Below are 53882 nucleotides of genomic sequence, written 5' to 3'. Positions count from 1 at the left end.
TTATAACTATTTGACAACCAAGATGACATTTTCTGTAGGCTACAGCAATGACCCGTTGGAACCAAAACTTGGCAAGGAAAWGTTTTAGCCTACAACACGTTTAAACTTTCGGTCTTGTAGAAGATTCCTCATGTGTAGGTGTGTGTCTAGGATGAGGTGTGTGGCAATACACGGTGGTTTGATGTGCAGCCCGTTGGCAGTGCTTGCTGTGACTTGTAGTGCAGTGCATGGCAGGCGGTATGGAAGCGGGCCTAAATTAATTGACAACTCAAATCATTGCCCTGACCAGATTAAAACGTGTCATAGGCCGGATTCAGCCCGTGGGGCTTGTGTTTGATACGTGTTCTAGAGTGACTCTAACTTGTTTTGTTATTGCTTTAATGGTATGAATTGTAAATGGGTTTGTCCTTGTCTCCCTAGGCAGAAGGGAGACTAGGGTATAGAAACTAATTACCATTGAGGGTTTTATACCCATCATCTGGGTGCCAATTCACCATATTTTGTTGTCACTATTGAAAGTCCATTGTCTATCAACTCTATCTGTAATTTATACGTGAGGAAAAACTATAGGCTTTAATTACATTAAATTATGTTATTGACGATACATTAAAAACCTGCCAAACAAAAACAAAGTGCACATCATTCTGAGAAGACCGCGCACGTTGGACGTGAGTCTAGCTACGCAAGTACGTCGTGGAGACACGCGCAATGATAGCCGGAAGCATCGATAGGGTGAGAATATAATTCGATGAAATTCAGTGTAGTTCGTAAGTGCAAAGCTTTCACTGTCTGTCTTTTTCACGAAAGTTAGCTCGATAAAATACAGACCTCTCGACGTGGCGGTGGAGGAAATGCTGTGGAGAAGGCAGTTCCTTTTTTCGACGAAGTTACTCGGTGGTGTTTGAGCTGACGTGGGGAGAAGTTCGAGATGCCAGAAAAGAGCAGATAAACAAACAGCCAGCGGATTAATCAACTGAGCGACTGTCCGAACGGGGGCTAACCAGGGGACACGGGGGAAATGTCAACGAGACCAATTCGTCGCTAGAGTTTTGGACCCAAGAATGGCTCAAATAATTTTCTAACGTTGTTGTTTACCCTCATGCCAAGTGCCAGCAGTGGCACAAAGAAGAAAAATACCACGCGAGGAGAGATTTTTTTTCCAATGTGTTCCTGTCCAGCTTGTCAAGATAACAGTTCTGTCAATATGAAACTTGATATGATTTGACTGTATGCTTCACCAGTTACAAACTAAATAGTTTGCTATATCCCATTGAAAACAGTACAAGATAGTACAAACACTGCGTGGATATAGGTAATTAATGTTTAATTAGCTTGAATCCATTCGAGTTGTCAAAGGCCTAATCGTTGCAGTCAGCCTCAGGCTTTGCTACACGATACAGAACTTGTCCTACTTTGAATTTGACATGAATTTGCTATTTGCCAGCCTTGTCATTGCTCTCTCTGTACTCAAACTGCATGAAAATCTTCCTTAATAGCCTTATTAAACTATTGMATAATATTGCTCCTGAGGTTGAATAGGAGCCAACCTTATAAATGTATGGCCTGTGTATTTATTGTAGCCAGTAAGCCAACAATGTCCAGTTATTAGTTGATTTGTTTGTCATTATATGTCAAATAGTAAACCCACAAGGAGAAAATACATGAATTCTGAAATGTCCCCTGGTGTCAGAAGTGGGATAGCCATGGCCCACCATTCGACGCCCAGTTCCCAGAAGGCCCTGATGATGGAGCTGAAGTCCCTACAGGAGCAGCCAGTGGAGGGCTTCCGCATCGGCCTGGTGGAGGAGTCGGACCTTTACAACTGGGAGGTGGCCATCTTTGGACCCCCCAACACACTGTACGAGGGAGGCTACTTTAAGGTGAGGCTACTGTGTAGGGGTGTAGCAGGTTTGTGTGTGGTGAGCCAACCGTGGGGGGTGGGATGTACAACACGCTGCTTTGTTGCCTAGGGGTGTAGCAGGTTTGTGTGTATGTCTTCAGGTGTTTCTCCCTCCAATCTCGCTCTGTCTCTCTCTTTCCCACTCACCCCCTCCCTAGCCAGTCTCCTTCCCACTTGCAGTTTGATCGTTATGCTCCAGACTCCTATTTTTAGCTGTGGAAGGATATAAATGGCACCTAAGCATAGAGCGAGCGAGGAAGAGAAGGGCATGATGAGACTCTTCTCCTTTCCCCTGAGTGACTTATTCAGTGTGTCTAGTCCACCACATTAGCATAGAAGTCTGGTGAGAGGGAGCCCACATCCAGGCCATGGCATGTACTCTTCCAAGTGGGCAAAACTGGTTGCAATGACATCAGTGCAATGATCATTATAACTTATTTTGTGAGTGATGTCATTGTCAGGTTGTATACTGGTTTTAAAGGGAAGTTTTGTAAATGTTTTTCTAGCAACCACAAAATATGTATTTATCTGGTTATCGGACCACTAGGGCTAGTTATCGGACTACTAGGGCTGTGATACCAGTGTCGCAATATTTTTTCCAAAAATGAAAACCCGACGCTTGAAAAATAAATGTGATTCTGGATGACAACATAATGTTTGTTTCCAACATTAGGGCTGTTTTGCTAAAGAAGTTAAATCTGCTTCGTGATTTGTTTCCTTGCCGCGATACTGGTATCGTCCCGGCCTTAACAACTAAAATGTGATGTCTTTCTGAGGAACAAAGATGTCATGTGACTGTAATCTAGTTACATGACGTCTTCTCAACCAGATAACCGATTTACAATTAGAGAACGACCAATCTTGATTTTATTTTTTAGGGTCGATACCGATTTCTGGGTCTCAAGGAGGCCAATATTTTAGACCGATAGTCAATATAATAAAATGTTAACATTTTGGTGACAAAATGCCATAAACAGCCATGTATGCATTAATGAATCAATTTGAAAATCAAACAATACATTTAACTTTGTTGTTACCAATCTAACTACATACCAGCATGGTAATTTTTTACATTAATTAAATGTAAATGTAATGTAATGTAATTTAATATTATATAATGGTAAATCTCTTGATAAACTGTGTAAATTAAGATTGCATAGTCCTACTTACAATACAGGTGTATTAATATTTAATAGGAGTGTGTGCATGCATTGCGTTACTGAACTTGTTTTGGCTGACCAGTGGTGTCTATGGTGCTACAGATGACAAAATCTGTTTGCTTTCCATTTGGGACTTATTAGCCTACTGATCAACAACATTTGCGTAGAAGCAACACTCCAGCATGTCATGCCTGTATGGAAGGACATCATATAGGCACTGCTGTTAGTTTGAGAATATAAAATAACATATATTCAATGGAAATTGGTCCAACATAACGTCATGATTTGTGATCACAGATAGTGTTTTTATTAATTTCATCAGGGAAAAGTTTTTTTTRTTCTCCAGCTGTCAGGACACATCTCTAAACAACTCAGCTGCCAGGACGAAATTAGAAACAACTCAGTTGGCTAGTTCAAATATCTGTCAAGAAATGGGCAGGTTGTAACTTGATCCTATTGCTACGATTGGCTAGAGCGAGGCTGTAACTCTGCTCTCTTTCACATCTCCTAACCGCTCTCTCCATTGCTCATATCACTTGTTACTGTTTATTGCTACTATGAGAACTAGCTCAATGGCGATGACATTTGCTTCCAAGCCATGAATATGGATAATATCTAACAAGGAGAGCGAGGGTTGTAAAACAGATGAAACGACGATGGACGTTCTGTCTAAATTACTCAAATCTGCCCATAGTTTAAGAAGTGAGGATYCACACATGCTCGCTGATCTAAAGCTTATTGGTCTATAAACATGCAGGAAAATTCTTAGGTAGCTAAACCTATTGACAACCTTTATTGTGGTATTTTAAAACACTACTTTCCCTGTTACGACAATCATCTAATCCAACTATTAACTGTCAATTTACAGATATGATTGCGGCTGGTCAGATCAGCGCACCAGGAAATGGCTCGTTGCCAAAAAGGGTGCATGTTCAAAATGATAACCAGCTAACATTAGCTAACTATGTTGGGTTTAGCTCCTATCCGATCTTAGCACCATGTTTATCTAGTCAGCTAGCTAGTATAGTAGCTAATATAGCTAGCTAACACCACATGAAAGGGGTTAATTAGCAAAATAACAAGAAGTCTATTGTTTGCATGTGTTAAGTGCTCTGTTTAGTAAAKGAATATAGGGGCCATAAAAAAWCAAATTTTATTGGTCACATACATGTGTTTAGCAGATGTTATTGCGGGTGTAGCAAAAGGCTTGCGCTTCCAACAGTGCAGTAATATCTAAGTTTCACAACATATACCCTAAAAAACATGTAAGTCATGTAAGAACACGTAAGAATGGATTAAGAAATGGATTAAGTATATGTATGTATGTGCATATATATTAGTTGAAGTTTGCATACACAWAGGTTGGAGTCATTAACTCGTTTTTCAATCACTCCACATATTTCTTGTTAACAAAATATAGTTTTGGCAAGTCGGTTAGGACATCTACTTTGCATGACAAGTAATTTTTCCAACAATTGTTTACAGACAGATTATTTCACTGTATCACAATTCAAGGTATTGGAGTGGCCATCAAAAAGCCCTGACCTCAATCCTATGCTTGTGCGAGTAAGGAAGCCTACAAACCTGACTCAGTTACACCGACTCTGTCAGGAGGAATGGGCCAAAATTCACCCAACTTATTGTGGGAAGCTTGTAGAAGGCTACCCAAAACGTTTGACCCAAGTTAAACAATTTAAAGGCAATGCTACTAATTGAGTATATGTAAACTTCTGACCCACTGGGAATGTGATGAAAGAAATAAAATATTAAATAAATCACTCTACTATTATTCTGACATTTCACATTCTTAAAATAAAGTGGTGATCCTAACTGACCTAAAWCATGGAATTTCTACTAGGATTAAATGTCAGGAATTGTGAAACTAAGTTTAAATGTATTTGGCTAAAGGGTATGTAAACCTCAGACTTCAACTGTATACACACACATACATATTTATGTATATATGTCAGAGCAGCATTGGACTACGATACAGTGGCATTTATATAGAGTACAGTATATACATATGAGATGGATGATGCAATATTTAAACAGTTAGTGACTAAGATACTGTAGAATAGTATAGAGTACAGTTTACACATGAGATGAGTAATGCAAGATATGGAGACATTAAAGTGGCCAGTGATTCCTAATCTGTCTATAGGCAGCAGCCTCTGATGTGCTGGAGATGAGTGATGTAGTATACAATACAGTATATTCTTATGAAATGGGTGATGCAATATGTAAACACAATTTAAAAGTTACTAAGATAGCGTAGAATAGTGTGGAGTGCAGTTTATACATATGAGATGAGTAATGCTAGATACGGAACATTATTACAGTGGCTGATGATCCATTTCTAAATGTGGCCAGTGATTCCTAATCTGTCTATAGGCAGCCGCCCCTGACGTGCTAGTGATGGCTGTTTAGCAGTCTGATGGCCTTGAGATTGAAAAATAGCTTCTGTCTCTCGGTCCTAGCTTTGATGCACTTGTACTSACCTCGCCTTCTAGATGGTAGCGGGGTGAACAGGCAGTGCCTCGGGTGGTTGATGATCTTTTTGGCCTTCCTGTGACATCGGGTGCTGTAGGTGTCCAGGAGGGGAGGAGTTTGACCTCGGTAATGCATTGGGCAGAACGAACCACCATCTGGAGAGCTTTGAGGTTGTGAGCGGTGCAGTTGCCATACCAMGCGGTGATACAGCCCGACAGGATGCTCTCAATTGTGCATCTATAAAAGTTTGTGAGAATAAACTGACGAGTTTCAGAAGAAAGTTCTTTGTTTCTGGCCATTTTGAGCCTGTAATCGAACCCACAAATGCTGATGCTCCAGATACTCAACTAGTTTAAAGAAGGCCAGTTATATTGCTTCTTTAATCAGAACAACAGTTTTCAGCTGTGCTAACATAATTGCAAAAGGGTTTTCTAATGATCAATTAGCCTTTTAAAATGATAAACTTAGATTAGCTAACACAACGTGCCATTGGAACCCAGGAGTGATAGTTGCTGATAATGGGCCTYTGTAGATATCAATTTAAAAAAGAAGCCGTTTCCAGCTACAATAGTCATTTACAACATTAATCATGTCTACACAGTATTTCTGATCAATTTTATGTAATTTTAATGGACAAAGGCAACAAGCAAAAACAAGGACATTTCTAAGTGACCCCAAACTTTTGAACTGTAGTGTATGTGGCAATATTATTTTCTGAAGCTACTCTGAACATATCCCAGCCCGCATGATCAAAACAATCTTGAAGCGTGGATTCCGATTGSTCAGACCAGCGTTGAATAGTTCTCACCACAGGTGCTTCCTGTTTGAGTTTCTGCCTATAGGAGGGGAGGAGCAAGATGGAATCGTGGTCCGATTTGCCGAATGGCCTTATAAATGCATTCTGGAAGGTAGTATAGCAATGGTCGAGGGTTTTAGCAGCGCGAGTACAACAGTCAACATGTTGGTAGAATTTCGGGAGCCTTTTCCAGGAACCTGATCCAAAAGGGAAGCAGTGAAGTGTATCAAGTAAAACTCACAACGACCTTATGTCTGCACAGGGCATGTTTTGAAACGATGATAATACTATCTGATGTGAAGCAGAGCAGTGCATCTCCCCAAAGGGCTGGGGCTGCTGGACACAATGTTCTCACAGACCTCCATGCCCGCTCATACATACAGACACACTGGGCCCCCAATAGCTCATATACATTAACATGACAGACAACCTAGGGGATTGTTCTCATGCTCTCTGAATTGTATCCAACTAATTGTCAGGGTTATTTGGCTTTAATAAATGGAATTAAATATGTCTGAAGCTGATGGTCATTTCTGTTGTCTCTATCAGTCTCACATCAAGTTCCCCATCGACTACCCCTACTCCCCGCCGACCTTCCGTTTTCTCACCAAGATGTGGCATCCCAACATCTACGAGGTAAATGTATTCCCAAAGTATATGAATCCAAACATATTTGAAGAGTTTTCTCCATCCAGAATTTGACTGTTTTTTTGTGTTCCAACAGAACGGCGACGTGTGCATCTCCATCCTCCACCCTCCCYTTGATGACCCCCAGAGCGGGGAGCTCCCCTCAGAGAGGTGGAACCCCACCCAGAACGTCAGGTACCTCAACCCGCTACAAACATCGTGTTCATTAATTATGGCATGCAATTGAAAACGTTTTTAAAAAATTCGCTACGGAGAACAAAAATAAGCTATTTTTATTTGCTGCCTAATGAGTACACTTTGGCTCAACCACAAAGCTCAAACACTTTCAGATACTCAAGATGCACTTGATATAGCTTGATGAAACGGTGGAATCAAGCGAGTAGTCCCAAAAGGGCAAACATTGCACACCTGTATTTCAAATTATTTCCCATTTGTATTTGACCTTGGTCGGTCTATCGCACTTCACATGTTTACACATTTTGAGCACAAAAAAATGTAAATGAAAAGACAATCAACCTTTAGACTATATGTTGAAACAGAGGACTACACATGCAGAAAAAGCCATTGACATCACAACCTTCCAGATCTTTGGGGGAGACCAAAAGACAATATGGAGTGTCATCATAATGCCTCAATTGCATGTCAGAGGTTTAAAGTGCAGAGCTCAGGAGTAGACACAGTCCCTAACAGTCAAAGTGCCAAAAAGATAACACATGCCAGTCGGCGAGACACTTTCTCAACCCCCGGGGCAGGTTGAGAGTGCTGAGTGTGTGTTTAACCAAACATCCAGAGAGGAAGTAGCATCTAATGGAGCCACATGGGTGAGATGGTGAGGTAACATTGCTGTCACAGAAGAAGTCAGTTCAAGTAACTCAACCATTCAAGGAAATCAAGTAAAGCCACATTACTTAGAAGCTACGGTAAAGGACCCATTGTAAATTAAATATTCAGGTAATAGGTATGTTTTAGAGAACATAAAGTCAAATTTAGTAACGTGTGTACAGGACCATCTTGTTGAGTGTGATCTCTCTGCTGAACGAGCCCAACACATTCTCACCGGCCAACGTGGACGCCTCCGTTATGTTCCGCAAGTGGAGGGACAGCAAGGGCAAGGACAAGGAATACGCTGAAATTATCAGGTAGGAAGAACACATGCACACTAACCCAACCATTGATTTACCTTTTTCACAACAAAGTTGACACACACACACAGTCACAGTGAGTGAACCCTTTGCGATTTCTCTCTCCCCAATTCCCCCCCCCCCCCCCCCCCRKKCAGGAAGCAGGTGGTGTCCACGGTGGCAGAGGCGGAGCGCGACGGTGTCAAGGTTCCCACTACGCTGGCTGAGTACTGTGTCCAGACCCGGGTTCCCTCACAAGACAGCAGCTCAGACCTGCTCTACGACGACCTCTATGATGATGATATGGAGGAGGAAGAGGAGGATGAAGATGAGGAGGAGAGCGACATGGAGGCAGGGGGGACTAGTGGAGGAGAAGAAGGGGTCACTACTGGCTGCTATGACGACGACCAGGAGGATTCTGGGAACGAGGACTCTTGATGATGACGAATGCCCCAAATCGACGCACCACTCCCTGCCACATCCGATCCTAGCTCCCTTCTGATCCTGTTAAGCCTGGATCATCCCCTAAAACAAATACATGTGTCTGGTGCATTGATAGTAAATTAATAACTGGACAAATTAGTGGAATTCCAATTAGAGGCGTGGTCGACCACAAAATAAAACTAAAATATCTTTGCGAATATAATTTGTGTAGTTAACAGCAGTCGGAAATGTCTTAATTTGTCCTTTGATATTTGACTTGACCGCATGGTTTTGGTTTCCTTATTCGATGGTCACATAGTCAAAGCCTGCCTCCCTGGTCTGATGGATTGATAGAAAGCAGACAGTTGATGATGAACACAAACCAACAGCCGAGCCCACAGGAGTTGGTTTTGTTGCGAGATGTGCAGATAATATCTGCTTTTTGGAGAGGATCAAGTGTAGTATCTGTTCATATCAGTTTAATATCCAAATGGAATTTATGAACAGGGAGTCGGAAAAGGGGCTTGCTCCATGTAACGACCCAGTATTGCAGTGCATCTGGGAACGGAGCACACAAAAAAAGATGCAGCTGAATGGAATGTGTGCTACTGCGGTTGCTATTGTTTCTGTTCAACTGTCTGCGTTTTATCATGTCACTAGACGCATTTGCTTTAAGTACGTTCCGGGCTTAAGTGTTTAATTTTCTAACCAAATTCTCAGAACCCAGACACCTCTTGGCCCCTTCACACCCTGGTAGTCTTTCATATTCAAGTGTAAGCTGGTTGGCTTTCTCTCTGTCTGGATGGCTGAATTTTGGTATTTTTGTTAGCCTGGCAGGCTGTCTTGCTCAGTCAACGTGCCCCACTTTCCGTCTCTGGCTTGTCTCACCCTCGTTGCCAGCCAGCCAGCCTCAGTCGTTATGTCCGTTTGACAAACACACAAATCTACAGACAAACTGCCCTGACTGACCCCACTTTCACCCCACACCTCCTTTCACCTCTGACCTCTCCAGAGCTGGTGTGTTCATTAGGAACCAAATGGCAGAAAACTGACAAAACGGGGAAGGACTACCACCTGTTTTTGTTTTCCGTTGCAAAACAGTTTGCTACGGTGTTGCCTAATGAGTACGACCCTGTATAGGGCACTAGGAGGAAGTGCTGTCTCGAACATAGAACCAAAGGAGTTCATTCTCCTGTCCCGCCCGCCCTCTCCATCCATTCTTTCCCTGCCTCCAAACCTCAGGGCCTCCATAGACTCTCACTGGGAGAAAACCGGGGATGTAGTGGAGGACAAACGCACCTTAACACCGTCTACGCACCTATATGTTGTGAAAAGTGTTCCTGCGCCTATTACGCTAAATTAGCGTAGTAAGCGTCCGCATCATTCATTCAGCGTTTAACCACCTTATTTCTTTACTACTACATCCCTGGAGAGAGCTCACACTCAAACTGCTCCTCAGCTTGAGCTTGGTATTGTTTTAATGTGTGTTTTTTGCGGGGGGGGGTTAGAGAGGAAACTTCAAATCTCCAACAACACCATTGGTCCCCATGTCTRCTACCTTTTCCCCTCCAACCTCTGTGAGTTAGTCAGAGGAGGCTGGTGGGAGGAGCTATAGGAGGATGGGCTCATTGTAATTGCTGCAATGGGATAAATGGACCGGAGTCAAACATGTGGTTTCCATATGTTTGATGTGTTTGGAGAAGCTATAGAGCCCGTACTCTATAGCTTCTCCCACAAGCCTCCTCTGGATTCAGTGTGTTCTCTTTTTTTTTCTCATTGCCACCCATTTCTGTGTGTTGCCCTCTTCTATTGGCCATGCTTCACAAAACTACACCAGAAAAGGCTTCTCATCATACATGCTTGATATGCTTTCTTGGAATTGGCGCAAACTCCTGGAATTCCAGTAAGCAAGCCAGGTTAGGTGGTCAAAATGGAAAGTGAAGTTGAATGAGTGGAATTCTGTATTTTAATCAACTATTTACACATGCCAAGAGGCATTAGCCATTGTTTGTTAGTTAGCACATATAGCTAAAAGAGCACATTTAGTTGTCCTCAACATATATCAGCTAAGCTATGACTTGAGCACATGCCACATTGGTGATTCAGAGCTACATGGGCACTATTGCATTTTGTGTGAAAAAGGATGTTTCTTGAAACTCTGTTGCAAATACTTTGGCTAAAGAACAGCATAGGCCCTAAGTAGTAATGCTGAAGTTGTGTAAGTGGGGCAAAGTTACAGTCAGGCCAACCCATCAACTGTGCTCATTAGGCCTGCAGTTTTCACGTGTGTGTTTTACCATTACCTGTTTAATGGAACACAGGACCTGTTACACCTTTCACTCACATGGAGGTGCTGGCCTGGATTGTATGCCAAGGAGATTACGTTTCATCACCACTTCCAGTGACGCTACAATCAATCAGTTATAGATAGGTGTGGAGTATTCATTTTCTGTTTGTAAGAGGGAGAGACTTGACTTCTGCTTGAGGAAGACTAACAGAATCAAAATGAGAACTTTTCTCCTACCTTGCTCTGTTGAACTGGGGCTGGCGTCAAGTCAAAAATGAGTTGACCGATGGATCACAAATGGATTGTTCTTCTCAGCCACTGGATGTTTAGGGATGTGATGTCAACGACCTGGGTGAGCCTTTTCTCAATACTCTAAAACGACTTCCTCTCTTCACCCCCTTTTCTTCATGATCACTGATCGGTGAAAGGAGTGGATACATTTCCACCATATTGCTCCCCCCCCAACCTGCCATGCTATTTCAGATCTGTGGTAATGAAGAGGGAAGGAAGCCATTGAAGAGTCTTGAGATGCAGCCGGGTTTACTGTCTCATGCTTACTGACATTTGCCTCCTGTATTAACTAGTAGGAGACTGTTGGAACAGTGTTTACCTGGTCGAAATGACGCTTGACTAGAAGGACCACATGCTAAGCTGTCAGACTCAGTGTTGCAAAGGTGGAGAGCAGTGGACAATTTTTCTCATGTATTGTGTGGGTGAGTGTGTATTTTAAAAATGCTTTTTTTTTAAGGAGATTTTCCCTCAGGCTGAAAATGGTCTCGTTTGGACAAAAAACGACTGTGCCCACAGCCAGTGATGTGGACAATGTTGTCCTCCTTTTTTCATATAATTTTCTCTACCTTTTGTGTTGTGAGGATGCAAATGTCACCTATAAAATGTATATTATAAAATGTTGAATGGACAGGATTGTCTGAAATGTCTTCAAATGTTCATTTATTATCTGTTGTGAATGATGCCATTTGTTTCCTAGAAAGCATCAGCTGCTGTACTTTGACATGGGAAAACTGGGAATYACAAATTGTTTTTCAAAGCAGGTAGTAACTGTTGTAAAGACACTGGGCCCTGTTTGAGCAGTTTTCAAATGCGTCTTTCCTTGAACCATAACTGAATCATCACAATTGTGTAGGTGAAAACTGGGGTTACCCTACATACTAAAACACTGATCTGACATGAGATTGTATCATCTTGAAAGTATCCAAACACTGCCCCAGTTTCTCATTGAATTTACCACACAACTGTGCAACACAATCCTCCCGCCCTTTTTAATAAAWGTCCTAATTAAAATGGTATGAACCATTGGGCTATGCAATTATGGAAAGGAAGCTCGAAGAGGGAAAGTGTCAGTGTAGCAAGTTTAAACTCCCAACTTTTTGTCCTACTTTCAAAGGCCACACAGTTTAACTGAAAATGAATTTAAGGTGAAATCAACCATGTCCTTTTGCATTCTCGAGAACATGTTGATGAAGCCATTGGAACTGTTAGGTCTGAGGACTTGAATTGGCTCACTGCTCTTGACTATTCTCAAATACGTTTACCACAGGAGTGCACATGTCCCCAATGGATGTAAAGACCTGCTCATTTTAATTTKAATATGAATCAAGATTCATTATCGTCAACGTCAAAAGTACCTTCATCTGATTTCTCAAGCATGAAATGAGCCACCGGCTGAATGATGCCCTGGCTGGCCTGAGACTTAACTGGTGCACCTCCTGTGAAATACAACTTTTTGTCTCCACCTAGTGTTGATATTTGTTGCAGGAGCACATCTTGCTGTCAGTGGAGTTGGTAACTACTGCTGACATTGAGATCATAAACCTAAATCACCATTTTACTGTGTATTTTCCATAAATATCTCAGGAGTAAAGCTGGAAGATTGGAGTCACACAAGTTATGTAATAAAGGTCAATTTTTGAAGGGATGGTTTTTATTCTTGTTTAAAGTGCAAGACAAGTAGGCTATTAGGCATAACAATGTTAAAGTGCAATTCTGCCATTTTTTAACCTCATCTCCAGCACCCTACCAGTGTCTGCATATGTGAAAACGGTGCGTTTCTATGATCTATGGTTAAGATAAGTCTTAAAACATGCTTCTCTGTAGCTAGGTTTCCATCCAATTGAAGACAGATTTTAATGCGAATATTCTAAAATCTGCACAAAAATATACGTGCAGTTTCCCACCAGAGATGTTTCTATCAAAATGACTTATTGCGGATAAAGGGCTGTGCGTGATGACGTAGGGCACATAAAATAACTTGGGTTAAATTCCCATGTACTGAATTAAAAATGCAAGTTAAATGGATTTCCATCGAATTTTTAACTCTACTGATGGTTTTGTCACAACTGTTGCGTTAGCACAATATAGCCTATATAGCAAATTGTAACATTTTACTGTTTCCACTATCCAGTCTTTACTTTTTTCATGCATCAGGTAATTCATCGGCATGACATGCTTAGATGGAAACCTGGGTTGTGACATCTCAGGGTATAGGATTAGAAGTGATTTTCAAACCCTGAAACGAGTTTCTAGCCAGAAGGCATAGTATGGACGCCGTTTGGTTCTTTGCGTGTCAAAAAAGATACACGTCAAATAACACAATTCTATTATAGAATGTTGTGTGTGCTGAATTTTCACGTGCAAGCCAAGCGCCACCACTACTATCAGTAGCACTGTCAAAGCTGTACAAAAAAGTGCAAACAAGCACACACCCGCCACGAACGATGGGTTTACAATACAGCGTTGGTAATAAAGCATTATTTGTTCGACCGCAACTTCAGGGGTAGCTAGCTTTAGCTTGGTACCTAGCTAGCATCAATACAACCAGCCTGAAAACAATGACCAGTAGAAACTGTTTATTCTTAGCGATGATTTTGGAATCCTTGTAAGTATTAGCTAGGTAGCCACTTGTTGTTCGCCTATTGAAATTGAACTTGTTAGGATTTATGTTTATGCACTATAGCCGGGTAGCATATAGGGTGAAAATGAATATTGTTTTGTTACACACACACACACACACAATACAGAGGGGGGTGTGTGTGTAGGTGTGTAAGGACTGACCACCACAGGCCATAAAAGCTGTGGACAGCCTGGAGAGGGCAGGGGTGCATCTCTCTAGGCCAACCAGGAGTTTAGAATACTGGACAATACCATATTAGGAACTGTTTTAGTGTAGAATCGACAGACCCAAGACGGATCTAATCTACCCAGCAACCAGATGTGGACAAAGGAACGCGCCAATGGGCTTGGACAAAGGGCCATCAAAGGGGGGCAAAGTCTAAACCAAGCCCAGCCTCTACTGTGATAGGCCAACAGACACGTTGAAACTACGGTATAAGAACAGCTGTTTACGTACTTCTTGCCAGTTCCCTGTTCATCCTGCGCGGTGATACAGCGAACCCGTATATACGAAAATTGCATTTGCCATTCATTGTTTGCGGTAATTAAACATAATTAAAGAAAGTTAGCAGAGCTTGTTTTTTATTTATCCTGACACTGGCTGGATGTGTTACACGCAGCGTTCACAAACTTCAGTTCATTAAATAAATAGCTAGCCAGCTACTTAACCCTGTTGCCCAAAGCTAACGTTTATAAGCAGCCAGCTAGCTTCATCTGGCTAGTGATGCTTGACCGGACCGGGTTATGTGTTGTGAAAATAGCCACAATAATCGAAAGGTTGCAAGATCGAATCCCCGAGCTGACAAGGTAAAAAATCTGCCGTTCTGAACAAGGCAGTTAACCCACTGTTCCTAGGCTGTCATTGAAAATAAGAATTCAGTTCTTAACTGACTAGTTCAATAAAGGTTAAAAAAATAAATAACTAATTGACACCCACAGAACAACTGTGAAGAATTTATGCAAATATTAGCATCTTAGTTCTTATTGCGGGAAATCACCTCCCCAGTCAGTGCGTATTGACATTCATATTTGTTTTATTTAACTAGGCAAGTCAGTTAAGAACCAATTCTTATTTATAATGACAGCCTAGGAACAGTGGGTTAATTGCCTTGTTCAGGGGCAGAACAGATGTTTACCTTGTCAGCTCGGGGATTCAATCTAGCAACCTTTCGGTTACTGGCCCAACGCTCTAACCACTAGGATGCCTGCCGCCCCATGTCATTGATCCACAATCCATATGTAAAGGAAATAAGTATGCCCCCAATGTAATTCTATAGTCTTAACACATTCACAGTGTGATTTCAACCGATTTTTGTCAAATTAACAAATTATTGTCTATTGTTGAATTTATATAAGAACATTCCAACCTCGTTTAGCATGATCTATTCCATTATGTCATGATTCCACTATTTGTATTCATTTGCATTACTTTCATTGGTAGACTTTTATTTTGAAGGCGAATCACAAATTCCACTTTGTGGCTAATCRTTATTGTGGCTAGCTTCACATAGGTGGGCCCGACCAACATTAATCAAATAAGAACTGTCTTCGAAATTAGGGGTATTTTAAATGATGCCACCTAGCTAGAAAGTTAGCTAACTATAGCTACTAAAATAGGTTGTCGTTTTGCTGTTTTTGGGGAATAACATTGTTTGCATCCATCAGCTAGCTAGCTTTTTTTATGACCAGCCCTGTCCATAGCTTGGGGAAGTGTGTCTACGCTCGTGTGACAACGGCAGGTGCGCGAGACAACTTMACCAGKATCATAGCATACGTATCGGTGAATCGTTGTGACATGAAATACGAGTGATATTGTAATCAACGTATTAAAAATGTATGAACGTGTTAAATTATAAAGACCCAAACTGTGGGTATTTTCTTGCTCCACAAGTTACCGCGAATCTCATATTGTTTGAAAATAACTTTTGATGATGTCATCGGGATGAACTTTTTTTACTTATTTTTTTTCTACAAAACAGAAATGCGCCGTTTTCACATATGTAGACACTGGTATTGTCCTGGAGATACTCAATATGAGTTTGAAAAGTGGCGGAATTACCCTTTAACACAAAAACAGTTCTAGTCAATGATTGGAAAGTACATTAGCCTTTTCTGCCCATTCGTTTGGTGTCTATTCCTTGGGTGTATAGCTCATAGAAGGGAGAGTGGGGTATGTTGAGCCATTTTTACATTCAGCATTACTACGTCAAGGGAAATATAGTATTCTTTCAAACAAATATATCAAGATGTGTATCCCTGGAAATAATCAGAATTCCTGTAAACATAGCTCGTCCAAAAATTTGGTAAATTGAGCATCGGGACAGGGTAAGATGAGCCGCCTTATTTGTCCGCTAAATTCTTGATATGTTTAGCATGCTCAGAATCCATGTTATTAGACAAGATCTTGTATGCCTCTGCGACTCTATCATAGCCTCTCTTTCGCACAGGTACATGGTCATTTTATTTTTGTCAATGCCAATGTACCTCTTCAGTGTCATTCGGTCAATTTTTTTAATCCCTTGCTGCTGATCGTATGGACTTTTTCCTCTTCTTTCACTTCCTTGGTTGCTCTTTTAAGAACCTCAAGAGGGGCCAGACTTCTGCTTGTTTTACGTTTGTATACACGGGACATGATGGTGTCTGCTCTGTTAACAATAAGTTCATATGCATTACAAACTGCAGAAACACTGCATTTTATGCATAAAACGGACAAATGTAATCATTATTTGTATGGGGTATGTTGAGCCATTGGCTAATTTGTTCCCACAATAATCAAAAATGTATTTTTATAGGAAGTTGTATACATTCACAACACTTACTTTAAAATTAGCCACTTTTTTTTTTAGAAATACATTTCTTGATTTCAGACACTGGACGTAGATCTCCTCATTCTCGCGTTCCGATTGGCTGAATGGCTACTGGCTAGGCAAGTGGTACGCTGAAAAAGGGGTCTGGAGTGTTCATAGTGAACATTGATGAAAGGTCCGCTATCCAAAGGTCATCGCATTAAAACAAAAAAATATACGAATTAATTAACAACAACAAGAAAAATGACAGCACACATCTTAAGATAATTAATATGTTGATAGTTAAGATGATTTTTGTATTTGAAATCTTTAGCAGGCTATCACTTTGTAATTCATGTATGATATATCCATTTACTAAATCATACTAATTGATTCATTTTAAAATATGTAATCCTTTATCTTACAGAAAAAATTATAGTCTGTCTGTGTGAATATCCACCTTGTGTTCGACAGAGATAAGAACAACGTCCCCCCTCCAGAAAGTGAGATGGGTAGATAGGGACAACTGAAATGGGCCGGAGGGGCCAGATAACGACATGGTATACCGCCTTATTAGACTAGGCCTCTGGGTACATAAAAAATGAGCTCATTACAACTTCTGCAAGAGAGGAAACAAGCTGCTACCAAGGTAAAAAATTTAAAACACAATTTAACATTGATTTGAAAGTGGGAATGGAAACTTGTTTTCACTTTCTGATGGAGAGAGAGGGAGAGAGTTTGTTTTTATTCAAACAATCTTCATTAAGGATAAAATACATTTATCTTGTTAGCGTCAACTGATTATTGTTGTGTATCTAAATAGGCCTATTAAATAGAATGCATCAGGGCGACATGAAATATGCAGCTTACTAAATTACATGGTTTAGCCAGAGGGTGTTGGACATGTGGCACAGACTCCTGCTACTCATACTATTTATGTGCTATCAGAAATTACTCAACTTGAACTGATATGCTCATTATCTGTAATACATAAAATACTTAAGGATCAGATTCCATCAAGTAGCCATGACAGATTTATACTGTCACTTTAATTATATGGACATGCTCACAGACAAATGTTTTGAAGATGTGAGAAATCAAATACATTATGAATTGCATCTGCCTTTTAATCCAAAGCATTTTGTCACTGTTGATGTATACAACATTAAATATTGAACTGGCACTATATTTTGTACTACAAGCAGTGTTTGGAGTATCATCATATCCATGGAGGACATGGGAGAGGGGGAAGAGCCTGCAGCCAGTCTGCACTTTGTGGGCATGAAGGAGGACCTGATAAAAGCCAAGCGGTCGTTCAGGAACCTGGAGGGCAGGGACATACTGGTGCTCTATCACCAGGAGATCTTCTATGCTTTGGACTTCCACTGTTACCGTGAGTAGAATAAATGGTCCTTCCTGTGCTTTGAAGATAGCCTAAGTCCCAGATCTGTTTGTGCTGTCTTGACAATTGCCATTACCAACTCCTAGCACCCTGTATATGTGGTGCTAACATACTTCTTTTGTCCTGATATTGTCAGCATTATGATTTTGACCACATTTTTTTGACAGGGGTAGACGATTAAAATACATATTGTGATCTAATTGTGATCAGATCTTCCTGCCTACCTACAGAGGTACACTCTTTAAAAAAAGGTTATATCTAGAACCAAAAAGGGGTTCTTCGGCTGTCCCCATAGGAGAACCCTTTTAAGAACCCATTTTGCTTTCAGGTAGAACCCTTTAGGTTCCAGATAGAACATAGAACCCTTTCCATGTAGAACCCTTTCCATAGAGGTGTAAACAGCGCTTTTGTTTGTTGTGCCAATGATAGGAGTTGGGCAAGACTTCACAAACAGATCTTTGACTCAAGCTAATTTGAAGATGCATTCTGCAACATTCTCAGTATTCAGACCTCTTGACTTTTTCGTAATTTTGTTACGTTACAGCCTTATTCTAAAAATGGATGAAAACCTTTTTTCCTCAGCAATCTACACACAATACCCCATAATAACAAAGCGAAAACAGTTTTTTTTTACATTTTTGCAAATGTATTAAAAACAAAAACAGAAATACCTTATTTACATAAGTATTCAGACCCTTTGCTATGAGACTCGAAATTGAGCTCAGGTGCATCCTTTTTCCATTGGTACACAACTGTCTATAAAAGGTCCCACAGTTGACAGTGCATGTCACAGCAAAAACCAAGCCATGAGGTTGAAAGAATCGTCCGTAAACCTCCTAGACAGGATTGTGTCGAGGCACAGATCTGGGGAAGGGTACCAAAAAATGTATGCAACATTGAAGGTCCCGAAAAACACAGTGGCCTCCATCATTCTTAAATGAAAGAAGTTTGGAACCACCAAGACTCCTCCTAGAGCTGGCCGCCCGGCCAAACTGAGCAATCGGGAGAGAAGGGCCTTGGTCAGGGAGGTGACCAAGAACCCGATGGTCACTCTGACAGAGCTCCAGAGTTCCTCTGTGTAGATGGGATAACCTTCCAGAAGAACAACCATCTCTGCAGCACTCCATTAATCAGGCCTTTATGGTAGAGTGGCCAGACGGAAGCCACTCCTCAGTAAAAGGCACATGACAGCCTGCTTGGAGTTTGCCAAAGGCACCTAAAGACTCTCATACCATGAGAAACAAGGTTCTCTGGTCTAATGAAACCAAGATTCAACTCTTTGGCCTGAATGCCAAGCGTCACATCTGGAGGAAACCAACCACCATCCCTACGGTGAAGCATGGTGGTGGCAGCATCATGCTGTGGGGATGTTTTTCAGCGGCAGGGACTGGGAGACTAGCCAGCATCGAGGTAAAGATGAACAGATCAAAGTACAGAGAGAGCTTTGATGAAAATCTGCTCAGGACCTCAGACTGGGGTGAAGGTTCACATTCCAACAGGACAATGACCCTAAGCACACAGCCAAGACAACGCAGGAGTGGCTTCGAGACAAGTCTCTGAATGTCCTTGAGTGGCCCAGCCAGAGCCCGGACTTGAACCCYATTGAACATCTCTGGAGAGACTTGAAAATAGCTGTGCAGCAACGCTCCCCATCCAACCTGACAGAGCTTGAGAGGATCTGCAGAGAAGAATGGGAGAAACTCTCCAAATAAAGGTATGCCAAGCTTGTAGCGTCATACCCAAGAAGACTCAAGGCCGTAATCACTCCCAAAGGTGCTCCAACAAAGTACTCAGCAAAGGGTCTAAGTACTTTTGTAAATGTGATATTTCAGGGTTTTAAAAATGATAAATTAGCAGCATTTTTAAAAACCAGTTTTTGCTTTGTCATTATGGGGTATTGTGTGTAGATTGATGAGGGGGGAAAAACTATTCAATCAATTTTAGAATAAGGCTGTAAGTCAAGGGGTTTGCACAGGGGAGCATCTCTCTACCGTTGTGGTAGATTTACTTTGTTTTCTATGGGATATTTTCCCACATAACATCTGTATGGTGTGTCCAGTCAGCAAATTGTTACAGTGCCATGAACTGTTTTCTTATTCTGCAATACTCTGATCCTTTCCTCTTTGGACAGATGCTGGGGGACCATTGCAAAATGGAGACATAGAGGTGAGTGACTTAGTATCGTAAGCTTGATCCAAATAAATCTATTTCTTTGCCGATGAATAAATATCTCAGGTGCCCCATACAGCCGTGGTGCCTTTGATCAAGGCACTTAACCCCCAAACTGCTCCAGGGTCGCTGCTCTGCAGCTGGCCCTGTGCCTCTCCCGGCCTGAGTGTGTGTTTGTGTGTTCATGTGTCTGTGTGCGCAGGGCTGTAACCAGGGTTTGAGTTTTAGTGAGGTCCCCCACCCCCTCATTTACTGCATTTCTATACAATTAAAACACTTTAAAATGCTATTGGGAGAACAGCAAAAACAAGCAAAGATTACCCCAGCCTCGATCACGCTCACMCCTCGAGCACACCGACACCGTCATTGCATTTTGGTACACCAGAAGTACATTAATTTCCAATGGAACGCTGTGTTTGCCTTGCAGCATTGCATTGCAGAGGCAGTTGCAGTGGGTTCTGTGTGGTGCATTGGTTGTATTTATCGAATTTACGCCTTGATCACACCTACAGGGTTTGCGCGAAATGGTACGGAGCATCATCTGGATATGTGTGCAACCATTTCTGTCAAAACGTCTACGCATACAGTTTGACGCATATGTGTGACAAGTCAAATGTGTGCACCACACAGAACGCACTGCAACTGCCTCTGCAACGCAATGCTACAAAGCAAACGCAGTGATCCATTGGAAATGAATGTACTTCTGTTGTACCGAAATGCAATAACACTGTCGAGACATTATGGATGGTGTGACGCAATGCTGAGCCTCCAGAGGCACACAGAGGCCAAACTGGGCTTTATGTTTTAACAATACAGAGGGCTTCGTATAGCTCTGCATTGACATGATTGGTTGACGTTAGGTGAGGGCGGGAGGTCCTGTATAACACGAACTCACTTCCTTGACAATTTCTTTCACAACAGGCAACAGCTCTGAGCTGCTCCGAGAAGCGCAGGAAGTATGAATTCCCTGACTTCTGCAGAGGCCAGATCACCATAAATGCTGCACGGCCAATGCAGACTTCGGATTGACCATGTAGCGCCTTCCACTACAATATAAATCTCTGCCCGCTGCTTGCCACCTGACTATTTATACGCAACTATTCACCAGTTGTGCACTAATTTTCAGAGAATCGGTAAAAAAATTGCCTTTTATCCGGCATCTCGCAAACACATCTCGCTTACTTGAGCCGACCCTTACCTGGGGTTGTTCGTTTCACGGAGTTAACCGTTTGAGAGAGTGGTGAATGTAGGCTTCTGCTAAAAACGTAAATCCGGGGGACGCAGGCTAATGTAACGAACAATCCACTGTCATGATTCTTCTTGTCTACTTGTTCGCAAAGAGGCAGGCGCGATTAGAATTCAGTCAGATCAAAAATATAAGCGTTCTGAGCTGGGACCAACACAAGCGTTCACCGCTGGGACCAACATATAGATGTTGACCCGTAATTGATTTTCTTTATTGTGTACAAAATATATATTTTTATTTTTATTTTTATTTTTCAAATTAGAAAAAAAGACCTTAGTGTCCTCATAGGTATTTACGGCCCTGTGTCTGTGCCAGGTTGGTAACTCTGTCAGCAAAGAAGTAATTGGTTTCTATAATAAAGCAATATTTTTAAGTCAACATCCATTTCACATCTTTCACATTTACAATTTGCTCCACTATTCATGTACCCTGGTTGGAAACGAGGTACTAGCGACATACCTTTCTGTATGTGCATGCCCAATCTAAATAAAATCAATTTGATAAATACCTTATCTTGATTTCATTCTTCTTGCAGGAATTTGACGGCAAGCTGTGCATAGTGTGTCCAAAGCACAAGTACAAGATCTCTCTCGCCGAGGGGGAGGGCATCTACAGGGCCACCAACCCTTATGCCCCAGTGCCCACAACAAGGTGGTACTCCAAGGGCATCAAGCAAAGAGTCCACACGGTGACCGAGACTGACGGGGTCGTTTATGTCACACTGTCCCACATGTCCCGTTTTATCGAGTCTGACTACTTCCAGGGAGAGAAGGGCAAAGTAGAGAGGGAGAGAATGGAGGCCAAAGATTCTTCTAAGAAATCTAACACAACCTCCTGATGGACTGTATGTCAATAGTCTAAAATGGCTTCCTCTCCTTGCCTCCTCATCTGCACTGATCTGAAGGGAAGGTAAAGGAGGGAAGGAGGCGAGGAGAGGAAGCCAGGTCCAACTATTAACATACATTTGGGGTTTTCCTGCAGTTTACTTGTCTTCAAATGGGGATGTAGTAATTATAGCAACCTTGACATTTGATTTGTGTCCAGAGACATGAGCCGCCAATCAGATCTCTGACATAAATATGCTAAAGGCAGGATGTGAGTGAACTGAGTTTAAAAACGACCAATCACATGTTTCCTTATTGTATGGGGTAGGGGTAACGTTATCGTTTGGMTTTTTTTGTGAACATTTCATACATTCCACAAGAATCTGTTGTTTTTATGTGTTTTAGGCTATCACGTTACGTTATCTTATACAGATTATCTCACTCACTGCTCAGTCGACTTGTGAATTGTAGCTCCTTCTCATGTGGGATGAGTTAAGTCTACCTGGAGAGCACAACACTCCTGTGGTTCAGTAATAAAGCTAATAAAACGAGTGCTGATGGCTTGTTTTCTTTTGGTTTGGATGTGTAGCAGCCTATTATATAATGGCATTATGTCCCAGTGGGGATGAGCAGGATTAAGAAGTAGGCCTAAGTAAGATGTGTATTCAGTGCTTCACAGCAGCACTGAACTCCCCTTTCTCTTGTTCATAGGAATACCTATTGATATTCTTAACATTGAACTCAATTAAATCTGTGGAAAGAGAAAATAACCCATAAGCCCATTGATTAGAATAATGRAGAAAAATACACTGAGTACACAAAACATTAAGAACACCTGCTCTTTCCAAGACATACTGACCAGGTGAAAGCTATGATCCTTTATTGATGTCACTTGTGAAATTCACTTTAACCTGTCTCCTCCCCTTCATCTACACTGATTTAAGAAGGATTTTCAATCATTGAGACAATTGAGACATGCATTGTGTATGTATGCCATTCAGAGGGTGAATGGGCAAAGCAAAATATTTAAGTGCCTTTGAATGGGGTATGGTAGTAGGTGTCAACCTCACCGGTTTGTGTCAAGAGCTGCAACACTGCTGGGTTTTTCACCATCAACAGTTTCCCATGTGTATCAAGAATGGTCCACCACCCAAAGGACATCCATCCAACTTGACATAACTGTGGGAAGCATTGGAGTCAACATGGGCCATCATCCCTGTGGAACACTCGACACCTTGTAGATTCCATGCCCCGATGAATTTGGTAAACTTAGTGCATCTGCATGCATGTATTGCTATTGTAATAGTCTACATGTGTATCTCGAAAGGATAGCCAATAGACCTGTGTCAGTTACCTCTCTCTGAGAACGTTTTCAGCAGGTTGCAGCAGAACCAACCCAGCCGCTGCATCAATGGTCTGCAATAAGCACCAAATTAACATCCCCAGGACATAAATTCATTAATTTAAGAAAAATATATTAATTACAAGAAAAACGTTCTGATGGGATGAAATGTTAACCAAAAACATGGAAAACGTACACTGTTCAAATAGAAAGACTAAAAACACCATCATTGTGTACTGAAACCATGAAAAGTAGTGCACCTAAACTGAGATCTGGTGTTTGGATGGTCTTTGAATGTAAACCCAATGTAAGTATTCTGATACACAGAATATGTTTTAAAACAGAATGGAAGTACTCTTAAACACTCAAAGTGGATCTTCAATCTGAATATCGGTGTTTTTAAAAGTATTGTGGAAAAAAATGCGGGGTTTCGGTACAAAAATATTTTTGTATACTCTCTCACACAATCCTTTCCAGTGACTCATTTTAGAAATGTATTGAGCTTAAGAGCCAGAGCTGATATATTTCTCCATGGTTTACTGAAATATGTTCATATTTTAAAGAGGATACAGGAATTGAATACTTTTCCAATGGCACTAATTATAGACTATTACAGTTTCCAGGCTCATTGTGAGATTATAAATTATGTTACAATCAAAATATTTAACGTTATCTAAGTTATAGTAGAGGACACATGTATAAAGCTGGTGTATGTGTGACAATATGGATTTGAACCTGGGTCTCCTGCTTGTCAAAACACTGCCGTAGTCCATTCAGCCAGTCTTCAGTTTTAACAGCTGTGCTGACCACCCTTGTTACACTGAGCACATTGGGGCCGATTCAGTCTTGAGATAAATAGACCTACATGGATTTGAGTCAATAAAACATGGACATTTGTTTTACTTATTCCATGTTAAATCAACATATCTCCACCTACATTTTTTTCAATACTTTATTTAAACAGATTATAAACAGGAGGATAAAGAGAAGGAATAATAGTGGGACATGCGGAAGCGGGGATTGAACCCACTCAACCATATCTCCACATGACTTGTAAGGAACTTGTAAATCACATTGAGTTAAAGCCTGGGTCCCCTTGTCAGAAGACAAATGTTTAGATTAAAGGTAAAATGTGAATTTCAAACATTGTGCTGCCATACTGTTCAGAATTCCCCCAGTCTGGGGCATGGAGGTGGAGAGAGGGCATTCGTGGCAGGAGTGCCCTCTAGATTATTCTTTGGTCTAGTGTAAAAACAGGCAAGRTTGTGTGTGCCTCCCCTCTCTTTGGGTCCTTCAGAAACTCAGACAGGCGAGAGCACACCAAACGCTCAGGTGAAACTTTCCAAAACAATCCAAGAAAGTGTGCGTCAATGAACACTTGAGTACAAAATGTTTTCACATTGAAGAAGGAAACAGAAAAGGAATTCACTCAACGTGAACATGTGTTTTGTGTAGCATTTCGGACGCAAATGGTCCAAGTCAAGCTGTCAAGTCAGGTTTAAGTCACTAGTGTAATAGTCCAAGCCAAGCAGCCATTTTGATTAATTGATCAGTTTTCTTTACGCTAAATGTAGTTGTTAATTGACACGTTGTTGTTTGCACCTTTTGTGCATGTTTTTTTAATGCAAATTACATCCTTTTTAGTTAATACTGCTGGTTTGTTTGCCTACTAGCTTTATGAGCTTCATCAATTTTTTATGCTTGCCCCACATGCTGCTACAGTGAATAGCCACTGCTAGTCTGCTCTAGCTTTGGCCTTTCATGCCACATTACATCCTTCTTTAAAATGTAATGTTATCTTGTTGCTATATTTGCATAGCTTTATTCATATATTTGGATTTTGTTTATTGATAATGATATTTGTAATAATTGTGTATTCATATATACATTTATTAATATTATAACAGTTAATACGTAGTTATGCATTGTGATACTATTTCTCTGTCTCCATGCAGAAAACCATACATACGGGTCAATTCTAACCAAAGCCATTCAAGACAAGGATCAGACTAATGCTGACTGAAATGTCAATTTTCTCATCTAGCTCAACTGTACTGTGATTCAATCCATTGCAACATGTACCATCTGAATATAAAGACTCAGGTCAGAGATGTAGTTTGTACATGTGTAAAGACTCATAACTACACCTCTGCCTGTCTTCTCTAACCAGAATCCCACGGTAGATGGTCATCATCTTTCACCAGCCCTATACCCCTAATTCTTTGTATATTGTAGTACACTTAAGCCTGTTTCTACTGGCACTGAAGTCACCCCAGGTTGGGCTGGAATTGGTGGGCTAGCTCAAAATGCGTTTTCWTTTTTTTTTGCTCAAATTGCGTTTCCACTCCCTCCAGAAATGAGAAATGATTTAATGTTGCTAGGTAGCCAATATATGACTGCAGTTGGCTTTGCTGATGTTGCTAGCTAGCAAGATGTTGAAGATTTAATTCTCCCTCATCATGCTGCATTTAACTTTACTCTATACTGCTGTCAGTGCCAGTCAGACTCAGAGCCATGTATTTAGCTTGCTGACGTTAGCTAGATAGCTGGTTAGCGTCGTCGCTAGCATTACAGGCTAGCTTAATTCCTACCTTGCTTACCTTGACATTGGCTATTAGCTAGCTAGCTAACCAAACAAAGCAGACGACAGGCTTGATAAAATGTAGCTAGCTAGCTAGCTTTCAATGCGACCTGGCCATCTAAAATTCCTGCTACGTTAGCTAGCTAGTTTTTTTTCAACTCTGATTTGCAAGCTAATGTTAGATAGCTAGCATTTGAGGGCTGACTGTTCTCATACACGTTTATTGTGTAGTGCAAAAATGAATGAAGGATCCAGCTATGGTGGTAATTTGTGTCATGTTTGACTACTGCAGTCCTGCTTGTCCATGAACTAGCTAACAGCAACAAGCCCAGAATGAGCTATCTAAATGTTGTCAGCATCCAGCAGTAATGAACTAGGTGGATGTAAAAAAAAAAATATATATATATAAAACAACTTTGGTGCTTGTATAGTAATGGCGTCACCAGCCCGAATTCTAATCGAGCTGGCTCCAATTGTGAAACTCGGTTGCGCTGGCCCGAGTTTCCCTCGACCCGAATTTGAGAATTCCATTCGAGCCAGCTCGAATTTGGCTCTAATTTTAAGTGCCCATGGAAATTGGGTTTTAGAGGTAGCCCTTATTCAGGACTCCAATTACATTACAGTGGAGCCATTCCACGTCGCCTTTTGCCTTGTAAGGGAAATGCCCAGACGCTGAGTAGGTCCTGTACTTTCCCCAATCAAGCAATGAACCTGCAACTTACTGTACAACAACACCCACTCCTGAGAATATGAATACGCTAAATATGTTTCAGATCTTAGTAGAACTGTCTTTATCAATCTACAAATGTGAATGACCTGTTAAGGTTTTGTTGTCATTTGATAAAATGCCAAGAAAATAAAGCATTTAAAGCTTCAATGTATTAAATATTACTCTGGACAAACTTACAAGTATATTTTCACCAAACAAACTTGTCTCGTGTTCTTTGGGATCTAATTCTAAGGGATCTAATTCTGCACTATACAGGATTCGAAACACCAAAATAGTGTTTTGAAGCTTTAAAGAAAGGAAACGACACCAAAATAGGAGGGAACTAATTCTGTGCGAGACAGGATTCTAAACACTGTTAAAGTGTTTAGAATCTTTAAAGAGAGGAAACAACACCAAAAGAGAAAGGATTTAATTCTGCACTAAACAGGACTTGAAACACCATAATGTTTTCAACCCTTTCCGGTAGTGTTCCCTGTCTCTGGCAAGGTGTTGCACAACTCTTGATTAAGTGGTACAACACACTGTAACATGTTTCAGAACATCTCAGGGTGATGTTTCAATACTCCAACAAAGTTAAGGTTTTGTCTCCTTTAAGTTGGTTGCATCTCAGTTGCCACCAGTTGCCACTAGTTTTAGTGTTTAATTTTAACAGTGTAGCATGTGACAGGTGTAAAGGGACCAACCAGGAAGTTACCAAACTACTGAAGAAGATGAAAATGTGTTTTCAATGATGGGTTTAGGGGATAGCTAGCAACTTATAAACAATTACCCATTCCTATAAATGAGCAGTGGCGACTCGTCATTCAGGGCTACCCCATCTGTTTTGAGACCCACATTTTTAGCAAAAAAAAATCTGTTTAGCATGTTATTTTGGCATTAATACGTGTTACATATCTGTTTGKAAACAATGTAAGAAAAAACATAATTSAGTTAACAAAGCCGCATACAAACATGGTCTCTTTTTTGCTTTATTGAGTAAGGCAGCTCCAAAATGCAGATGTTTCAGCCTAGCTCAGTGCTTTCTGTGGTGGTGGGGCAGCCAGCGGAAATACGGAGCGTAGGGGTTGGTAATATTCTTTTGTTGCGCCATGATTGGCTCAGTGTTCTGTCACTCATGGGAACACTACGTCACCGCAAAATATATGGGTAGAGCTCGAAAAATTCAAGCCCCCTGTGTGCTGCCATAGAGTTACATTAGAAGTGCGCATCCATGAAGGCACAAGGTCATTGGCCACAGATAAAATGATGTCAAATCATGTTATATCTACTGTAGCTTTGATTGGACTGATCATGTCAACATCATACTTTCAAAATCTTAGTTAGCAAGCTAGCAGTCATCATCATGAATCAAGTGGACAATCTACTGGCAAATCCTTTTCAATCCTTGTCATATGAAGAGGAATTATAAAGAGAAATTAAAGATAAAACGTCTCGGTGCTCATCGGCCATTGGACATAAACATAAACATTGTACAACAAGTTGGAAATCGCAAATTCAACAATGAGTGGTTTGGAAGGAATCAGTGGCTAACTGCAAGTTTTGCAAAGCAATCACTAGCCTGCTATTCAGTGGAGTGGGTGTGTAGTTCAAGTCTTAAATTAGCCCACGAAGGACCGCCACGCCACCTTCCCGTTCAAGTGAGCACATTACAACAAGGTGAGTCCAAACATGTATTTTATGCTGCTGCATTACTGATGTAATATATGTATACTGTAGCTAAGAAAGTACTACTAAATGTATGTTGTGTAGTAAGCTATTAGTAGCCCATGTGACTCACCCTAATAATTTGGTCCCTTTCCCCCTCATAATTTAGCCTATTGTTCTGACTTGGTGGTGCACATGTAGCCTATAGCATGTTTTAGAGAAAAGTAATCATCAAATATTGTAAGAGATTTCATTGTCTGCTTATATGCGCCATTTATTCATCCTACGGTTCTGAATTGGTGTACAGGGAGAATACTGTAAGAAAGGCCCATGTTCTGTATTCTGTTGCTGTACATTTCAAAAGTGCTTATTGACTACGTCCGTCCTAGCTCGCTCATTACTGTCTGATTGAAATTACAGATTGCCTCCTATCCGTTTGTCATCCCCTTATGACATAGTTTGTACATTTCAATTGTCAGTAGAAACCACATTTGTTTAAGCAAGTCAGCCATATCAGCTATGTTTTTTAAAAAGGCAGTAAATGAGTCTGAATGAACTGTTTCGCTGCCAGACAAGGCTTCACTGATAGCCAGGTGTAGCAGTGGTAAGGATTCACTCCATGGTGCTGTAAAGAAAGCTTTGCTGTTGGGACAGGTTTATGTAGACCCTAATAGTTTGTGGGCACCGATTGTCACCATTATAGTGCAATTAATGTGTTGTGTAGTGGCTTTGCTGGCATGCCTCTAAAAAAAGAATTGTTGAGATTGCGGCACCAAGATTTACATGATAAAATCGCCATTGTAAATGTGTACTATTTTAATAGTATGTTAAAAATAATACATATTGGCTGTTAAGCCAATTATAGGCTACTTTATGAATGTTGCCTCCCGTTTTAGTTAATTGTCTTGGTAATGACGTTTGTTTTTGATGATAATTATTAGGTAGAGTGGAGGTCGCTAGCTACAGTATAGCCTAGCTTTTAGCTAGCGGCTCTGTAAGCTAGTTTAACTTGCTAGAAAGTTATAGAAACAAGTTGAGAAAAAAGTAGCCTAACTAAACGAAACATGTTTTATTATCAACTGAAACAATATGTTTCTCCTGTCTTGAATGAAAAGGTCATATTTTACAATCTCCCAAAATAAATGCAATCCCTGATYAGAGACTAGGCCACTGTAACGGTCTTGAGACGATAGACGCTGGGAGACGGGAAGAAAGTACAGGGTCAGGATTTAATAATAAATAGACATGAAACAAAGTAAAAACAGCGTCTGGGCAAAAGAAACAAAACAACATCAATGCAGACACGGGGAGTTCGGTGAAGCGCTAGCACGTGTAACGATGGTGACAGGTGTGCGTAAGGATGAGCAGCCTGGCGGCCTTGAGCGCCAGAGAGGGGGAACAGAAGCGGTGATTGTCACAGATCGAACATTTAGCCAGATATTTCACCGGATGTATAAATGTGAAGTATCCAGTTGGCGTTTCCACTCACTACCAAATATGGTGATTGATGAGCGGAATCCCAGTGGCTGGCGGTGGGAGAAGATGGAGCGAGATGGATTTTGGCCGACATTCTGCACATTTTCTCATCGATGAAACATTTGATCTCCATACAGTTTTCTGTTTCCAAAACTAGAATCTATAACAAACAGAGTGGACTGCGTTATGTAGACTTTACCCTTTGCCAAAGTTTCCTTGCTTTTTCTGCCCACTATGATTAATTTGCTCCAATTGGAAATGACATGCAATGGTCTATCTTGGGTTAGTTATACAAATATTTCACTCTCCTCCATCTTGTCTTGCGTTGTGAAACGCTCCCTATGCTCCCCATCCAGTTGCAGAACGAGATTGCATGAAGATGACCTACGGCTTAATGAAATACGGCTTAATGAAATAAGTTGAGATGTAAACGGGACATTACTCAAAGAAAACTTGAGCAGATTTTTGTTTAGACCTAGGCCCATGCAATGATGTGTGAATTAATGTTTAGTAACGGGATTGGCCTACCAAGAGTCTGAGAACAGTATTGCAATAATAACATTCAGCCTATTTATTTCCAATAATTTCACAATTCAAATTTTCAGGGGAAAGGGGAATGAGAAGAATAGTAAAAGCATGGCAGAATGTCTTATTAGCAGGCCTTCCTGCAACCGCAGGCCCAACCATTGCATGAGCGGCCTGCCAGGGGCACGGTACTGTTCAATGGATGTGGTGCTGAATTGGCGAGCTTTAACTGTAGTTCGCCCTAATCTTGGCAGTGTCCAGGTGCTGAATGTTTCTGCACCAGATTTCCGCAGGCAAGTAAATGCTGTCACAGGCTTCTTATTTAAGTTTGCCAAAATACGCTCTTTATTTAAGCATGTAGTAGGCTATCTAATTTCAAATCCAAATAAATGTAATTTAGGTCGCCAGGCCTCAATATATAGGATACAGTTGAAGTCGGAAGTTTACATACACCTCAGCCAAATACATTTAAACTCAGTTTTTCACAATTCCTGACATTTAATCCTAGTAAAACTTTCCTGTCTTAGGTCAGTTAGGATCACCACTTTATTTTAAGAATGTGAAATGTTAGAATAATAGCAGAGAGAATGATTTATTTCAGCTTTTATTTCTTTCATCACATTCCCAGTTGGTCAGAAGTTTACATACACTCAATTAATATTTGGTAGCATTGCCTTTAAATTGTTTAACTTGAGTCAAACGTTTTGGGTTGCCTTCCACAAGCTTCCCACAATAAGTTGGGTGAATTTTGGCCCATTCCTCCTGACAGAGATTGTAGGCCTCCTTGCTCGCACACGCTTTTTCAGTTCTGCCCACAAATTTTCTATAGGATTGAGGTCAGGGCTTTGTGATGGCCACTCCAATACCTTGAGTTTGTGGTCCTTAAGCCATTTTGCCACAACTTTGGAAGTATGCTTGGGGTGATGGTCCATTTGGTAGACCCATTTGCGACCATGCTTTAACTTCCTGACTGATGTCTTGAGATGTTGCTTCAATGTATCCACATCATTTTCCTGCCTCATGATGCCAACTATTTTGTGAAGTGCACCAGTCCCTCCTGCAGCAAAGCACCCCCACAACATGATGCTGCCACCCCCATGCTTCACGGTTGGGATGGTGTTCTTCAGCTTGCAAGCCTCCCCCTTTTTCCCCCAGACATAACGATGGTCATTATGGCCAAACAGTTCTATTTGTGTTTCATCAGACCAGAGGACATTTCTCCAAAAAGTACGATCTTTGTCCCCATGTGCAGTTGCAAACCGTAGTCTGGCTTTTGTATGGCGGTTTTGCAGCAGTGGCTTCTTCCTTGCTGAGCGGCCTTTCAGGTTATGTGATATAGGATCGTTTTACTGTGGATATAGATACTTTTGTACCTGTTTCCTCCAGATCTTCACAAAGGTCCTTTGCTGTTGTTCTGGGATTGATTTACACTTTTCGCACCAAAGTATGTTCAATCTCGAGGAGACAGAAGGCGTCTCTTCCTGAGCGGGTATGCGGCTGCGTGGTCCCATGGTGTTTATACTTGTGTACCATTGTTTGTACAGATGAACGTGGTACCTTCAGGCATTTGGAAATTGCTCCCAAGGATAAACAGACTTGTGGAGGTCTACAATTTTTTTTCTGAGGTCTTGGCTGATTTCTTTAGATTTTTCCCATGATGTCAAGCAAAGAGGCACTGAGTTTGAAGGTAGGCCTTGAAATACATCCACAGGTACACCTCCAATTGACTCAAATGATGTCAATTAGCCTATCATAATTTTCTGGAATTTTCCAAGCTGTTTAAAGGCACAGTCAACTTAGTGTATGTAAACATCTGACCCACTGGAATTGTGATACAGCAAGAAATGTGTGGAGTGGTTGAAAAACGAGTTTRAATGACTCCAACCTAAGTGTATGTAAACTTCCGACTTCAACTGTATATGGGATATATATATCCTATATATATAGGATATATACTGAAAATAAATATAAACGCAACATGTGTTGGTCCCATGTTTCATGAGCTGAAATAAAAGATCCCTGAATTTTTCCATACGCACAAAAAGCTTTTTTCTCTCAGATTTTGTGCAAATTTGTTTACATCCCTGTTAGTAATCATTTCTCCTTTGCCAAGAGCTGTTACCAGATAACTGAATGTTATTTTCTCTACCATAAGCCGCCTCCAACGCTATTTTAGAGAATTTGGCAGACCGTCCAGCCGGCCTCACAACCGCAGAACATATGTAACCACGCCAGCCCAGGACTTCCACATCCGGCTTCTTCCCCTGCGGGATCGTCTATGACCAGCCACCCGGACAGCTGATGAAACGGAATAATATTTATGTCTGTAATAAAGCCCTTTTGTGGAGAAAATCTCACTCTGATTGGCTGGGCCTCGCTCCCCAGTGGTTGGGCCTGGCTCCCAAGTGAGTGGGCCTATGCCCTTCCAGGCCCACCCATGGCTGCGCCCCTGCCCAGTCATGTGAAATCCATAGATTAGGGCCTAATGAATGTATTTAAATTGACTGATTTCCTTATATGAACTGTAACTCAGTGAAATCGTTGAAATTGTTGCATGTTGCGTTTCTATTGTTGTTCAGTATAGAATAGTGCAATGCGATTTCAAATTTAACATGCAAACTAAAGAGGTCAGTAAAATAATCTTAGTGTCCCCTTTGTCCCTTTGAATAGCAACATATTATGAGCTAGTTTCTCACCACAAAGGAGCATAATTATCAGTCGGGTTGAGAGTGATAGACTTAGCTGTGCTCAATCGCCCGTGGAATAGCAGAAGTCAGTGGGCCAGGAATTTGTGTGGGGGGCATATGAATATGCTCTTGTTAATGATCCCGTTCTCTTCTGCTGACCTGCAGTAACCATCGATGCAGGCTGATAGAGCCTCTATCCCCTTATGTGACGCATTGTATTGCATCAAGACAAGACAAAGCCCAAGGTAACACAAATAAGAAAGCTGAACACGAAATAACTAAGAAATGGAATAGTAAAATATGCTAATGCTATTAACAAATATTGGAGTGCACAATCAAACAATGCTGAATTAGCTAAATATATATATTTTTAGGGGTCATGCCATGAAAAGGTAGTCTAATAGGTTCTTATGTTTTAATCCCACTGATAGCATTATTGCGCAAAATAGTATGCAGCATCATCTGAATATGTGTGTAACAGAAGTTCACCATTCCCCTGCTGCTACCATTTCTGTCGAGCAGGCTACGCATACAGTTTGACACATATGTTTGATAAATACAAGGTAGGCACCACATAGAACGCACTGCAACTGAATCTGCAACAGAATGCTGCAAGACAAACATAGGGTTCCATTGGAAATTAATGTACTTCTGGTGTACCAAAATGCAACAGCACTGTCAGTGTGACCGAGTCATTACATGCTGACCACAACGCTCGCTCGGGTTACAAAATAAATGTACACATACATGTTATTCAATCATTGCATCCAAACTGCTTGCGCGTGTCAATGAGCGTCTGCAAAGCCAGACACTAAAATAGAACTTGGTTCTATTTGTGATGCTTGAAGCGCTGCAAGACCCGCCTCACCCATCTCCTCATTGATTTTTAGGAGCATATACCCACGTGGGTGATTTAAGCAATAAGGCCCGAGGTGGTGTGGTATATGGCCAATATACCACGGCTAAGGGGTGTTCTTATGCATGACGCAACGCGGAGTGCCTAGACACAGCCCTTAGCCATGGTATATTGGCCATATATCACAAATCCCATAGGTGCCTTATTTCTATTATAAATGGGTTACTAACGTAATTAGAGCAGTAAAAATAAATGTTTTGTCATACCCGTGGTATACGGTCTGATATACCACAGCTGTCAGCCAATCAGCATTCAGGGCTCGATCCACCCAATTTATAATGAAAGATGAACTGATGTCCACACTTCAGTCCAGTTGGTGGTGGTAATGCACTTTAAAGTTGGTTGCCAACCACCATATAAAGTCCAAAGAAGAAGAAGATGACTGAAGGAGGAGAGATTACTAGAAATTTACTCGGTTTACCCTTTTATCTGTGGATTAATTGTCGGAGTAGAGGACCTTGTGCATTTCAGGTAAAATAACAACCCAATGTTTATATCCCAGGACAAATTAACTAGCAACAGCAAGCTAGCTACCTAAATTGCCATGCATATTTAATGCTTTTCGACCTGTTCCCAAATTAATATAGTTGGTTTAGAGTTTGTTTGTGCGTGTCCTGATCATGTCTGGTGTGGATGGACAAAATCAACATGAGCATGATGGCGCACACGGAGCATGCGCGCACCCGGTCTAGTCAGCATGTTAGGCTACACACACAAAAAAAATGGTTCTAGTGCCAAATTAGGGTGATTTGGCTTGTAACCATAGCAGATACCTTTTTGGTGCTATATTGAACTCTTTTTTTTAAAGGTTCTATAAAGAACCATGCTCATGAGGTTCTAAATGGAACATTTATGGTGCTATAAAGAACCCTTTCCTAAGGTTCTACAAAGAACGGTTCTATATAGCATCAAAAACGGCTCCGCTATTGTTCCAACCTTTTTTGGTTCTATATAGAACCCTTGTTAATGGTTCTATAAAGAACTTTTCTCAATCTCAAAGGTTAAAAAACCTTTTGAAGAACCATACATGTTTTTTTCTTCTGGTTAGCTATATTATAGTGTTAAAATTCCATAGGTGTTAATATTGTGTTAATTGACAAGTTGAATCATGTGTGCTGGCTGGCGGTACCTGAGGAGAGAATTGAGAACCACTGATTTAATCAACAGTTCTCAAGTGACACAATGCCTTACATGAGTATTTCATGAGACACCATTACTGTCCATATGATATTTAACATATAATGAAATAACACAACCGATTAAATAAACTACAATGTCACTCTCACTCAAGGTTGCACAAAAAGAGCGCAAACCAAGCCCCAAAATATTAGAATGAGCCGCCGCACCTACATTTTAATTATCACTAAAAGATGGAACCCTCTTTCTTAATGTATATTTTTTGTTCAAAGACAAGGACAACGTTGCTAAGCATTTGAGTGCAAAGTTTGCAACTCTTTCTTCTGAGGACATGAATATAAAATATAAAACATAATTTGCTATGTCAGTCATAGTGAAGGTCTTTGACTCCTCTGCATCAACAGGGTTGGAACCATAGCCGTGGGAAGTAGGGGTGCTGAGGGTGCTGCAGCACCCCGGAAAACATACAAAAATAAATAAAAAATATATTAAAACATCGCTGCACCCCCACCCCCCAAACTACTTCTCGCGGATATGGTTGGAACCATGGTCTTCTATACACTGAACTAAAGCAAACGCATCACACAATCCAAAACACTTTACACTTCACCCCCCGTTGACCTCTTCTTCTTCGCAGATATACATCCAAGTCAGAACACCACTGTGACTGCGGACTCAGACTGTGTTAGCCCACTGAGCTAAAGGGCAGCCGGTAGCCTAGCGGTTAGAGTGTTGGGCCAGTAACCGAAAGGTCGCTGGTTTGAATACCAGAGCCAGCAAGGTGAAAAGTCTGTCGATGTGCCCTTCAGCAAGGCACTTTACCCTAATTTGCTCCAGGGGATCTGTACTACTATGGGTGACCCTGTAAAACAACACATGCACCTATCTGGTAACAAATACTTTTTTTGTATAGGCATTAGCTCTGAGAGTCAACGCAAGTCTTCAGGTCTCACTCAGGCAAGGTTATTATCTGAGCGTTGTTCACCGAACAACCTCTATTACAATTACAGTTAGGCCTCTTGTCTTGAGGTCCATCCCTCACAGTGAACAACCCCCTTAGGTCCTAGAGACTCTACTTATACTGCACATAACTCATTAGAATCGACTACAGTATCACACCAATTTTTCCACCCGACTCAAGCTTAATCAGCATAATAGCCCACTTCAACACCACTTCATTATCATGTCATTGTCATTGTATAGGGCAGCATGTCTTGGTGTGCATATGGTGTCTTGGTGTATAGGCCCTATTAGCAATCATGCCATTAACATAAAGTATTGCAAGTCAATTCCATACATTGGGAGAGTAAATTAGCCTTATTCGTTATACATGATCCTGAGAGACACAATGTTGGAGCGGTCAAATAGCCTACAGTGAGAATAGAGCAGTGTTTGTCACTTTGTCGATGTTCCATGTTTTAAAGATTATCCCGCCTAATTAAATTTTATTGGAWTTTATTTGTGTTCACAGCCACTGAATAATGCTAATCTAAGACCATGTTGGGAAACTCAATCCCTTGCATTAATTAATAATGGGAGCTGGAATAATGAGAATAAATAAGATTAGTTTAACCAACGGGCGAGATTTTTTTTTTTTTACAGTCTGGAGAAACACAGTGGGTGTGTGGAGAGGTTCGCCTAATGAGGTAAGGACATAACAATAGCAATTTGTGCTGCGCGTCATTTGTGGATGTAGATGTGTGCTGCTGTTGGCGTGCGTGCGCGCGTGTATTGTTTGCTGCTGAGTCAGGCGCGTCCACTCTCCATCAGCACGGTCTGTTGCTCTATCCCAGTCTCTCTCGCTCTCTCCGTACATTACCTCCCCACTTTTCTTCCTCTGCCTAGTGGACTTTGTTTTATACAGCGACGTCAATTTTCATTGGATAAAGCAGTGGCATGAGTGCCAGGAATATTGAGGTGCTGGTTTCTCCGCGTCGTTATTTTTTTATATTTTTTAGCCATTGACAACTTGTTTATTTTTTAGCGCAGTGGTAGTCCACGGCGCCGGCTGGATCCAACCAGTAGTGTTTACATTCCTTTACACTACCGTAAACTGTAAGAGGTTTTGCTTTATGAATGAACAACGAGAAGGAAATAGACCGGATTGTGAAACTCTCCAACCGCGGTCGCGGGGAGCGAGTCGCCGATATGAGGGATTAACGTCCCCATACTCGGGACTCATTGCGGAAAAGCCTCTCACTGCGGACCCATGTGAAAACGCACGGTGGGAGAACGTGTTCAAGGCATTGACCAGCAGAAACCCGTGGTGACCATGTAAGTTGCTGTCTGCACCTCGTGAATTGATACAAAAGACAGGGTAGCCTACTTTCCTCCCGCGTTTCTACTGTGTGCTTGTACCACGCATGTTTTGCCAATAATGGGTTATGAATAGGATAATTGCATAATAATAATTCAATWATCAATTGTTTTTTTAATCTAAACAAATCCGACAGAGCAACGCCTGTCGGTGTCATTCGCTCAATGGCTCAATGACACAACCTGATGCAGTGTCTCCGTGATAGACATGTATAATAAGAGGAAAAGGCTTTTCTTAATTCCCTCCTTGCTGCATCTCACAGGCGCAGTATTAGAGACACGTTCACCTGACCTCCCCCTAATTCCCTCCTTTGCTGCATCCCACACTGCATTTGAGAGACACATCATATTCACCCTATCTACCCCCATAGTGTACCAGGCAGCACACCCTATCTGCCAGCCCATCTCTGCTTGTCTGGTTCCTAATGGGTCTGACCCTGACTGTGTCCRCCCATCTGGTGTGCTTTGCTTACAGGTCCATTCATATTGTTGCGCTGGGCAGTGAGTGCCCCGGGGGAGTGGGGCCAGGAGAAGAGGCCATGGGTCAGGGCCAGCTCCAGGGGGGCCTGCTGTGGAGTTATTTGGGCCACGGCGCCATGGCCGGAGGGCCTGAGGAGAGCAGCCTGTCCAACCCGGCCTTCATGGAGTACACGTCCCACGTTTTTGGAGACGTCACTGTGGTTGTGCAGGACTGCCCTAGCTGGGTAAGTGTGTGTGTGTGTGTGTGTGTTTTGGCTCTGGAGATGTTGGGGTGGGTTTCAAAATCTCACTGCATTGTTGGGAAGGGCCCGAAAGTAAGCATTTCACTGTTCGTCTACTTTCCTGAGCTTTGTCTCACCCAACAGTGGCTAATCTTTTCCCTTTCAGAATGAATTTCATTAGTGGAGACAGATGTAGGTTATCAGGGGCCCAGCCAGTCCAATAAGCAGTCAGGGAAAAATGCATTTGTATGGTCAGAAGAATATTGTCATTATAAAGGAGTGAGTGAGTCACTCTGCCAGCCACTGTTTGTGTTTGTTTACCTGGCTTCCTTGAGTGTGATGGGCACTCTTGAGATGCACACACATTTTGAATTCCGAAACTGTTTTCAGCAAGGGCAGTGGAACAAATCTAACCACTTCTTCTCAGGTCTGATGGAGACTGATTACAAGTCGCAATTAACAGTTATTTTTAGGGGGGGGGGTGGGGCTTAAACTGGATCTGGGAAACGGGCCCTATAATGTTGATGCATTCAAGATGTGTGTGTGTGTGACAGACAGTGCAAATTCACAAACATTATCTTGTAAGATTTTGGTTGGATGTTTATCTGTTTTCTTTAATACTAAAAACACCAGCCCCTTATGTCACACTTAAACAGCCTTGGTTATCAGTGCAACTTGTAGTGCAGATATTTAGGGGTCTCGGGCATGACCGTACGTGGCCTTCAGATTGCAGGACTGCATAGGACAAAGGCAAAGCAGCTAGCAAAATACTGCTCTGTGTCAGCTGTCATGGGCAGCCTAGCAGTTTTGAGAAAAATATATCCGTGTCCTGTAAAATGTTTGAATCCTCGACCGTAATGTGATTTGTGGATTCAAATAAAGTATTTAAAATGTGTGTATGTACTCTGTGTGTGGACAGGATCTGTTGGACAGTGACTGGGCCAGTGTGCGGAGCGTTCTAGAACAGGCTGACATCCTGGTCATCAAGTACTCGATCAACGACAAGCTGGCCTTCCAGCAGGTGCGCAACGGATATGCCCCTAGACTCCGCCCCCTGCTACGTCACTGGGGCGTGCCCGTCATTTTGGTTGCTGTYGGCGCCCGCCTAAACGGTGAGATCCCATTGGTCTATCCTTGACCACAACACCATTTTTTCCTGTTGGGACGTGTTGTGTCTTCTTGTGCTGTATTACCATGCACTTACCACATGCCAGGTCATCATCTTAAATAAAATACAAATCTTAATGGACCTGCCTGGTTAAATAAGGGTGATATTTTGCATCATGAGTCAAGTGGTAGAAGTTTTGCTAGGCAGTCTTACATTCCGTTGCAGTCAGTGGTTGCCTCATAGCACTTAAGAGTATAAAAATACTGACAATGATTGGTTATGTGGCCTCTCACACCATTCATAAAAGGTTATGACATACAACCATGTTTATCTGACATAACTCKGTTTTTACGATCCAATAAACCCAAACTAATATCATCCAAAAATCACAGAATTTTGAGTCTTTTGAAATAGTCTTAATTAATTGATCTTTATATTTGCACATTTTACAAATATGGCTTACCAAACGATTGCTACGTTACATACTCTAGGAGCAGGGAAAATTGCTGAAGGAGTGGATTTGTCTTTTCCCTGTCCTCTCAGTTAAGAGCATGATGCTCATCTTATGATTCAATCTCAAACAGGCCCCAGGATTTTGTCTCTAAGTAATGTCTTTGTGGCTAAAACAACAAACAAACCAAGCATAATTTGGTGCAAGAAAGAAGTAGGCAAAGTCAGTCCAAAGCCTGACACACACACACACACACACAAAAGTAACACACACACAAAAGTAGAACCACAGTACATTTTGAGTGGTACAGTGTGACATGTAGCATTGCCCAGGTCGGTGGTATTAAACTAGCAAAGTATTAACCATCAAGCCCACTTTAATGTCTATATGCGTGACCATAAGTCCTTTTCATTTCAGCTGTGTAAACAAATCCAGGACATTCGTGATGGGTTACTTTTTAGCTCAGTGAGATGCTTTTASATCTTGCCAGAGCTTCATTGCAAGATGATAATAGTATTTGATAACTCTTTGGTGGTYAGAGAGGGGCCTTGTGTGATAGTGGTGGACCTGACACTATGTTTTTGTGTCTTTTTTGTCACTGCTTTATTGTCTATGCTAAAACTATCCCCTAATGAATGTGGAGAATGACAGCTGTGTTTCCTGTTGCCTTGGTTTAGGAGACCACCTAGGGCAGAATCATTGCAGGACACGTCACATACTGTTCACACACACGCACGCACACACACCACAGACAGTGTCTGGCTTTCACCCTATGCCTGTAGTTTTATTAGCAGAGTGATTTATCCCTTGCATTTGGCACTGAGCAGACCGCCACACTCTTTCTGTCTCTCTCTCTGGCTCCTTCTCTGCTTTTATGCTGTTTCTGTACCTCTTTACTCCTCCCTCCATTTCCCTGTAATTTTCTCTCCATATTCTAGCACTCTGACTGTCTCTCTGCATGTAGGCTACACTATGCGCATGCACAGTGTACCTCTGTGCATGCATTGTAAATCTGTCTGAATTTAAGTATGCGGTTATATCTTTGATGGATAAAAGAACATCTTGATATGTTCTGCTGGAAGTTGTGTGGGTAATACCTATTTTTTGCGGGTGTACATTTAGAGGAGGTAAATGTTGTCCTGTCTCACTCACCTCTTCCCTGTCCCCTCACTGTCCAGATGAGGGGCCCCCCTGCACATGCCCCCTGTGTGCATCAGACTGGAGCAGCTGTGTCCCCCATAGTGAGGGCCTGCAGCTCTCTAGGGACCTGGGGGCCACTTACCTGGAGCTGCCCTCCCTGAACCATGTCTTTGTGGGTCGCTACTTTGGCAGCGTGGTGAGTGTTGGCATCAGCCAGTCATTAACTGATTATATTGTTTGATGGTGTGATTTATGATTGGTGTGTTCTATGTTATCAATCATCATCGATGATGCAGATGGCAAAGTATTATGTTATTGGCCATTGTACTAGTGAAGATAAGAATGGGGACTGGCTGCTATGTGATAATGTTTTATTGGTGTGTGTGGGTTTATTCTAACAAGCGTGTGTTTGTGTATGTATTCAGCTGGAGTACTTCATGATTCAGTGTTTGAAGCAGAAGGCCAAAGAGAGGCCGGAGAAGAGGCGGGGCAACAAGCTGAATGAGCCCCACCCCCCTCATCTGGAACAGCCAGGTGAGAGACTGGCAATGCAAGATGAGAATCCCCTTTAAATAATTTATATGTGTCTTTGTATGGTATCAACTATACTTGTGGTGTTCCTCAGGGTTCAATTCTCAACCCTTTCTTGTTCTCTGCACATGCTGCTGTTGTTGTTAACATGCTACTAGATATTATTGTTAACTTAAATTATATTTAACATTTTTAAATCAGCCAACTGTATGTGACTCTTTAATAACCAACCAAATTCACAGTTTAAATTTTAACTAAATCGATAGCAGACACAGATTAGTGGAATAGTGTTAATATTTCTTCCACAATTGCTCCAATATAGTAGATTCATTACTTTTGGGGATTTATTATTGCATGGATCCAAAGTCTGTGAGATCTGAGATCAGAACGCCAGGGCTATTTTGGGCTCATGGGCTTAATTTTGAATTATGAAAAGAGAGTAATTGCACACATCCAAACATGCCACAGGAGCTGGACAAAATAAAGCAATGAAAATGAATACAGACTCACCGTTTGCTGCTCCTAAAGAACAGTTAGTGAAGCTTAGTGATAGTACTACAATACTCAAGTGACGAAGATCATAACATGTTGGTTGAAACATTGTTGAAACGTTGTCACTTCAATAGAAGATCACATTTTGGTGTAGCAAACAGTTAGTGGACAATTTTCTTCCTTTACTAAATATAGAATATAGACTTTCATTGCTTTATCAAAGTTTCGAATCATCTGTTAGTCAGCCCTTCACCCTATAGTGTTCATTATTTTATTATTTATTCCTGTAAATGTGTTATTACAAATTTTACACCTATCTGTGTTCATGGACACAGAAATAGAACACACGGCTAAGCCAGCCGTGACCGGGAGTCCCATAGGGGGGTGCACAATTGGCCCAGCGTCGTCCAGGTTAGGGGAGGGTTGGCCGGGGGGCTTTACTTAGCTCATCGCGCTCTAGCGACTCCTTGTGACGGGCCGGGCGCCTGCAGGCTGACTTCGGTCGTCAGTTGAACGGTGTTTCCTCCAATACATTGGTGTAGCTGGCTTCCGGTTTAAGCGAGTGGGTGTCAAGAGATGCGGCTTGGCGGGTCATGTTTCGGAGGATGCATGACTCGACCTTCGCCTCTCCTGAGCCCGTTGGGGAGTTGCAGCGATGAAATAAGATCGTAATCCCGAAATTGSGGAGAAAAAGGGGGAAGAAATTACAACAACAAAAATCTAAAATAAAAATACGAACACACGGCTAAGCTACAGTTAACATACTGAATATAGCAGCCTTGCCATGTAGCCGGTATGTCTGATGAACTTTGACCTGGTGATTGACAGATAAGAGCAACACTGCCAAAGTGGGTGCGTGGGTGGGCTGGCTTGGCTGGTGCCCGTCCAACTACTTAACTTTCTCTCCTTATAGTGCACAGTCCATGAAATATGAAGTGCATTGATTCCTGGACAGCCTTGCCTGTATACCAGGCTAAAACAGAGTGGCCATAAAAAAGTGATGAGGTGCACAGGGGTACAGCATGGATTAAGCATAAATAGGTTTATAATAGAACAGTGATTTACATACCTTCACACTCTCTCGCTCTGTTTACCTTCTACTTAATACTCTCTGCTTTTCCCTCATCCCTCGTTCCCACGCCCAACTCCCTAAGCTAACTGTCTGATCATCTTTTTGTTCTCCCTCTTTTTTTCCTCATCAATCCTTTATTCTTTCCAACCTTCTCCCCTCCATTATTTTTCTGTCTCTGTTTCTTTCTCTTGATCTCTCTCTCTCTAACCTTCCCCATTTTTATTCCATCGGAGCCACATACGTAACGATGTTGACACTTACTCCTCCCATTTTCCCTCTGTGCTTTTACTCTCCTCTGTCATTCCAACATCTCATCTCCTCTCTTCCCTTTTCTCCCACGACTCCCCCTTTCCTGAACCCATCTCTCACTCCATCCCTTCAGCGCGTCTTCCCCCCATCCGAGTGGAGGAGTCCAGCTTCTCTAAGGATCTACAGTGGCTGCTGGAGCGTGGCGGCCAGTTCGCCGACGTCGCCTTCTACTCCGGGGACTCTGGCAAGGAACTGGGCTGGGGGCACGCCGCTGTGCTATGTGCTGTCAGTCCCTATTTCAGACAGCTGCTGCTGGGCCCTAAGGCCAGGGAGAGGCCCATATCGCGCTGCGCCTGCCGGGGGGATGGAGGCCCCCCATCGCTGCTCTCCACCTGGGATGGGGGCCTGGGCATGGAGGACGGGTCGCGGCCCGACGGGCATCTGGCCGGACGGCTATCGCGCCTGGTGGTGAAGGACCCACTGCTGTGCCTGTGTCTATGGGAGACACTCATGTTCCTCTACCGAGGTAAACTACTGGTTTAAGTGCTGTTGTTTTGAAACAAGCTTAAATTTGAAAGTTAGTTTAAGTGCCAAGTGCTTTAAGCATGTGGATCAGCACTAGAGAGCGAGGCTTTAGCTAAGTGAGCTAATGTCTGCTTTGGTGGGTGCAATCATTTGCAGTGGATAATTTCCCATCACTGTATGAAACATACTGCTATGACTCTATCCGTAGTCTTCATTGTGTGTGTGTTGGCTGTGCTTAGTCATGGTACCACATAAAGATCATCAGTGTTTAATTAAGATGATTTTACCCTCCATTTACCCTGCATTGTGAACCAAACTAACCAATTAACCTTTTCCTTGGGTCGACCTACCGTTGTCTTGGAGGAAATTTCAGCAGTTGATTTTCAGCGAGAAAGCTTTATGTCACAGCTTGGAATTAATCTCCTGAATGAGGTGTTTGTGGGATATTACCCTGCGCTGGGTGTTTAAATTAATCCTTGTATCAGCTAAAGTACCTCCATAAAAAGTGATGAGCTAATACCCCTATAACTCACCTCACCTCCGCTGCAATGGTCTGTTTGCCTTCGTATATGAAGGAATACTCCACCCACCCCTTCAAACTTCAAGGCTGCCTGAAGGACTGTTTGATGATTTCAAGGAATATGCTAATTGAACGAGTTTTCTGCCTTTTCCTTGGGATACTAACTCACGATCAATGTTTTTTCTTTCTCGCGGGTACTTCCTGAAAAGTAGGCCACTGTGATGTAGTTGACTGTGACTCATATGCGACTCTGTGGATCTTTTTGTATTTGCATTGGTGTTCCTACAATATTATGTTATATGAGAGAGAGTACACAAAGTTGTTTATATTTGAGTCAATAACCATGTTTCCATCCACAGTTTTTATGCGAGTGATGGAAGCTTCGGTACAATTTCATTCTGGTGACATGATGATCGAAGCGTGACTGCCGTTTGACAAATAAATATTCTCGCTCTTATCCATAATAATCTCATAATTTAGACTACCCGCACAGCCTACCCGCACTGTATCTGCGAGCTGTTGTCTAGAATGCATGTGTCAAGACTAGAATAGGCCCATATGCTTAACTCAACAGTTTAACGCAACAGTTTTTGTGACAGAACTATCGGTAGAGTTGAAAATGCGATGGAAATTTAGATTTGTATTTAGTAGATGAAAATGTAAGTGAAAAAGTACATTTTGTCTGCACTACGTCATCGCACACTGATTTTTATCCGTAAACAAGTCAGTTGGTGAAAACACACCACTGGTGGGAAAATGAGCATATTTTCTTCATGCAGATTTATGTGGTAGCATATATATTAGTATTAGTGTTTCTGTGGTAGCCTACATATTAGTATTAGGGTTTATGTGAGTCTGAGTCTGTGTCCGGGGTATATATGAGTATATCTGTTTCCGTGGTATGAATATTATAGTGTTTCTATGGTATGCATGAGTGTTTATACACTGAGTATACCAAACATTTGGAACACCTTCCTAATATTGAGTTACACCCTTCCCCCCAATTCGTCGGGCCATGGACTCGACAAGGTGTCAAAAGCGTTCCACAGGGATGCTGGCCCATGTTGACTCCAATGCTTCTCACAGTTGTGTCAAGTTGACTGGATGTTCTTTGGGTAGTGGACCATTCATGAGACACACGGAAAACTGTTGAGCGTTAAAAACCCAGCAGTATTGCAGTTCTTGACACAAACCGGTGCGCCTGGCACCTAGTACTATACCCCATTTGAAGGCACTTAAATATTTTGTCTTGCCCATTCACCCTCTGAATGGCACACATGCACAATCCATGTCTCAATTGTTTCAAGACTTAAAAATCCTTCTTTAACCTGTCTCTTCCCCTTCAACTACACGGATTGAAGTTTTCCATGGCCCTGTATAAATTGGTCYTAACATTTGACCTGATCTTCTTCTAAGTCACAACAATAGACAAACCCAGTTTGCTTAAACTAATAACACACAAAGTATTTTTCTTGTCTATATTGAATACATCATTTAAACATTCACAGTGTAGGTTAGGAAAAGTATGTGAACCCCTAGGCTAATGACTTCTCCAAAAGCTAATTGGAGTCAGGAGTCAGCTACAGAGGAGTCCAATCAATGAGACGAGATTGGAGATGGTTGGTTAGAGCTGCCCTATAAAAAACACTCACAAAATGTGAGTTTGCTATTCACAAGAAGCATTGCCTGATGTGAACCATGCCTTGAACAAAAGAGATCTCAGAAGACCTAAGATTAAGAATTATTGACTTGCATAAAGCTGGAAAGGGTTACCTTGGCAAAAGCCTTGATGTTCATCAGTCCACGGTAAGACAAATTGTCTATAAATGGAGAAAATTCAGCACTGTTGCTACTCTCCCTAGGAGTGGCTGTCCTGTAAAGATGACTGCAAGAGCACAACGCAGAATGCTCAATGAAGTTAAGAAGAATCCTAGTGTCAGGTAAAGACTTATAGAAATCTCTGGAACATGCTAACATCTCTTTTGACGAGTCTACGACACGTAAAACACTAAACAAGAATAGTGTTCATTGGAGGACACCAGGGAAGAAGCCACTGCTGTCAAAAAAAAAACATTGCTGCACGTCTGAAGTTCGTAAAAGAGAACCAGGATGTTCCACAGCGCTACTGGCAAAATATTCTGTGGCCAGATTAAGCTAAAGTTGAGTTGTTTGAAAGGAACACACAACACTATGTGTGGAGAAAACAAGGCACAGCACATCAACATCAAAACCTCATCCCAACTGAAAAGTATGGTGGAGGGAGCATCATGATTTGGGGCTGCTTTGCTGCCTCAGGGCCTGGACAGCTTGCTATCATCTACAGAAAAATGAATTCCCGAGTTTATCAAGACATTTTGCAGGAGAATGTAAGGCTATCTGTCCGCCAATTGAAGCTCAACAGAAGTTGGGTGATGCAACAGGACAACGACCCAAAACAGAGAAGTAAATCAACAACAGAATGGCTTCAACAGAAGAAAATGCGCCTTCTGGACCTCAACATGATTGAGATGCTGTGGCATGACCTCGAGAGCGGTTCACACCAGACATCCCAAGAATATTGCTGAACTAAAACAGTTTTGTAAAGAGGAACGGTCCAAAATTCCGCCTGATCGTTGTGCAGGTCTGATCCGCAACTACAGAAAATGTTTAGTTGAGGTTATTGCTGCCAAAGGAGAGTCAACCAGTTATTAAATCCAAGGGTTCACATACTTTCCCCACCCTGCACTGTGAATGTTTACACGGTGTGTTCAATAAAGACAAGAAAATATAATTGTTTGTGTTATTAGTTTAAGCAGACTGTGTTTGTCTATTGTTGTGAATTAGATGAAGATCAGATCAAATTTTATGACCAATTCATMCAGAAATCCAGGTAATTCCAAAGGGTTCACATACTTTGTCTTGCCACTGTACATGCGTTAAAAAGATCAATCGAACTCGGACAAATCAATGGAAACACCTCTATCGCGTCCTTCCGTGTGGGAAAGATTCTGAATCTCCTTATTGCTTCCCAGCAAAATTAGCATTAAGGCTAATGTTTATGTGTATTCACACTATTTTGGGTGTCATTGTTACCAGTCAACTGCATTACACTTACAAAAGACTCCAACTACCACTTCCAATTTCTATATGGCTAGCCATGCTACCAGCTTACATGAACTGGAGTTAGCATTTAGCAAAAGGACAAATATTTCCAAATCAGATTTTAGTAACCACATTGTGGGCTTGTTAGAACACTGACATCATGACGGATTTGAGGAATATCCACTTTGTTAGATCAGATTTTTTGAATGGGCACCAATTTATTTCCCTAATGGTCTGCATTCCATTGACCTCTTTGCCGCATCTATATATACACTACCGGTCAAAAGTTTTAGAACACCTACTCATTCAAAAGGGTTTTTCTTTATTTTTACTATTTTCTACATTGTAGAATAATAGTGAAGACATCAAAACTATGAAATAACACATATGGAATCATGTAGTAACCAAAAAAGTGTTACAAAAATCAAAATATATTTTATATTTGAGATTCTTCAAATAGCCACCCTTTGCCTTGATGACAGCTTTGCACACTGTTGGCATTCTCTCAACCAGCTTCACCTGGAATGATTTTCCAACAGTCTTGAAGGAGTTCCCACATATGCCTTGCACTTGTTGGCTGCATTTCCTTCACTCTGCGGTCCGACTCCCAAACCATCTCAATTTGGTTGAGGTCGAGGGATTGTGGAGACCAGGTCATCTGATGCAGCACTCCATCACTCTCCTTCTTGGTAAAATAGCTCTTACACAGCCTGGAGGTGTGTTGGGTCATTGATCTGTTGAAAAATAAATGATAGTCCCACTAAGCCCAAACCAGATGGGATGGCGTATCGCTGCGGAATGCTGTGGTAGCTATGCTGGTTAAGTGTGCCTTGAATTTTAAATAAATCACAGACAGTGTCACCAGCAAAGCACCCCCACACCATCCATAACACCTCCTCCTCCATGCTTTACAGTGGGAAAAACACATGCGGAGATCATCCGTTCAACTACACAAATCTCCAATTTGGACTCCAGACCAAAAGACACATTTCCACCGGTCTAATGTCAATTGCTTGCGTTTCTTGGCCCAATCAAGTCTCTTCTTCTTATTGGTGTCCTTTAGTAGTTTCTTTTGCAGAAATTCGACCATGAAGGCCTGATTCACACAGTCTCCTCTGAACAGTTGATGTTGAGATGTGTCTGTTACTTGATGTCTGTGAAGCATTTATTTGGGCTGCAATTTCTGAGGCTGGTAACTCTAATAAACGTATCCTCTGCAGCAGAGGTAACTCTGGGTCTTCCATTCCTGTGGTGGTCCTCATGAGAGCCAGTTTCATCATAGCGCTTGATGGTTTTTGRGACTGCACTTGAAGAAACTTAAAAAAATTCTTGAAATGTTCCGCATTGACTGACCTTCATGTCTTAAAATAATGAACTGTCGTTTCTCTTTGCTTATTTGAGCTGTTCTTTCTCAAACGCATTAAGAAGGAAATAAATTCCACAAATTAACTCCCTCATTGTCGTCACACGTCATCGGAGTGCGCAGCTGYACATGATTAAAACAAAACCGCTACATATATTGCTAGAACCTATTTCTTAAATTTTAAATATCAGACATTTGAAAGCTCTAGTTTTGACCGTCATAATACCTCTGATGGCAGTAACTTTACAAGCACTAATCAATTTAGACTGAGAATAGTATCTAGTTATGGTAAGGGGTGAAGTAAGTATAGCCAGTTATAATTGTAACGGTTTAGCAGATTAAAAAAAAGATCAGTCTTTACGTGGCTAAAAGAAAAGAAATATAACATATACTGTTTACAGGAAACGCACTCTACATCCTTAGATGAAGTTGTGTGGAAAAAGGAATGGGGTGGTGAAKWTTTTTTATGTCATGGACAAAGGAACTCAAAAGGTGTGATGATATTAATTAACAAAAATTTAMATCTGAATGTGCAAATAGTTAGAAATTATTCGCAAGGAAGGTGGATCTTTTTTAATATGAAAGTGGATGAAAAAGAGATTTGGCTCATTAATCTATATGGTCCAAATCAGGATGATCCATACTTCTTTGAAAATATTTATACCGATTTATTGAACTTACAGGCAACACATGATCAAATCATTATGGTAGGAGACTATAACACAGTGTTAAGTACCTCAATGGACCGTAAAGGAAATCACTCMACAAACTATCATCACCGTGCCCTTAAGGAAATCACAAATATTATGGACACATTAGAAATAGTGGATATTTGGAGACTAAAAWCCCGACCTAGTGAGATATACATGGAGGAGAGCTAGTCGTCTTGACTACTTTCTTGTCTATTTCTCTCTTGCATCAAAGGTTAAAAAAGTTTTAATAGGAGACAGAATGCTATCGGAGCATCATCTAATTGGCCTTCACATAACTCTTATAGAATTTCCACGTGGACGGGGATATTGGAAATTTAATCAAAGTTTACTGGAGGACACCTTATTTTTAACTAAGACAAAATAATGATTTTTTCCCCAGTATAATATAGGAACAGCAAATCCACTTATTGTTTGGGATACCTTTAAAATGTACCTTCGGGGCCTCCCGGGTGGCACAGTGGTCTAGGGCACTGCATCGCAGTGCTAGCTGCGCCACCAGAGTCTCTGGGTTCGCGCCCAGGCTCTGTCGCAGCCGGGAGGTCAGTGGGGCAACGCACAATTGGCATAGCGTCGTCCGGGTTAGGGAGGGTTTGGCCGGTAGGGATATCCTTGTCTCATCGCGCTCCAGCGACTCCTGTGGCGGGCCGGGCGCAGTGCGCGCTAACCAAGGGGGCCAGGTACACGGTGTTTCCTCCGACACATTGGTGCGGCTGGCTTCCGGGCTGGAGGCGTGCTGTGTTAAGAAGCAGTGCGGCTTGGTTGGGTTGTGCTTCGGAGGACGCATGGCTTTCGACCTTCGTCTCTCCCGAGCCCGTACGGGAGTTGTAGCGATGAGACAAGATAGTAATTACTAGCGATTGGATACCACGAAAATTGGGGAGAAAATGGGATAAAATTTATATWAAAAAATTAAAATGTACCTTCAGAGGTCATTCAATTCAATATTCATCAATAAAAAAGCAGTTTCTGTCTAAAAAGACAAGACTAACAAGAGAAATACATGAACTAATAGTACAGGTAGATAGCAATAAAAACGATACTACAGAGATACAACATAAATTAGACGAAAAACAAAAGGAACATGAAGAACTTATTCAAGAACGATCTAATGTAATCTATTACAAAAAAAAAGCAAACCGGATGGAATATGGAGAAAAATGCACAAAATTCTTCCTGAATCTCCAACACAGGAACGCTAACAAAAAGAATTTGCAGAAACTCGTTACTTAAGACATTACATCTATGATTCTCCAAATTATATTTTAAAATAGGAAGCTAAATATTTTAAGCAGATGTTCTCTTTTCCGTCTCATCCTCTCCCACTGAATGAAGATTACGGTAAGGAACTCTTTCCAAATAATACAAAAATGGAAAATTAACAAATGTACAGAAAGATCAGTGCGAAGGCCAAATTACAGAGGAATAACTTTTTGAGGCTATTAAATCCTTTCAGTCTGAAAAAAACCCTGGGCTTGATGGAATACCGGTAGAGGTAAATCAAATCTTTTTTGATATACTAAAAGCTCCATTGTTAGATTGTTTTAACTTTTCCTATAGAAATGGTAGTCTGTCAGGTACTCAGCAGGAAGGTACATTGGAGATAATATATGACAACTACTAGAAATAATAGATCATGAAACATCTAAGGCAGGCTTGGTATTTTTATAGCAGATTTTGAAAAGGCATTTGATAAAGTAAGACTGGATTTTTTCATTTTCAATGATTCTCTTATAAAATGGGTAAAATTAATGTATTGCAACCCTAGGTGTAAAATAGTAACTAACGGCTACTCCTCAGAGAGTTTTGAATTGTCAAGAGGAGTTAAACAAGGGTGTCTGCTGTCACCATATCTATTCGTTATGGCCATCAAAATGTTAGCTATTAAAATCAGATCCAATAACAACATTAGAGGATTAGAAATCCAAGGCTTAAAAACAAAAGGTGGCCATGCATGCCGATGACTTAAGTCCGCAAGCTAGATCCCTGCAATGTCTCATTGAAGATCTAGATAACTTTTCTGGACTCTCTGGACTAAAACCTAATTATGAAGTGTACAATATTACATATTGGATCTTTAAAAAATACAACTTTTACATTACCCTGCAGTTTACCTATAAAATGGGCTGACGGTGAAGTAGACATACTTGGTATTCATATCACAAAAGTTAAACATAAGCTCTCCACAATAAATTTCAATAGAAAACATGATCCTGCAACCATGGCGAGGTAAATACCTGTCTATTTATGGAAAAATTGCCCTGATGACCTCCTTAGTCATATCTCAGTTTACACACTTACTTATGGCGCTGCCTACTCCTGATGATTCGTTTTTTTAAATAATATGAGCAAAAAATATTTTGCTTTATCTGGGACGCTAAACCAGACAAAATAAAGCGTGCTATCTATATAATGAATATGAATTGGGTGGGTTGAGATTATTAACTATAAAAGCATTAAACCGGTCTCTAAAAGCTTCACTTATTGAAAAGTTTTATTTGAACCCTAAATGGTTCTCAAGTAGATTCCTAAGAAAAGCTCACCCATTGTTTAAAAAATGGCCTTTTTGCCATTGTGCAGATTGCCATGTCTCATTTTCGATTAATTGAAAATGATACTTWTTCAAGGTATCTCTCTTTTTCAAACAAGAATTGCAGAGCTGGCTACAATTTAAATTTCATCCCCCTGAAAAGATAGAACAAATATTACAACAGATATTATGGCTGAACTCAAATGTGCTGGTTGATAAAATACCTGTATTTATGGGAAAGAAGTTTGAAAAGGGTATTTTATTCTTAAATTATATTGTAAATTGGAATGGTAGAGTTATGTCTTTCATGGAGTTATCAGAATTGTACAGGAAGGTCTGCTCAATCCAAGAGTACAACCAATTGATTACAGAGTTACCCCAAAAATGGAGGAGGCAGGTGGCAGCGGGAGGAGGTAGGGAACTGGTCTGTCTGCCCAATATAAAGGATCAAAACTGGCAGAGGAATAAAAATAGCATAAATAGGAAAGTATACCAGTTTCATTTGAGGACCAGTATGTTGACAACTGTGCCATACAGATTGCAAAATAGTTGGGAAGAGATTTTTGATGTACCGATTCCATGGTACGAGTATGTATGAGTTGATATATAAAACGACTTTGTGCTTTTCAGCTCCAATTATTATATAGAATTCTTGCCACCAACAAAATGTTGAATATTTGGGGCATAAAATCATCAAAGCTCTGCAGATTTTGTTGTGAGGATACAGAATCAATAGACCATTTATTTTGGTATTGCCCTCAGGTAGCCCATTTCTGGTCTCAGGTTCAGGAATGGCTGAAAATGCATAACATTGATCTAAAATGGACCCTAGAAATAGTACTGTTAGGAGATCTGGAGAGACCGGGTCAGTCAATTACTAATATACTAATACTCTAGGTAAATGTATTTATCTTCAACTCGCAATCTGTGGATTCTATTCGATTAGATACATTTAAATTGTACATTAAACATCACAGCATAGTTGAAAGAAATCCAAAGAGGGTGGCCAGCAGAGATAGGTGGGATGGGCTGAGGGAAGATGTGGAATTGGAGACAAGTGGGAGTGGAGTTGATGGGCAGGAGATAGAATGATGGTAAAAAATAAAGTATAAAAAATAAAGTCAAAATAAAACATAGTAAAAAGTACATTTGAATGACACTGAGGGGCAGTGTTTTTACAGCTAATGCCGGTTTGCCTGAGGCTGTTGCCGTGCAGGTGTTGGTACACATGCATATACACACACTCTCATTGAAATACACACATACACGGACACACACATATGTAAATAGTGCCAGACATGCACTCAAACAGATAGTTGGCCTTGCTGTTATGATTTTAGTTGTCCTTGATGCCCTTATTTTTTTTTGCATTGTTGTTTTCTGTTTTCTTTTGTCTTTTTCTTTTTTCTCACAAGTTAATTTTCTTGGTTGTTGGTGCATTGGGGGGGTTCTTGGGGGTGGGGAATGGAATTAATTGTATTCTTTATTATTTTATTTTATTCTTTCCTTCTTGGGGGGGGGGGGGGGTGACTGTGGGAGGGGTCTCGGATGGTTGAGGGACAGCTATGTGGAACTGTGGGGGGGATCATAGAGGGTTCGCGACCACGTTTTTTTTGGCCTTGTGGGAGATCTGTCGACGTGCCTTGAGCAGGGTGTTGACCCTGGATGCTTCTGTGTGTCGCTCAGAATGGGAGTCTGTTGATGACTGGTGTGGTGTAGTTGTTGAGCGACTTCACTGCAAGTATATTGTATGTTTTGAAAAAAAATAAAATAATATATATATATATAATAAATTACTTTTAAGAGGCACACCTGATAATTGAAATGCATTCCAGGGACTACCTTATGAAGCTGGTTGAGAGAATGCAAGAGTGTGTAAAGCTGTCATCAAGG

The 53882-nt window shown here is 41.3% G+C and overlaps 3 protein-coding genes and 1 pseudogene across 7 annotated transcripts in view; all 4 read left to right on the top strand.

Moving 5' to 3' along the window:
- Positions 1–696: 696 nt before the first annotated feature.
- On the top strand, positions 697–8761 carry LOC111962681 (ubiquitin-conjugating enzyme E2 R2). 2 transcript variants are annotated; one of them, XM_023985972.2, is made up of 6 exons: positions 697–1312; positions 1691–1880; positions 6896–6982; positions 7071–7168; positions 7999–8133; positions 8274–8761. In XM_023985972.2, the coding sequence occupies exons 2-6, from the start codon at positions 1704–1706 to the stop codon at positions 8551–8553; spliced, it is 777 nt and encodes a 258-aa protein (XP_023841740.1). In that variant the 5' UTR covers positions 697–1312; positions 1691–1703; the 3' UTR covers positions 8554–8761. The 2 variants fall into 2 exon arrangements, with proteins under 2 accessions (XP_023841740.1, XP_023841732.1); XM_023985964.2 differs by having other exon boundaries at positions 1222–1312; positions 1640–1880.
- Positions 8762–8966: 205 nt separating this feature from the next.
- LOC111970974 (U2 spliceosomal RNA) lies at positions 8967–9116 on the top strand (annotated as a pseudogene).
- Positions 9117–15915: 6799 nt separating this feature from the next.
- Positions 15916–22714, top strand: LOC111962664 (Rieske domain-containing protein-like). Of its 4 annotated transcripts, XM_070443116.1 has the most exons (6): positions 15917–16060; positions 16603–16717; positions 16996–17170; positions 17724–17914; positions 20055–20089; positions 21874–22714. In XM_070443116.1, exons 4-6 carry the CDS (start codon positions 17749–17751, stop codon positions 22174–22176), a joined length of 504 nt encoding a protein of 167 aa, XP_070299217.1. In that variant the 5' UTR covers positions 15917–16060; positions 16603–16717; positions 16996–17170; positions 17724–17748; the 3' UTR covers positions 22177–22714. The 4 variants fall into 4 exon arrangements, with proteins under 4 accessions (XP_023841719.1, XP_023841710.1, XP_070299217.1 ...); XM_023985951.2 differs by lacking the exons at positions 16603–16717; positions 16996–17170 and having other exon boundaries at positions 15916–16060; positions 17727–17914; XM_023985942.2 differs by lacking the exons at positions 16603–16717; positions 16996–17170 and having other exon boundaries at positions 15916–16060.
- A 14269-nt stretch (positions 22715–36983) lies between these two features.
- Positions 36984–53882, top strand: part of LOC111962653 (rho-related BTB domain-containing protein 3-like) — a 32887-nt gene continuing 15988 nt past the window's right edge. The window contains exons 1-6 of the mRNA XM_023985913.2: positions 36984–37474; positions 37992–38220; positions 39137–39329; positions 40955–41112; positions 41342–41450; positions 43394–43786. Of these exons, the coding sequence (XP_023841681.1) occupies positions 37473–37474; positions 37992–38220; positions 39137–39329; positions 40955–41112; positions 41342–41450; positions 43394–43786 (1084 nt within the window). The 5' untranslated portion in view covers positions 36984–37472. The remainder of the gene's footprint in view (positions 37475–37991; positions 38221–39136; positions 39330–40954; positions 41113–41341; positions 41451–43393; positions 43787–53882) is intronic.

The sequence above is a fragment of the Salvelinus sp. IW2-2015 genome, linkage group LG1, assembly GCF_002910315.2.
Source record: "Salvelinus sp. IW2-2015 linkage group LG1, ASM291031v2, whole genome shotgun sequence".
Classification (NCBI taxonomy): Eukaryota; Metazoa; Chordata; class Actinopteri; order Salmoniformes; family Salmonidae; genus Salvelinus; species Salvelinus sp. IW2-2015.
Note: the sequence above shows the minus strand (reverse complement) of the source record. Positions and strands in the feature narration are given on the sequence as shown.

Excerpts from the sequence above, each read along its gene's own strand:
- LOC111962664 (XM_023985951.2), top strand. The coding sequence starts at position 17,749 with ATGGAGGACATGGGAGAGGGGGAAGAGCCTGCAGCCAGTCTGCACTTT. Across the intron at positions 17,915-20,054 it reads TTTGGACTTCCACTGTTACC|ATGCTGGGGGACCATTGCAA; the intron begins GTGAGTAGAATA and ends CTCTTTGGACAG. Across the intron at positions 20,090-21,873 it reads TGCAAAATGGAGACATAGAG|GAATTTGACGGCAAGCTGTG; the intron begins GTGAGTGACTTA and ends TTCTTCTTGCAG.